The 72,089-nt window shown below is 42.4% G+C and overlaps 4 protein-coding genes across 10 annotated transcripts in view; 2 read left to right on the top strand and 2 right to left on the bottom strand.

Annotated features, from left to right (window-relative positions):
* Nucleotides 1-476: 476 nt before the first annotated feature.
* On the top strand, nucleotides 477-5,124 carry LOC115193620 (transmembrane protein 178A). Its single transcript, XM_029752440.1, has 4 exons — nucleotides 477-1,256; nucleotides 3,251-3,364; nucleotides 3,567-3,704; nucleotides 3,821-5,124. Exons 1-4 carry the CDS (start codon nucleotides 752-754, stop codon nucleotides 4,066-4,068), a joined length of 1,005 nt encoding a protein of 334 aa, XP_029608300.1. The 5' UTR covers nucleotides 477-751; the 3' UTR covers nucleotides 4,069-5,124.
* Nucleotides 5,125-5,129: 5 nt separating this feature from the next.
* On the bottom strand, nucleotides 5,130-17,714 carry thumpd2 (THUMP domain containing 2). Of its 3 annotated transcripts, none has more exons than XM_029752438.1 (11): nucleotides 17,608-17,714; nucleotides 11,591-11,665; nucleotides 11,144-11,270; nucleotides 10,594-11,021; nucleotides 10,350-10,427; nucleotides 8,401-8,453; nucleotides 8,186-8,273; nucleotides 7,913-7,984; nucleotides 7,578-7,692; nucleotides 5,768-5,888; nucleotides 5,130-5,625 (listed from the first exon to the last, which is right to left on the bottom strand). In XM_029752438.1, the coding sequence occupies exons 2-11, from the start codon at nucleotides 11,639-11,641 to the stop codon at nucleotides 5,307-5,309; spliced, it is 1,452 nt and encodes a 483-aa protein (XP_029608298.1). In that variant the 5' UTR covers nucleotides 11,642-11,665; nucleotides 17,608-17,714; the 3' UTR covers nucleotides 5,130-5,306. The 3 variants fall into 3 exon arrangements, with proteins under 3 accessions (XP_029608298.1, XP_029608299.1, XP_029608297.1); XM_029752439.1 differs by lacking the exon at nucleotides 17,608-17,714 and adding an exon at nucleotides 11,762-11,828; XM_029752437.1 differs by lacking the exon at nucleotides 17,608-17,714 and having other exon boundaries at nucleotides 11,591-11,823.
* A 10,728-nt stretch (nucleotides 17,715-28,442) lies between these two features.
* On the top strand, nucleotides 28,443-30,646 carry LOC115193618 (uncharacterized). 2 transcript variants are annotated; one of them, XM_029752436.1, is made up of 2 exons: nucleotides 28,443-28,539; nucleotides 29,080-30,646. In XM_029752436.1, the coding sequence occupies exon 2, from the start codon at nucleotides 29,151-29,153 to the stop codon at nucleotides 30,186-30,188; it is 1,038 nt and encodes a 345-aa protein (XP_029608296.1). In that variant the 5' UTR covers nucleotides 28,443-28,539; nucleotides 29,080-29,150; the 3' UTR covers nucleotides 30,189-30,646. The 2 variants fall into 2 exon arrangements, with proteins under 2 accessions (XP_029608296.1, XP_029608294.1); XM_029752434.1 differs by having other exon boundaries at nucleotides 28,455-28,553.
* Nucleotides 30,647-71,618: 40,972 nt separating this feature from the next.
* slc8a1b (solute carrier family 8 member 1b) overlaps nucleotides 71,619-72,089 on the bottom strand; it is a 178,172-nt gene continuing 177,701 nt past the window's right edge. For all 4 annotated transcript variants that reach the window (XM_029752413.1, XM_029752415.1, XM_029752414.1 and 1 more), the window contains one exon: nucleotides 71,619-72,089. This exon is cut by the window's right edge and continues 24 nt beyond it. In XM_029752413.1, coding sequence (XP_029608273.1) covers nucleotides 71,737-72,089 — 353 coding nt within the window. In that variant the 3' untranslated portion in view covers nucleotides 71,619-71,736.

Genomic DNA, 72,089 nt, shown 5'->3' with positions numbered 1-72,089 from the left:
CTCCCTATTGATGTACTTCCTCTTACTTTACAGAAGGCCCTTTGATACATTGGCTCTGCTGAGTGCATATGAACAAACAACAACAAATCAACAACACCCACTGAATGAGAAGCCAAATATACCTGTGTTAATGAATCTTCATAAGCACTTGTGCACCATGTCCTGAGATGTCCATGTCCTCATATCTGCTAATGAAGCGGAAGGGAGCCTTGTCTCTGCACAATGTCTCTGACCATGTTGCGGCATCATGTTAATCATTAGCCTAAATATACTTTTTTAATGCACTGTGTTGAAGTGTTTGTTCTGTGTTTCAACTATGACATCACTAAAGAAATGAAAAATACATCTAGGTTATGATAATGACAAAAGACATTGTTGCTATTAAAAATAATTAGAATATATTTATATTATGATAAGTAGTAGTGGTGTTATCATGACTCTCATGCCACAGGGACTTGTATTATTAGCGACGCGCCGTTGCGCTGACAGAATGATTGACATTTCATCGCGCGCTCTGTGCGCCGCACCTGTTTTAATCCGGTAAAACTGGAAATCCGAAGCACAGCACACAGAGAGTCACCCGCGCACAGGTTGCAGATATACACACTCCTCATCCCACATTTATAGGATATACCGAAGACAGGGAGTCGACAAAGTGGGAGAGCAGGAACACGAGGCAGGTTATTCTAGTGCCTGCACCCAGCCGGAGATGCCAGGACTTTACAGCCGTTTCGGCATCATGTAGGACAGGATGAAGCCCTGCACACCCGTGTTGATTAGGAGGAGTGAAGTGGACAGAGTGACAGATGCTTCCTTGACCAACTCTTCAAATGTTGATGACCGAAGGATGGAGAAACAGACCTTGGTGACAGCTATCAGTTTGTCCATGAGCCTGGCGTCACTGGTGCTTCTCATCACCGCTATCATGACTGACCACTGGTACGAGACGGACACCACACGACACAGGCAGAACTGCGACCAGTTCGGGCCGGACGCCAACGAACACAAGAACCGGTTGATGCCCATCTATCAGCTGCCCCTGATGGACAGCAGCAATCCTCGGAGGAACCAGGCGCTGCTCCGAGCGATCCACGTCGGGAGTAGAGAGGAGCTCCTGGAAAACTGGAGGTCCATTTTGGGAATGGGAATTTTAGAAACGGAATGCGGGCGCCCTATTTTCTCCACTTACTCTGGACTTTGGAGGAAATGTTATTATCTAGGAAAGGACAAGGACATCGACAACCTCATATCCAAGGGTAAGAGATGCTGTGGGTTATTTGACCCCGGGCCCAGTGCGGTGCAGTGAAACCGCATCCCTTGGAGATATTACTTAACATCGAACCAATATATAGGCCGATAACTTTCCTGAAAGAAAGAGTAGGCCTATTTGTAAATGCATGCAACGCTGTTCAATGGTCATTTCAATTAATGATAGAATACATCCATTGATCTTTGAAGAAAACTCATGAGTTTATAGGCTACAACTGACTTAAACCCGTTATAACCCAAAATGTAGTTGTTTTTGTTGTAATTTCAGTGTTTGTAAACAAACGATGTGTAGCTTCAAAACATGTTTTAAACTATCATGTTGCCCTCGGAGATTCTGTGTGGGCCTAGCCCATCTGTAAGCCATGGTTGTGTATATTTGTGTCCATAACAAATCTATTCATTCGGATAACCATCCAGACCTCAGATAAGCTCTGTGATCTGTCAGAAATCAAGGTCATTACATTTGACCTGACACAAAAGGCATTCTAGGAAGCATTGGATGTGTTCAATATACATTATATTTCTATGATCCATATAATTTGCATGAGGATAGAACGTGATATTCATTTGAATATATGTGAATAGATAAACGGGTGCCTTCTGTACATAACATGCTCTGAACTCAATCAGTTGGAAACTTGCTCAAAAGCTCGAAATCGTGGAGTTGAGTTTGGTTAGCTAGGGTTCTCAAATAAACATTTTGTATACCAATTAATATAGTAAATGACAATAGAAATATCATTAGGCCAACTTTTTGTAATATTGCTATATAGTTTGCGGAAGGGGAGCAGGTCAGATCCCTGCCATACTTAATGCAACAATTCTACTGAGTTACAATTAATATAAGGAAATCAGTCAATTGAAATAAATGAATTAGGCCCTAATGTATGGATTTCACATGACTGGGCAGGGGTGCAGCCATGGGTGGGCCTGGGAGGGCACAAACCCTCACCACTTGGGAGCCAGGCCCAGCCAATCAGAAATAGTTTTTCCCTCAAAGGGATATATTACAGACAGAAATACCCCTCATTTTCATCAGCAGTCTGGGGAGCTGGTCTCAGACGACCCCACAAGTGAAGAAGCCTGATGTGGAGGTCCTGGGCAGGCGTGGTTACACGTGATCTGCAGTTGTGAGTCTGGTTGGACGTCCTGCCAAATTCAATAAAATGACATCGGAGGCAGCGTATGATAAAGAAAATAGCATTCAATTCTCTGGCAACAGCTCTGGTGGACTATCTTGCAGTCAGCAAGTCAATAGCATGTTTCCTCAAAACTTGAGACATTGGCGGCATTGTGTTGTGTTACAAAACTGCACATTTTTTGTGACCTTTTATTGTCCCCAGCACATGGTGCACCTGTATAATGATCATGCTGTTTAATCAGCTTCTTGATATGCCACGCCTGTCAGGTGGATGGATTATCTTGGCAAAAACAAAATGCTCACTAACAGTCATGTAAAAAAATGTGTGCACAAAATTTGAGAGAAATAAGCTTTTTGTGCGTATGGAACATTTCTGGGATCTTTTATTTCAGTTCATGAAACATGGGACCAACATCTACATGTTGCGTTTATATTGTTAGTTATCAGAGATGTAGTAGACCTATTGGGGTTGGTATGGCATTTCCACGCTTGGCTTTTACTAGTCTAGAGGAAGTAAAATCTGCCATCTTGTGGGTAAAATTCTAACTTACAGCCTCTAAAACCCTATTATGAAGTCTATTCACATGACATGTGGGTCTGAATATCAAAGTAAACCTTAACGTGTACGTGACTATACTATAGCAACTAATTATATAGAGTTAAGATGCTCGAATAAATCATGGCATTAAAGTGAAAGTAGACCCCCTTGGGCTTTATAAAGTCTAGAAATGAGTACAGCTTTTCTCAAGACAACTGTCCTTGAGAAACACTTGCCCTTTTCTATATTTTGGCCTTAACCTGATACACAATATGTTCACACAAGTTATTGTCTCTGTGCAGGTATAGCCCAGCGATGCACCATCATCAAGTACCATTTCTCCCAGCCCATACGGCTGCGCAACATCCCTCTCAACCTGACCCGCACCATCCAGCAGGACGAGTGGCACCTCTTACGTAAGATCCTTTTGTCATTATGAAGGAGGTTCCCTGATGGGCCTGATTCATTCAGACATCCTATTACTCTCCTACTACCTTCCATTCAAAAGGAGGGCATATATTCATTTACATGAATTACATTTAGCTGACACTAGAAAAGAGTGGTTACAGAGAGGGAAACAACTGTGTGCTCATCCTCTCCTCCTCTCCCTGATGTCAGACCTGCGGCGGATCACAGCAGGGTTTCTAGGCATGGCGGCAGCCGTTCTGTTGTGTGGCTGCATCGTGGCATCTGTCAGCTTCGCCTGGGAGAGGAGTCTCACTCAGCACGTCTCTGGGCTGCTCTTTCTCATGGCAGGTATTGTTAACCCCCCCCCCCAAAAAAATCACCTGATAGTGATAGTCTGTTTTCTTAAACAACTGATTTGTCTCTCACATTCTCCTCCTCTCTTTGCGGTCCCTCTTCCTTCTTAGGGACCTTCAGCATCATCTCCCTGTGTACCTACGCGGCCAACGTGTCCTACGACCTGGCCAGGGTCCCTCCCTTCATCTACGGGCTGCCTGCTGACGTGGAGCATGGCTACAGCTGGTCCAGCTTCTGTGCCTGGCTCAGTCTGGGGCTGACGGTGGTGTCTGGATGCCTGTGCACCACCTTCCCCATCCTCAGCTGTAGCAGCAGCAAAGCCCAGCAGGGCAAGGCTGCCCCAAACGCCAGTGTCTGACACACACTTTCCTGCGTTTGATATACACTTTGCTGTGTGTCACACACACACACACACACTGAGCTGCAGCAAGGGCTTGTAGGAAGAAAGAGTCTAATATGTCTGTGTCGGACATCCCCCTTTACTGTGTCGGACACCCCCCTTAACTGTGTCGGACATCCCCCTTTACGCTGTCAGACACACCCCTTTACGCTGTCAGACACATCTCTTACTGCATCTTTCACATCAACTCTGAGCCGTAGCAACAGCCAGCTGACCAAGCCCATCCCCAGACATCTGTCTGACACTGCTGCAGCAGGCGCCTGGGACTAACATTGACTCCTACATTTTCAGGGTGAAAACACTTCGGAGTGCTTCTACTAGACCCTGCATATAAATCTAGGTTACCTCCATGGAGCAAAACATGCTGGAATCATGAAAGTATTGAACCATCAATGTTAGCTACACCCCTGCATCCAGGCTTTGTCTGGGGCCTTTATGCAATTATGTCTGTGATTCAGCCTACTGCTACATTTCCACATTATATTTCCTATGTGTGATCAGAATTCAGTGTCATGCAAGTAACTGTCAAATCACTGGTGTGAAAACAGAGGCCTTGAAAGGAAAATAACTATAGAAAAGAAGATAGAATTTATAGATAGAGGTGACTCAAACTGACATTGATATGTACCCTGACCATAATGGATCAAGCAGAATATACTAGCAGATCTCTAACCAAAATTGTAAGGACATCCATCTGTGGATATTCATTAATCCTCTTATCAATGGACACAGACCAAACCCCTGTGCATCACCCCCCATCAATGGATATCAACCCCTGATCCTCCCAGTGGAACCTGAGATGAGTGTATTTACCTTAGTCTCAGTGGATGTATTCTGTAATCTAATCCCAGACAGTGAATCATTGTTGGATGTGAGTCGTGGTCTGATCGGGTAAATAGAGCTGCAGAATTTCAGACTCCTGAGAAGTGAAACTGAGGAACTCAAGAAATATGCATTATTTCCTTCCACCATTAACAAAGTACGTGGAATTATAGAATAAAAGTAGTAACAAAATTGGGTTTGACATTCTATGACATTTATGTATTTTGCTTCATTTTGTGGTAGTACAGTATACGTTGGTAAAATTATAACCATGCCAAATTGATATCGTGATTTTCTGTGTTTCACAGGTGGCATTGTCTTTGAAGTCTGTGTGAATGTCTCTTGAATCCAGTGTATCCATCTCCTAAAAAGTGTCACTCAGGCTCCACTATGCAGGGGTTGAGTGTGTGTATACAGTCAGGTCCACTGAGTGTGGTAGTAGCAGTCAGGATCTTGACATACTTGTGAATAAGAGCGTCTATAGCTCCCAGGCTCACTCTGTGGTAGCTTAGGGGCTGCAGTGAGGGGAAAAGGCTTGGGGTATGGGAGGGGTCCACATCACCTCCTAATCCCACCCCAGTCCCCTCTCCCTGGGTGTGTGAGGGTACTGGTCTGGGGGTTATGCTTTTCTTCAGCAGGGAGGAGAGCTGGGGACTAAGCAGCAAAACCAGGGTCCCACCCACACGGAGAACTCTGGAAAAACATGCATGTTTGATTGATTTATTTTAATCAATCAATAAGCAATTCCATTCTCAACTTTTGCTGTATCCTGAATGTTTATTTGAGCAATTATGAAATTGGGATACATGATACTACAGCTAGCTAAATACAATACCTTTCCATCTCTCTCACAATCACCGGAAGAGAGGCAGCCATGCCAGTCTTGGTGCCAAACTTCTTCCCAAAAGGGACATCACAGACAACGACATCCACACTACAGGAAGGCAGTGGAATCTCTTCACAGAAAGGAGGAAAACGAGGAGGAATGAATTAAATTAGGAAATCATGCAGAATCATTTACTGCATTGTGGGTAAACACATACCATAATGCCTACAGTATATCAGGGACAACTGCTACATGTATTAACCTGTTGGGGCTAGGGGGCAGTATTTTCACGGCTGGATAAAAAAAATGTACCCGATTTAATCTGGTTACTAATCCTACCCAGTAACTAGAATATGCATATACTTATTATATGGATAGACCCTAAAGTTTCTAAAACTGTTTGAATGGTGTCTGTGAGTATAACAGAACTCATTTGGCAGGCAAAACCCTGAGACAGATTCTGACAGGAAGTGGATACCTGATGTGTTGAATTGACTTTAAGCCTATGCCATTGAAAAACAAAGGGGCTGAGGAATGTTTTGGCACTTCCTATTGCTTCCACTAGATGTCACCAGCCTTTACAAAGTGTTTTGAGTCTTATACTGTGAGATCTGACCGAACAAGAGCCTTGGAACGGTGATGGCCCGTTAGACACCTGGCGTGCGAGTTCATGTTGGGTACTCTCGTTCCAATACGTTTTAAAAGAGAACCCAATCGTCCGCCTTGAATTTTATTCATGTTCTGGTTAAAAAAGGCACTAATGATTTATGCGATACAACGTTTGACCGAACGTAAATATATTTTTTCCGTTTGTGAAGTGAAGTGAAGTCCGGCTGGCTTAGATCATGTGCTAACAACACGGAGCTTTTTGGACATAAATGATGAGCTTTTCTGAACAAAACTACATTCGTTATGGACCTGGGATTCCTGGAAGTGACATCTGATGAAGAGAATCAAAGGTAATGGATTATTTACATAGTATTTTCGATTTTAGATCTCTCCAACATGGCGGTTAGTCTGTATCGCAAAGCGTATTTTTATGGGCGCAGTGCTCAGATTATTGCAAAGTGTGATTTCCCAGTAAGGTTATTTTTAAATCTGGCAATCCGGTTGCGTTCAAGAGATGTAAATCTATAATTCTTTGAATGACAATATAATATTTTACCAATGTTTTCTAATATTAATTAATTATTTTGTTGTGATGACTTGACTGCCGGTTATTGGAGGGAAACGATTTCCTGAACATCAACGCCATAGTAAAACGCTGTTTTTGGATATAAATATGAACTTGATAGAACTAAAAATGCATGCATTGTCTAACATAATGTCCTAGGAGTGTCATCTGATGGAGATTGTAAAAGGTTAGTGCATAATTTTAGCTGGTTTTCTGCTTTTGGTGACGCCTGTCTTTGAATTGACAATACATTACACACAGCTATTGTCAATGTACTCTCCTAACATAACCTAACTTTATGCTTTCGCCGTAAAGCCTTTTTGAAATCGGACAACGTGGTTAGATTAAGGAGATGTTTATCTTTCAAAGGGTGTAAGATAGTTGTATGTTTGAGAAATTTGAATTTTGACATTTATTTGGTTTCAAATTTGCCGCTCTTGAAATGCACCTGCTGCTGATAGGGTGCGCCACGGGTGGCACGCTAGCGTCCCAAATAGCCCCAAGAAGTTAAAACACCTAATTTGATCTACAGTACATACGTCAGAATTAACCACATTTTTATGTAGTCATATCATACATGACAAATGGTCATACATAAACGGCATACTTCACAATGACTCATGTGTAGTGGATTGGCATTCCTACCCTTGGATGATGCCTGCAGCAGCTGCACCCTATCCCCAAACTTTGCAAACTCCACATTCTGATCAGCTTTCACCAACTGAGACTCATCAATGTCCAGACCCAGGAAAAAGGCATCCTGTTTGGAGAAAAAAAACACTATGCATTTCTGAACAAAACAACATATATTTAAGTGGAATTATACAAATGTAATGGAATTAAAAAAAGGATCAGCATGTTTACAACTTTTTTCGGTCAATTACATCCCCTAACTGCATCCACATCAAAAAGCTAACAAGCATCCCACATGACATAAAATTCAAATGGATCAATATAAAAGGTTCCCTCAGAAGACTCACTTGATATTCATGTGCAGCTTCCAGTAGAATAGTTCCCACTCCACACATCGGGTCTATCACACAAGAGCCAGGCTGGTTGAGAGAGGAGAGAGAGAGAATACATTCAGAACACACCAGGCCAAGCAACGGTGTGAGAAGAGAACAAAATATTTGGTCCTTTTGATGTTGGCACAGAACCTCAGAACACAACCACACATCAAAGAGAGGAAGATGAGACCAAACACGTGAGCTGGAGAGAGGAACTCCTTCGGTGCCATGCGGTAGCTACAGTACCTTGATGTCTGACAGAGAGGCCATGGCCCAGGCTATAGTGGATCTCAGCCCAGTAGTCTTCATATAACTCCGGTTGGCTAAAGGAAGCCTGGTGAGAAAGAGGGAAGCATACACTATTACACATAGTCAACTAGAAGAGATATCCAGAAGGAAATAGACATTGAATACAATTGTCGACACAGAGGGCAAGAACAGGTTCTGATTATGTCACCAACCTGAGGAGAGGTATCCCGAGGACACAGTGGTCATCACTCATATACACATTCACCTACAGAGGAAACACATGATATAACAGTGCATTCGGAAAGTATTCTGACCCCTTGACTTTTTCCACATTTTGACACGTTACAGTATTATTCTAAATTGATTAAATTAATTACCTTCACACAATACCCCACAATGACAAAGCGAAAACAGGATTTTAGACATTTTTGCAAATTTATATATATAAAAAAAACATATTTATATAAGTATTCAGACCTTTTGCTATGAGACTCGAAATTGAGCTCAGGTGCATCCTGTTACCATTGATCATCCTTGAGATGTTTCTACAACTTGGAGTCCACCTGTGGTAAATTCAATTGATCGGACACGATTTCAAAAAGGCACACACCTGTCTAAAATAAGGTCCCACAGTTGACAGTGCATGTCAGAGCAAAAACCAAGCCATGAGGTCGAAGGAATTGTCCATAGAGCTCCGAGACAGGATTCTGTCGAGGCACAGATCTGGGGAAGGGTACCAAAACAGTTCTGCAGTATTTAAGGTCCCCAAGAACACAGTGGCCTCCATCATTCTTAAATGGAAGAAGTTTGGAACCACCAAGACTCTTCCTAGAGCTGGCCACCTGGCCAAACTGAGAAATCGGGGGAGAAGGGCCTTTGGTCAGGGAGGTGACCAAGAACCCTGATGGTCACTTTGAAAGAGCTACAGAGTTTCTCTGTGGCGATGGGAGAAACATGCAGAAGGACAACAATCTCTGCAGCAGTTCACCAATCAGGCCTTTATGGTATCGGCAGACGGAAGCCACTCCTCAGTAAAATGCACGACAGCCCACTTGGCGTTTGCCAAAAGGCATCTAAAGACACTCAGACCATGAGAAACAAGATTCTCCGGTCTGATGAAAGCAAGATTGAACTCTTTGGCATGAATGCCAAGCGTCACACCTGGAGGAAACCTGGCACCATCCCTACGGTGAAGCATGGTGGTGGCAGCATCATGCTGTGGGGGATGTATTTCAGGGGCAGGGACTGGGAGACTAGTCAGGATCGAGGGAAGGATGAACGGAGCACACTACAGAGAGATCCTTGATGAAAACCTGATCCAGAGCGCTCAGGACCTCAGAACTGGGGTGAAGGTTCACCTCAAGCAGCATGACACATCTCCTTCGCATAGAGTTGATCAGGCTGTTGATTGTGGTCTGTGGAATTTTGTCCCACTCCTCTTCAATGGCTGTGCGAAGTTGCTGGATATTGGCGGGAACTGGAACACGCTGTTGTACTTGTTGACCCAGAGAATCCCAAACATACTCAATAGGTGACATGTCTGGTGAGTATGTAGGCCATGGAAGAAAATCTAATTTTATTTGTCACAGGCGCCAAATACAACACCTTACCGTGAAATACTTACTTATAAGCCCTTAACCAACAATGCAGTTAAGAAAACAGAGTTAAGAACATATTTACTGGGATATTTTCAGCTTGCAGGAATTGTGTACAGACCCTTGTGTACAGACATGGGGTTGTGCATTCTCATGCTGAAACATGAGTTGATGGTGGCAGATGAATGGCATGACAATGGGACTCAGGATCTCGTCACGGCATCTCTGTGCTTTCAAATTGCCATCGATAAAATGCAATTGTGTTCATTGTCCATACCATAACCCCACAGCTACCATTGGGCACTCTGTTCACAACGTTGGCATCAGCAAACAGCTCTCTCACACGACACCATACACGTGGTCTTTGTTCTGTGTATAAACAGTATATTCTACATGCCTGACTGCAGAAAAGTTAAATGGACGTTTACACTTGGCATGGTCAGACAAAGAAATATGAGAATCTCCTCACAGGTTGTGGTAATCATCCAATTATGGTTATGGCAAAATTAATATAACCTCCAGATTACCTTCATGTTAGGTTGATGACCATGTATGGTTCATATTACCTCCAGATCTGGTTTCCTCAGGTCCACTCTCCAGCCCAGCTGTCTGCTCGCCGCTGTTCCAATGATCCTACTCAGATCCTAGACAGACACCATCACAAACAGGACAAAGTCAAATCCTCCTCTATCACCTCATAAAAAAAACACAATAACCTGAAACCTTCCAGACTAAACACCTGTTCTTATACGCATTTTCCATTAAGAAGAAAAGATGAGACAAATACCTTCTCTCCTCTAAAGTGCATACCTGGGGAGAGAAACGTCTGGACAGGGCTCCACTGCACCGACAGCTCACTCTGAAAGACACTGTGGATGTCTTCCTGTCACGGCTGCCTTCTATACGGTCCTCTTCAACTTTGTCCCCTGCAACACAGTTTACACTTCCAGAGTCTTCTGTTGATGAAATGTGATCCTTGCTTGGTCCCAATTCTCGTCTCTCTCCCTCTAGTCCCAGCTTCTGTGCTCCATTTGGTCCGTCACAAGTTGACCCCTCAACGCCACTCTCTTTCGCCTCCTCTTCCTCCCTCTTCCTCTTCCTCCCTGGTAGGGCCACGCTCAAGGTACAGTCGCTTCTCATCATCAGGTCTCTCTGCAGGCATCTCCATGACAACACAGCTCTGGTCCAGTCACTTCCATCACCCATGAGCCTTGACTGGATACCAGATGGTGTTTTAGCTGAGTGTGACAGAAAAGTAAATACAGTGAAAATATAAAGTCCTGTGCAAACCATTTAATTGCAGCCTCATACTTTTAATCAGAGAGGATAAATATTCATACAGAATATTTGGTAGGCTTACCTGTATGGGCCGAGAGGGGGGAGTGTCGCTTTAGAAGTAGAAACAGCCTCTCTGCAGATTTCAGCTCCCTCACTTGCTTTATTTCAAAAGAGGTGGTGAAGAACACTTTTCCAGGGATGTGATCCACCTACACAATACACATTATTTAGTGCAAACTAAGAATTCCCTAACATAAAATCATATCAACAACATGAAATGACCACTTGTTAATAAGAAAGGATTAATACAGAGCCAAAATTTACGATTGGCTTTTTTCAAAGTAGCCAACCTTTGCAATATGCATGCGCAGTCAGCGGCCTGGCTTCCAGCTAGTTAAGAGGAATACCATTTTATATAAACGGTATTACTTTATTGTCTAGTGTTTTAGAGAAATTCATTGCACATTATTACTAACGTTAGCTACACTAATACTGTAGCCTGGAACTAACTTATGTCTTGACTACTCACATCTTTGGCTGCAAGTTTGGTCTTCACCTCCTGAATCAGGAAATGCTCCATGCCGTTCCCTGCGGTGCAATAGAACTGTAGAGCAGCACACTGACAATTTGAGTCGTTCATACTGTCGAGTTTAGAATTGCTAAACTATAAAAGTAAAACTCGAAATCTCCATGCCAGTACCTACGTGGGCTGCCATGTTGCTTTGTTTACACGGAAACGGAAATACAGGACAGAGGCAGCTGGTTATTTCCTGCGCTGACCAGCAGAGGTTGCTTTAGCACTACAAAAGAGCCTCAATAACACAACTGACAATTGCTAGTTACCACAACCACAAAGTCATAAACCCCGCCTATTTCTAAAATGTATCATCAAAGTTATTTTAAACCTAACCTTAACCACACTGTTAACCTTATGCCTAACACTAACCTTAGATTAAGATCAAAAAGCAATTTTGTGTTTTCATACATTTTTACGATATAGCCAACTTTGACTGTGGCAACTATTGATAACCCTGAGAGTTGGGTTATACAAGTGAATAATGCCAGGTAAGGACATTTACGAATGTTTCTGTGTATCATCCTTTGAATGTGCCAGAGTTGCTCATACCTTTTCATGTAGATTTGCATGATCCCATAGAAGGCATCCAAATAAAATGGCATCCAAATAAAATGGATGAACTGTTTGGGAGAGTGTTGTAAGTTGAGCCCTTTTTTACATTCAGTATGACTCCGTCAAGGGAAATATAATATTATTTCTAACAAAAATATCTACATAGATTTCAGGATGTTGTGTATTCCTGGAAATAAACATGACCGTTTTCAAAACATAGCTTGTGAAGAAAAGTTTTTAAAAGTATCTTGGTACATCTTACCTCGTGTTTGGGGTAAGTTGAAAATAAGGACGGTAAGTTGAGAGCCCTACACTTTTCTGTACTGTATTAAATATTACCTTTTGAAAACTATGTCTATCTTTATTTCCCAAACACAATTCAACACAATCACAATCAATTTTTTTGTCTTTAAATCATTTTCTTAATCATCATCTTTTAACACAGGCGTAACACCCAAAAACATTGTACTTTTTTAAACACTTAACAAAGGGCAGGCCCTGGGGTTACCTTATATCCCAGCGATAATGCCTTGCATTAGTAAACACTTACATTTGCTCATCTTACCCCATGGCCATTGGCCAAACTTACCCTGTGGCCATTGGCTCAACTTACCCCATGGCCATTGGCTCAACTTACCCCAAGGCAAACATTTGAACTATATTAGCCCCTACAGTTACAAGGATGCACTTCATGCTCGGGTTTAGGACTTCATGTTGAAGCTAATAGAGACCCCAACTGATGTATAGAACAATCTTAAAATGATCTACTTTGGTTTAGATACCAGCATCAGGAAAACTCTAACACAATAAATTAATTTGACCTGACAATTTTTTCCATGTGGTTTCTTCCTTTACAGATGACCTCTTCCTAAATATTTGGTCAAATTATACATTTTGTGTATGGTTTCCTAGAAACAAGGGGTGGCTCAACTAACCTTTTGGCTCAACTTACCCCACTCTTCCCTAAACAGGCTTCCATAATGTCTCTGGCATTGAAAGCAATGATTATTTGGGGGAACTTTTTCTTAATCTTTTCAACTCTCAATCACCATGAATCTCCCTCTGTGACAGTCTTTGCTAAAGCACAGAATGTTTCACTGACATTCTGAACAGCTGTTCTGACATGCTGAGAAGACATGTGCATACTTGCATATTCAAGTGTTGTCATCTCTCTGAAATGTGTTTGTTTTGTTTAAATATCTAGGCCTACTTCCATAGTTCTGACATGTGCATTAGATTGAATGAACACAAAAAAAAAAAAAAAATTGTGTCTTACAATAGAAGGACCCTTGTTGCAATAAATTCCTCAAACCTGATAGAAAGAGCTTGCCTGTAATTTATGGGCTAATAACAACGTAACATTGTATAACATTATTGTAAGATTAACATTTGACAGAATTAGTTACAATTCAGTCAAATGGGATAGACCTATTTTTTTCTTCAAAATGTCTGACGAAGGCCCCTCTTCCTGGTTGAGAGTAGTTGACTTGAAAGTGTATCTCTGGACACCGTATGTAATATATACTGATTGTACAAAACATTAATAACACCTGCTCTTTCCATGACATAGACTGACCAGGTGAATCCAGGTGAAAGCTATGATCCCTTCTTGATGTCACTTGTTAAATCCACTTCAATCAGTGTAGATGAAGGGAAGGAGACAGGTTAAATAAGTATTTTTAAGTCTTGAGACATGGATTGTGTATGTGTGCCATTCAGAGGGTGAATGTGCAAGACAAAATATTTAAGTGCCTTTGAATGGGGTATGGTAGTAGGTACCAGGCGCACTGGTTTGTGTCAAGAACTGCAACGCTGCTGGGTGTCACGTCCTGACCATAGAGAGCTCGTATTTTTCTATGGTAGAGTAGGTCAGGGCGTGACTGGGGGGTTTTGTCTAGTTTGTTTATTTCTATATTTGGTTCTAGTTTATTTTTTCTATGTTGGGTTTTTTGTCTAGTTAAAATTTTCTATGTTGTGTTCTAGGTTATTTTTTCTAGGTTGGGGTTTTCGTATGATTCCCAGTTAGAGGTAGCTGGTCATCGTTGTCTCTAATTGGGGATCATATTTAAGTTGTTGTTTTTCCCACTAGTGGGAGATTATTTTGAGTTTATGCATGTAGCACCTCTTCGTCACGGTTTGTTGTTTTTGTTTATAGTTTGTCTGTCTTGCGTAGTTTCACATAGAAATAAAGATGTGGAACGATACACACGCTGCGCCTTGGTCTCTTTCATACGACAGCCGTGACACAGGGGTTTTTCACGCTCAACAGTTTCCTGTGTGTATCAAGAATGGTCCACCACCCAAAGGACATCCAGCCTTGGACATCCAACTTGACACAACTGTGGGAAGCATTGGAGTCAACATGTGCCAGCATCCCTTTGTAACGACACCTTGTAGAGTCCATGCCCGACAAATTGAGACTGTTCTGACAGGGTGAAGATGCTCTTAATGTTTTGTACACTCCATGTATATTAATAACGCCATTTAGCAGACACTTTTATCCAATGCGACTTTCAGGGATGCATGCATTTTACCTTTTTTAAATCTTTATTTTAACAGGGAAAACAGACTGAGACCTGGATCTCTTTTACGGCTGTGCCCTGTGTAAACATGTTGACATGTACAGTTTTAGGCATACAGACAAGAACATTTCAAACATACAAAACAAAGACACAATTCAACAGAAACAATCACAGACAACATCATATTGATCCTCCATAACATTTTTGAAATGGGCAAGGGACACCAGAGTGTCTAACTTAAGTTGGATCTGCAGTTTGTTCCATAAATAAGGTGCAAAGGAACTAAAGGCAGTCCTACCCAACTCTGTGGAGACCGCAGGAGTCTCTAATGTAATCCACATCTGTGATCTGGTTTTAAAATTAGTATATCTAGTGGAAATTAATGACGATATATATGGAGGTAGTTTTAAAAGAAGTGCTTTATAAATAAACAAGAGAGCATGTTGCTCTCGCCTCACAGATAGAGAGGCCCAACCCACATGTTGATATAGGATACAGTGATGAGTTTTGTAACTATCACCCGTGATAAACCTGAGTGCACAATGGTAAATAGCATCCAGTGGTTTTAATGTGTTTGCCGATGCATGCATATAGATAATATCACCATAATCTAAAACGGACATAAAAGTAGCCTGCACAATTTGTTTTCTATTTACAGAGGACAGACAAGCCCTGTTTCTGTAAAGGAACCCTATTTTGAATTTGAGCTTTTTTCCCAATTCAGTAACATGTTTTTTAAAAGAAAGCCTATCATCTAACCATACCCCTAAGTATTTATATGCAGAGACCTGTTTGATTTAAGTACCATCCAAGCTAGTGATTACAAAAGTGTTTCTAACTGAGAGTTCAGACCTAGAAAAAAACATGACATTTGTTTTCTTAGCGTTTAAAACAAGTTTTAGCTGTAAAAGAGACCCCTGTAGTATCCTAAAACCCTTTAAGTAACTGTAAGGGGTCAGACTTGACCCCGTCGACCATGACGGCCTGAGTTCTATCTTTAAGATAGTCATAAAACCATCGGCAGGCATCAGTGCCCAGTCCTGTAGATGACAGCTTACTCAAAAGGATAGCATGGTCTACAGTGTCAAAAGCTTTTGACAAATCTACAAACAACGCAGCACAGTGCTTTCTATCATCTAAGGCATTTGCAATATAATTTACAACAAGCTTAGCGGTCGGGTGGGTCCAGCGGGAATCAAACCCACAAACCTTGGTGTTGCAAGTGCCATGCTTAATCTACTGAGCAACACAGGACCACCATCTAACAATGGGTTATCATCTTGTTGTCTTTGAATGGAAACAATTTTTTTTCAGAATCACTGGAGCAGATTGTTCTAATAACAAAGCTCTAATAATCGTGGCAGGAAGTCATGTTCTATTTGAACAACACCAATTTATATTTGAACATGTTCTATTTGACATCTAGGCCTACATCTCTGCATGTTTCTCCTGCTAGTTAATTCTTTATAAATTCTAATTTCAGACTCTCTTCATCAGTGCGTAATATTAGATGTATCCATGTAGAAACGAAACATTAATACTGTTTCACGAGCTGCCATTTGAAATAATTAGCTTCACTCTTCTGGTTAAATGCTACATTGTTTAAAATGGTGGACCAGCCTTAGAACTGGCATGATCTATCGCTCTGCATTAACTCGTCTTTATTTTCTATGCCCCATAAAACAAAGAAGGGAACAGAGAGTACAGAGGACTAACTGGGAGAGTAGCTATAAGGAAACAACAGGGCAATCATACAACTTCATCGCCACGGCTAATTACTGCATATTAGTTGTAAAATCTTTATGCACTGTTAGGGGTAAATAAACTCTGAGTGAGCTGTCTTCACTATAATGACATTGTTTTACTGATTAATTAATCCGCCATTTTGATAAGCTGAGTTAATCTCTTTGGGGCCTGTATTGTATGTCTGACTGGACACCAAGGGCCATACAAACCAATTAAATTTTATTTCGCTCTGAGCCTCATTCTCCAACATTACACTTCATCAAGCGATCTCAGTGTCTATCCCATCTCTACTAACCACGTCCTGTCCTGCCCTTTACAAGCTGTAACGTAGCCTCAGAGACTGGCTGAGACAAGACACACAACTCTCTCTCTCTCTCTCTCTCTCTCTCTCTCCCCATGTTTGCGTGTTTTAATACTGGGTTGCACTCCCCCCCCACCCCTTTTGCCCTCAGAACAGCCTCAATTTGTCAGGGCATACTCTACAAGGTGTCCCTATAGGGATGCTGGCCCATGTTGACTCCTATGCTTCCCACAGTTGTGGCAAGTTGGCTGGATGTCCTTTGGGTGGTGGACCATTCTTGATACATACGGGAAACTGTTGAGTGTGAAAAATCCAGCAGTGCTGCAGTTCTTGACACAAACCGGTACTCCTGGCACCTACCACTATACCCTGTTCAAATGCACTTAAATGTTTTGTCTTGCCCATTCACCCTCTGAATGGCACACATACACAATCCATGTCTCAATTGTCTCAAGGCATAAAAATCCTCCTTCAACCTGTCTCCCCTTTATCTACACTGATTGAAGTGGATTTAACAGGTGACATCAATAAGGGATCATATGTTGCACCTGGATTCACTTGGTCAGTCTATATCATGGAAAGAGCAGGTGTTCTTAATGTTTTGTATGATAGTGTACGTTCCAACTATGACCATAGAGGAGAAAACAATGTGATTTATATTGTGCTTACTGAATGAAGTTAAAAGTCAGCTAGCCATTCAGACCAGCCGTACTGATGTAACCTTAGTTATTAACTACATGAGTGGTCTGCAGCCAGCTTTGATCCACTACAGTGTAAAAACACAACCCAATTATCTTCCTTTCATTACACTGAACAGTAATGGGATACAAAATAAAATAATACTATACCTGACAAATTTGTGAAATGTATGGGCATTATTAATGCTGTAATTCCCTTATTCTTTAGTTTGACGGTACATTTTCTGAAACGTTAAAAATCTCTTGAACTGTCGAGCAGTACAGTATATCCACAAAACAACTTGCATATTGACTCAGTGGGTGATTTACATTGAAAGCGGGGGCCTTAAGAGGCGTAATCAGTTGAAATGGCAGTAAATGGCTAGGTGTGAGTGTACCCAGAGTCTGGGTAATGACTGAGCACATTCATTGTGAAGGTGAGTGACTCATGTTGATTACAGGGTCTGAGCCAATTTCCATGCTCGGCTTCCTGCTAAGCAGCTCTGTTCAGCGTTTGTATAGCACTGCCTCCCCACTTCATGTTCACATGGAAATGAGACCTTTCACTTTGGTAGAGAGAGAGAGAGAGAGAGAGAGAGAGAGAGAGGACAGCGAAGACGTGACAGTGATGCACAATATCAGAAGGATTTCGGAAGGGAGTGTTTGCAGAGAGACCAGATACAATGAACCATGTGCGGCTGTTCATGTTTGTAGAACAGATTGCTGTAATGTCACTATTGTCATCCAGAGTGATAGTATCATTGCTACTGCTCAGATCATACCCTCTGGTCTAGTGTCTACCGTCTTGATGTTCCTTACTCTAGTATTGCTCTGGCCTTTGCACATTCAGATTGCTGTCATTATCACCACTGCTAACATAGTGTAATATAGACAATTCCCATCAACTGGATGAGTCACCATTTATAGTTTGGTCTGGTGGAAATTATCCAACTGACTCGATTATGTAGATGTGTAAAAATGATCTTGTAGAATAATAAACTGCATGTATCAATTTGACTCCATTACTATGTGAATGCTATAGGCCCATACTCATATCCAATGGGTATAGCCAAGGTTGCGAGCCTTGTGTCACCACTCAAAATAATACTATAAAATGCACGTGTCTAGGTTTACCTTTATGCAATTATTAGAGGCTAAGGAACAAAGCGCTAATATGTTGCAATCAATGTCCTAGCATTAAATGATTGAGTTCACTTTAGCTCCAGTGGAGGCTCCTCAGAGAAGGAAGGGGAGGATTATGAGTGATTATGACATCTGCAGTGCATAAAGTGTGGTGAGTAGTTGAGTCAAAGAGAGAGAAAGACAATAGTTGAACAGTTTTGTACAAATTAATGTATTCCAAAATGAAGGAGAAGCAAGAGAGAGAGAGAGAGAGATAGAGAGAGATTTAGCCTTTTTTTCCCCGTTTCAGTTTCACTTACTTAGCTAGCAAATGCAGCTGGCTAGTTTAGCTTACTTAAACAGCCGGCTCAAACAAAGGAATGCTATGTTAGCTAGCTGGCTATAACTATCCAACTCAACACTGGAACTCTTTCAAGTCAAGGTAAGCTTTTGGTTTGACTAATTTATTGCCACCAAAGCCCGCCTGTGTAAGTGCTAAACTGCTTAATGACTGTACACTGTAACGTTTCTGCATGATTGTAGCGGGTTTACTAACGCATTAGTTATATTAGCTATGTTGACTATGACGTTACTTTAGCTAATATGGGGACAATGATGTAGGCTGTGTGTAGCGATTATGATATGGTTCGGCTTGGAAAGGTTTTTTCACCTGGTCACATACTGCTGATGTGTTGCGCATTGAAGTCCACAAGCGAAGGGAAAAGGTGAGAGGAAGAGAGCGCATAGATGCGAGAAGGAATACAATGTGGCTGCTATGAAAGTGAACTGTGTTTACATGTGATCAGGGGTGAATTCATTATTGCATATTCTGTTGAAAAACGTTTCTTAAACGCAAGTAAACGGAACAAAACGTGCATAAACATACCTGAATTTGTCCAATAGAAACTCTTGTTTGCAACTGTTGGAGTAATGATTACACCCGTCATCAGCTAGATGCAGGCAAGAGTGTGCAAGGCGGTATTGAATGTGTCACTTCCTATCCTGTGTCACTGTCTGTCACCCAGCAAAAAATATTTTTTTTCACAAAAGTAGTGCACTGAGCCTTTAACAGTCCTTTATTAGTGGAACGATATAGCCATCTGCAGCCCCCAAAAACAATGACAATTTCTCTCAACCAGTGGCATATGGGATTTTTAGAGGAGCACTGATGCCGCCCTTTGATAAGCAGTGCCTACTTTATCAAAGGCAGGGGCGCTGTCACGGTTGTCGTCGGTGAAGGAGGACCAAAACGCAGCAGGTACGTGTATGCTCATCTTGATTTATTATTTCTCTCAAAAATGAACATACAAAAATAACAAAAAGAAACGAACGAACGACTACAAACAGTCTGGCCAGGCTAAGCTTAACACAGAACAATCACCCACGAAACACAAACACACCCCAATATATGGGACTCTCAATCAAAGGCAGATAGACAACACCTGCCTTCAACTGAGAGTCCCAACCCCAATCAACACAACATAGAAACACACTCACCAGACTACACATAGAAATACATAAACATAGACTATAAACCAAAACCCCGGAAATACTACATCAAACACCCTTTAAACAAACACACCACCCTGAACCACATAAAACAAATACCCTCTGCCACGCCCTGACCAAACTACAAAACAATTAACCTTATATACTGGCCAGGACGTGACAGGCGCAAAATACTTTGCTTGTCCATTCCCAGCACGCCTCTCCAAGGTGCTGTTGGAGAGACTCATCTCTGCAGCACTCCACCAACGTTCTGTTAATAAAATAATCTAACATATCATGTAGTAGATATAGGATATGGTAGAAAGAGTATGTGGCCTTTTCTGTAGCCTACAGGCTGGAGATAAAATGTATGACAATGTAATGAGCCGGACACCTTTTACATCATGCAGGCTTCTTCGATCAAATAGCCTAACCTAAATGGCGCTCAATCAAATAAAAAAATTGCTGTCATGTTAACAAACATCATATTCTAACAACAGGACAGTTCAAAGTAAAATGGACAATATGGAATGGACAATCACCATTGTTGTCCAGGAGTTTCACCTCGTTGTCATGATCAGTGGTTTCAAGTTTGTAGCCTATCCGTCAATTTTTGACAAGCTGATCATAGCGAAAAATACAATACTTCTGCATTTCCCGCTGTGTAGCCTAAACATATTGCAAATAGGCTCACGATAACTCCTGATAATGATGGGTAGCTGATACTCAGAGCTTCAATAGCCAAATTGATTAGTCACAGGAATCAGGACTAATAAAGCCAATGGCCTGTTTTACAAATGGTGGGCCTACCACATGGTGGCAGAATGGCGAGGACCGGCTCTGAATCCAGCCACTATTTATTGTTGAACTCAGCAGGTTTTGTCTGACTAATAGCCTACACAAACAGGCTGCAATATTCAAGGTAAATTAAATCAAATTATATCCAACTTGAGAGACTCCCCTTGTCTCCTGAAATCCTCCTTTTTTGTGTGCAAATGTTTTCACCATGACCTGTATGTCCAGGTTACGGGCCCCGACTGTTTTCTATACTGAGTATTGCACACCCAGACAGTCTTTCCTGAGACATTGTGCATTATATGTCTATTGCGCTGCACTCAATTTAAACTTAGTCTTGAATGATGCATGCCAAGATATATCAGAGATAAGGGACTGTTGATGTTATTATATATTTTATCCACAAAAGTAGTGCATTGGGCCTTTAATATTATTGTATTAGCGGACCAATATAGCCGTCTGCAGAGCTGGCAAAACGTTTTTCCAGCACCCAATATTTAGTTTTGAACTGAGTACCAGCATAAAAGTGGTTAAATTCCTGCAGTGTAAACACTACAAAAACAAATGTCCTTCTCCATAAAGGTTGCAATGTATCCCTTGGTAAGGTCCGAGGCCATGAAGAGCAGGCCCCAACCTCACCAACAAACCTGGTGTGCTTCCAAACAAGCCTTACACAACAATTAGTCACTTATCAACAGGGATCCAGGAGGTAATTAAGGCACAATTATCATGCAATTAAAAGGTAATTTGATACTGCACGACATCAGAGATCTAGTGAATGGGATTTAATAACACTGAGGGAGGAACATTAGCCCCTGCTCAAGTCTGTTCTCTTGATTGTGATGGATCTGAGCCTGTGCTGTGGTCTGATGTCTGTCGCATACAAAACCCTTATTATGTGACAGTTTGGCAGCCTTCCTCAGTAATGGGCTTAGACCCGACAACCAGGGCCTCCCTTAAGTAATGATGGAAGGAAAATGTGCTCTAACTTCAAAGCAAGGCAAAATCAATAAAATACCGAAATATTCTTTCTTCAGCGAGAATGTTCTCTGTCTCTTTTTGCCTGTAAGAAAAATAGATTTACTGTCATGTTTTTATACTGTTTAAAGCCCACAAAGCCTTCTGCCTTTCGCACAAATGTTCAATGTCTTCAGATGGCTCCAAAATAATAACCTTCTAATGTCACTTTGTGTACTTACCCTTCAGCAAGAAAAACATTGAGCCAAAATGACCCAAACCATCAAAAGACAATAACATTTGAGTGAGAGAGAGCTGTTTGGTGCGTATTTAACCACCATTGTTTCTGAAATGTCATAGCATTTGTCATAGCATGTCATAGCATGTCATAGCATTTGCTGCTCTTCTCACTATGAGAGATTGCTTATAGTTTCCTAGAATATACCCTCGGCTAGACCTTTTACTGTAATGTGAACTTGTCACGTCTTGATTCTCGACCACTACCTCCGGAGGTCGAGCACGACACTCGCTCGACAGTTGCCCCCCTCCAAGCAGGGCAGTGTAAACAGAATTGTCACATTGAGCACAACACTCCCACAATAAAAACAAAAGGCAACAGTAAACATGTCGTCCCCCACGAAGGATGCAGAGTGCACCAATGATGACATATAGCCTATATTAAACCGTTTACAATGTAAAATTCCCTCCAGAAATGAACCCAATAACATATTGATAAAAAAAGCTATATCTTTAGGGCCTGTACATGGTCCATATGATCAGGCAGTTGTGCTATTTCAGTAGTAAACATGATCACCTGTCTGATGCAGCATGGTGGCTATATGGCTGAAGCATGATCACCTGTCTGATGCAGCATGGTGGCTACATGGCTGAAGAATGATCACCTGTCTGATGCAGCATGGTGGCTACATGGCTGAAGCATGATCACCTGTCTGATGCAGAATTGTGGCTACATGGGGTTGCTCCTCAGCATTGTTTACCACAATGGGCTAATCATTAGCTAGATCACATACTCTAAATATGATCATGTTGCTTGTTTAATGTCCTTAAAAAACTCCCACTGGCACTAATAAAATCATATTATTTTTTTTTGTGTTTATAATAGAGGCCTACTGTTTATGCATTCCAATGGCCGACAATATTCCCATAGTTACTTATTTGATATTCATGTCAGACACTCAAGATTGTAAAAAAAAAATTGGAGTTGAGGAATACATTATACATTACTGACAAGCTGGGATCCCACTCTTTTCAATAATTGCAATCAAAACTGTTGTATTTTCCCGAGATTATATTTAGGAATGTTGCGTAGTGACTGGGTTTATTAGAACCATAGACCGATTAGAACACATTTATTTCTGTGCAGCAATCAGCTGTGTGAGGAGTTGCGGCTCTCTTGCCAACAACAGTTGATATTCAGTTTATAAATAAAAGACATAGCTCATGAACAGCTTCGGAAATTCATCTGGTTTTCTACCTTTTAAGGATCCGCCCCTTTTTTTCAATTTTCACCTGAAATGACATACCCAAATCTAACTGCCTGTAGCTCAGAACCTGAAGCAAGGATATGCATATTCTTGATACCATTTGAAAGGAAACACTTTGAAGTTTGTGGAAATGTTAAATTATTGTAGGAGAATATAACACATTAGATCTGGTAAAAGATAATACAAAGAAAAAAACGTTTTTTTGTATGTTTTTGTACCATCATCTTTGAAATGCAAGAGAAAGGACATAGTGTATTATGCCAGCCCAGGCGCAAAATGTGCCTAATTGGTTTATTAATACATGTTCAAGTTTATAACTGTGCACTCTCCTCAAACAATAGCATGGTATTCTTTCACTGTAATAGCTACTGTAAATTGGACAGTGCAGTTAGATTAACCCCCCCCCCTCCATGATAAATCGGAATTTAACAAAAGAACACTCATTTTAAAAAAAAGAGAGGGGGAAAAGAAAGAAATCCACCAAATTAGTGAAATAGGCCTTTATTACTCCTGTATTAGCTGAGAATAATTATCCTCAGCACCAGGATGTCCCTTACTGAGGCGGGGCTCATTCGAGATTGAGAGCAAATCTGGTTGATAACAAGCGTGATGCGTCAGACAGCAGGAAGATTGTGAAGGATTAAATACAAATATCGGACTACATTTTTTTCTTCTTCTGTTATGGAGTTTGAAAATGTACAGCCAAGTGGGCCATATGAAAACTTGATTAAGTGGCCCACCAGGCCCGGTGAGCTCAGCAGATGTTGCCGGGCCAGCAGGCAGCTCTTAATGTTGAGTACTGCAGTCTCTAGCTAATCCATTCCCTGTATTATTCCATGTCATGTGCCAAAGACAAAACGCCACCTGCTAGAGAAGATAGATTTTGGGCCCAGTTAGCCCTCTCGCTTCGCCTCTTCCTCTCTTGTGTGACTCACAAATGTACCTTCATTACTATAGCTCCCGCCTTGGGCCAATCAGTGTAATTTTGTAAATGCCAGATCTCTATGGCAAGACGCATCATTCACTCAAATTATGTCAAAATCGGGCCAGTGGACCGACAGACGGAAAGCCATCCACAGTCCCCTCTCCGATTTCATTGTGGGGGACAATAATACATTGTAATAGCAGAGCAATGTTTTTGAAACTGCTGAAATATATGTGCATTTTTCTAATATTAGAGACTTGTTTTATTGATTTTTTACCTGAAAGTAAGAGCCGGTTACTCTGAGATTGACGCTGTAGCTTTAAGGGAATCTCAGCACACCATAATTTAATTTAAAAGGAAACAGGCAGGAGTGCAAGTAGCAACTCCCCAGTGAATTTACAACTTTTTAAGTCACAATTTTTCCATGTAATGATTTGCATGATATTGATGAAATTAAGCATGGTTTGTTCTAAGGTAAATTGTTCAGCTAACTAGCTAGCTAACTTAGCTAGTACGTTAGTATGTGAGGAGGATGGAGACATTTTGTTTAGCTTGCTACCAAGCTATGTATAATACGAATGACACTGTATGATCACTTTACTGTATTTTTACATTCGTATGAGAGGGATAAATTTTTACAATGCTGATGTTACTTGAGGAATCAAATGTTATTAGCTAGCTAACGTTAGCTATAGCTAGCTAGCTGCTGTACCATGTTGGCTGTGTTATTGTCTTCAAACTAAATTAGTGTATGGGCAATTAAATAAACCATTTAGATGTCTGCACATGCTTGTGAATTGTTGCATTTTTCAAGAGTGTAATATGGTTTTATTTCATTAATCAAGAGTGCAATATGGCAGATGGAAAAGTTGCTTGCATAGCTAGTTGTATAGTTTACACGCTTAATGGCTACTGTGATGTTTACGGTACATTTGAGCTGCGAAGCAAGAACGTCACAAACCCTTTGTCGGCACGGGACATTCAGTTGCAAATGTAAATTGAAAGTTTTATTTTCATACTTTAAAATACTTTAAAGTACTACTAAAGTAGTTATTTTGGTATCTGTACATTACTTTAGTATTTATTTTAGACAACTTTTACTTCACTACATTCCTAAAGAAAATAATGTACTTTTTACTCCATACATTTTCCCTGACACCCAAAATGCTCGTTACATTTTGAATGCTTAGCAGGACAGGAAAATGGTCCAATTCACACACTTATCAAGAGAACATCTCTGGTAATCTCTACTGCCTCTGATCTGGCTGACTCACTGAACACAAATGCTTTGTTTGTAAATTATGTCTGAGTGTTGGTGTGTGCCCCTTAAAATTATGTCTCTGGTTTGCTTAATATAAGGAATTTGAAATTATTTATACTCTTACTTTTGATACTTAAGTATATTTAAAACCAAATACTTTTAGACTTGTACTCAATTAGTATTTTACTGGGTGACTAACTTTTACTTGAGTCATTTTCTATTAAGGTATCTTTACTTTTACTCAAGTATGACATTGGGTGCTTTTTCCACCACTGATCAGAGGGCACAAATTAGAGGTCGACCGATTAATCGGAATGGCCGATTAATTAGAGCCGATTTCAAGTTTTCATAACAATCGGCAATCAGTATTTTTGGACACCGATTTGCCAATTTTAATATTTTTTATTTATTAATTGTAACGCCCTGGCCATAGAGAGGGGTTTTTGTTCTTTATTTTGGTTAGGCCAGGGTGTTACATTGGGTGGGCGTTCCATGTTCATTTTTCTATGTTTTTGTATTTCTTTGTTTTGGGCCGTGTGTGGCTCCCAATCAGCCACAGCTGTAGTTCGTTGTTGCTGATTGGGAGTCACACGTAAGTAGCCTGGTTTTCCTTTGGGGTTTTGTGGGTGATTGTTTCTGTTTAGAGTATTTCCTAACAGGACTGTTTTGCTGTCGTCTTTTGTTCATTTTTGTAGTGTTCTCTTTTTCAAATTAAATTTCAAGATGAACACACGTCCTCCGCTGCACCTTGGTCTTTCTCTAACGATGGCCGTTACATTAATTAATTTATTTTATTCTTTATTTAACTAGGCAAGTCAGTTAAGAACACATTCTTATTTTCAATGACGGCCTAGGATTTGTGCGTTAACTGCCTTGTTCAGGGGCATAACGACAGATTTTTACCTTGTCAGCTCGGAGATTCAATCTTGCAACCTTACGGTTAACTAGTCCAAGGCTCTAACCACCTGCTTTACATTGCACTCCATGAGGAGCCTGCCTGTTACGCGAATGCAGTAAGAAGCCAAGGTAAGTTGCTAGCTAGCATTAAACTTTTCTTATAAAAAACTATCAATCAATCATAATCACTAGTTAACTACACATGGTTAATGATATTACTAGTTTATCTAGCCTGTCCTGCGTTGCATATAATCAATGCGGTGCGCATTTGCAAAAAAGGACTGTCATTGCTCCAACGTGTACCTAACCATAAACATCAATGTCTTTCTTAACATCAATACACAAGTATATATTTTTAAACCTGAATATTTAGCTAAAAGAAATCCAGGTTAGCAGGCAATATTAACCAGGTGAAATTGTGTCACTTCTCTTGCGTTCATTGCACGCAGAGTCAGGGTATATGCAACAGTTTGGGCCGCCTGGCTCATTGCGAACTAATTTGCTAGAATTCTACGTAATTATGACATAACATTGAAGGTTGTGCAATGTAACAGGAATATTTAGACTTAGGGATGCCACCAGTTAGATAAAATACGGAATGGTTCCGTATTTCACTGAAAGAAAAAACGTTTTGTTTTGGAGATGATCATTTCTGGATTCGACCATATTAATGACTTAAGGCTCGTATTTCTGTGTGTTTATTATATTATAATTAAGTCTATGATTTGATAGAGCAGTCTGACTGAGCGGTGGTAGGCACCAGCAGGCTCGTAAGCATTCATTCAAACAGCACTTTTGTGCGTTTTGCCAGCAGCTCTTCACAATGCTTCAAGCATTGCGCTGTTTATGACTTCAAGCCTATCAACTCCCAAGATTAGCCTGGTGTAACCGATGTGAAATGGCTAGCTTGAAATGCGCGCTAATAGCGTTTCAAACATCACTCGCTCTGAGACTTGGAGTAGTTGTTCCCCTTGCTCTGCATTGGTAACGCTGCTTCGAGGGTGGCTGTTGTCGATGTGTTCCTGGTTCTAGCCCAGGTAGGAGCGAGGAGAGGGACGGAAGCTATACTGTTACACTGGCAATACTAAAGTGCTTATAAGAACATCCAATAGTCAAAGGTATATGAAATACAAATTGTATAGAGAGAAATAGTTCTATAATTCCTATAATAACTACAACCTAAAACTTCTTACCTGGGAATATTGAAGACTCATGTTAAAAGGAACCACCAGCTTTCATATGTTCGCATGTTCTGAGCAAGGCACTTAAACATTAGCTTTCTTACATGGCACATATTGCACTTTTACTTTCTTCTCCAACACTTTGTTTTTGCATTATTTAAACCAAATTGAATATGTTTCATTATTTATTTGAGGCTAAATTGATTTTATTTATGTATTATATTAAGTTAAAATAAGTGTTCATTCAGTATTGTTGTAATTGTCATTATTAGAAATAAATAAATAAATAAAACATTGGCCGATTAATCGGTATTGGTATCGGCGTTGAAAAATCATAATCGGTCGACCTCTAGCACAAATCAACTCAAAGAAGGCAGCATAGAAGGGAGGGAGAGAGAGGAGGGAGGGAGAGAGAGAGGTTGATGCGCTGAGTCAGAGGCAAACAGGCCTCTCAGTCGTGCAGTTGAGTGTGTCAATGTTTCTATTGGCTCACTGCTCTGACTGCACATGTGCACGAGTGTGTGATAAGATGTCATGAACATTGCACATAAAACTGCTGAACAATGGTTGAGTATTGGTTTAGCATACACTAACACTCTAATGGATAGTTTGACTGCATTCACTATGAAAACTGAAGTCATGGTAAAATAAAACACATTACACAAGTACATGACTCAAAGTCCTCGTCCCATTTTATAAAGTTAAAGACGGTCAATGTGTTGGAAGCCCTTGGCCCATTTTATAAAGTTAAAGAAGGGAAATATGTTGGCAGCCCTTGGCCCATTTATAGAATAAAAGGTTCAATGGTTGCTCGACCTTGCAGTATTCAGTAGGGGGAGCTCTAGTTTTTCCCCTGCCCTAGTTTCTCTCTCTCCCTGTTGTCTTGGATTTAGTGTTGCAGTGTAGAAAATCGGGCCACTGTCTGCCATGTTAGCTGGTTGCTGGATACAACGTTAAGGAACACACTCCCCGGTAAATGCCTTACAGTAAGGGAAGAGCCCAAAGATAAACGAACCCAGTTGATATGTGAAGTGTTGTTTGATTGTTTGGAAAGTTTTTTTATGGCATGGTTATTCATACTGAGAGAATGGCGATATGATGAAATCAACAACTTCCTTTCTGTGCGCTGTACATGATCCTGTTCATAATTGTTTTTATTGAATGCTTTTTAAAAACGTTTTTAAAGCTTTTACAATGTTTTAGCACGTAACCAATTGCTTTATAAAGAGACGCATTCAAATCATCTCACCACTTGCGCTAGGCTAAGGATTAGAATGAACTGTTTGATATTGAATTCAGATAATGAATTTAGGCTACTCTATAAGGAGGACAGTTGTTTACATGGCATGTACAGAGGCATAACTAACCAAAGGTTAACCTGAGGTTAATGAATAATTCCAGACGAGACTGAAACTGAAAGTGTCTCAAATGTATACTTTATATACAGTAATAAACACTGTATGATAAACACTCAACTGTGTTTAAGCTTTCTTCTCTCTATGTCTTCCACAGGCTTTTTTCTCACCTGCACTCACAGCAACAACACACTCGCCTGCCCACCCCCAGATATCCTGACGTTCATCATGGGGCAGCTGTTGGCCTCAGAACAGGAGCAGTCGGAGGCTCAGGTTGCTGTTGGCTCTCTGCTCTACTCCGCCATGTTGGAGGCCGGTGCTCTGCCTGATGTTGCCGTCGACCACTATCTGCTAGCTAATCCAGAGAGCCTGGACTCCAGGGCCCACCTACAGGACCACCTCCGCCAGCTGCAAGGGCACGTGGGTAACCGGGCGCCCACCTACCTGAAGGATCTGATCAGCCGCCTGGTCGCTTTCTCTGACGAGCCCAAGGTGGCAGGCCTGGTGGGCTTGGTGGTCTCCATGGTGATGGAGACGGCATACGCCTCGTCCAGGGGGTCAGTGAGGTCGAAGGGTTGCCAAGTGGAAGAACGGCGAGCGGAGCTCCAGGACGTTATGGAGGAGTACCTCAAGCGCTGCCGGATGCACTTGAAGGATGAGCAGAAGCTGAGAGAAGACACCCAGCGTCTGGAGGGCCAGCTGAGCTACTTGCTGACCCAGCTGAAGAACACCATGCTCAGGGAAGGCCCCAGCTCCAAGGCCCTGAAGCACTGGGCCAGCGGCGCCGCCTTTCACACGCAGATGCTGCTGCACCTGACCAGGCTAGAGCAGAGAGGAGACCCGCTGGTCGTCCAGGCTGCAATGGAGCAGTACCAAGAGGACTTCAGAGAGATTCTACCTGCGTACAGATGCTACAAAGCCAGTACGGTGACTGTGATAAAGTGTAGGGGAGGGCTGCAGACCGGGGAGGATCCTCTGACTGAGGGGAGTGTGACTGGGTTCACTGTGGTGGATAAAGAGTTAGGGAAGAGTGTGAGTGTACCCCTACCTGAGGACGCTCCCCCTGGCATTGTCCTGATCACTTCAGATATGTGTGCTAAGGCCTATTTAGAGCGACTGTTCTCTTCACAAGGCCCCATAGCAGAGCTGGAGAGGTACTTTCTCAACAGCAGAGAGAGTTTACGCATGAAGTTGATGGTACAAGAACCAACGGAACCCAACGAGAGGCTGAGCATAGTGGAAACAGATCCCCTAGACAGAAGATAGCACATGTTGACTTTCATACAGGCATAGGCAAGATGCACAATCCACGGAACTGAACGAACACTCTTGAATAAAATGTGCATTTATTGTATTGTATGTATGATCAAATGTTGAATAATAATCTGGTTTATTCAATGCTAGTGTTCTCCTATGAAGTTCTGAGAAAATATATTATTAAAGCACATGAATAATTCCTTCCCACACAAATCAATTGTTATAATGTGAGAAACTAATTGTACAGACACAAATGGCAAAAGTAGCACAGTTCACAGTACTTAATTGTCTATGGTATTGAAAAGGATGCTTGAGTTCAGTTTGCAGGTTTGAATTGATTTCTTCGTCCTTTGTGGAAGTGATTCTTTCTTACTTTGTCCTCACTTTCAGTTCAATAACCTTTTCTACAGCTTTGTAGAGTGCTCAGAAGCAAAAGCTGATTCTTTGAAAATAAACTCTTAATGGTTTGGCTGCTGCCATGGCTGAATGTAATGTAGGAATGTGTCAAACTTTATCAAGGCCTGTCAAATTGAATGCCATTTGAGTCACACTTCATTGCTACAATTACAAGTCAAAGTGAGCGACGGAGCTGCTCTCCTAATGCTACGTGATTAGAGTGATTAGTACTCTGCACTTCTACACTTTCCAAAGCTCTCTCTTTTATTCTCAATCTCCATCCCTTTCTCCATCTCTTTCTCCTTTCTCTCCTCCCTGCCTCTCTGTCACGTAGCATTAGCTATCCTCGCCATGTGAGGTGGGCCTGTGAGCCAACACTGCCAGAGGAACAGAGTTGGGCTCTGTGATGTCACTCTGCGCTGACCTGCCACCTCCCTGCTTTAACACCCGACTCTGACATCTCAGCCACTCTTACTGTAACTCAAGCCTCCGTTTCAGAGTTAGTTACTTAGAGGGGGGAGGGAAGCTACAGGACTTTTAAACTTAGCACCCAGCAGAGATGCCCTGTGGTGTCACATGTAATGTATAATGTATAATGTTTCTGAATGGCCAAAGGGTGTGTTTTTGTCATTATAGATATAGTCACGCTCCACTGCAGTAGCTCTGTCTTCTCTTAGTGTTAGCAGAGAGGGGTGTGTGTAGTGTTATCCATCTATCCTCGGGGTATTCACGCACACACACACACACACACACACACACCTGCTGGATGCTTATCCTTTAGCTTAGCATTCCGACCCCCCCATGGTAATGATGGTGGACTTGAAGATGGCAGTGGGCCTTCTGCCGCACCCTGCTGGTCTCCCTAGGCAGACTGGTTGCCTCCTACATTAAAAATGTTCCGACATACACATGTGCACAGATACAAGAATCCTGAATTCAAAATGGATTAAATATTCTCACCCATCTACACACAATACCCCAAAGTGAAAACATGTTTTTAGAAATTTTTGCAAATCTATTGAAAATGAAGTACAGAAATATCTCATTTACATAAGTATCCACACCTGAGTCAATACTTTGTAGAATCACCTTTGGCAGCGATTACATTTGTAACTATTTCAGTGTAACTCTCTAAGAGCTTTCCACACCTGGATTGCACAATATTTGCCCATTATTCTTTTTAAAATTCTTCAAGTGATGTAAAATTGGTTGTTGATCAGGTCTTGCCATAGATTTTCAAGTAGATTTAAGTCAAAACTGTACCTCGGTCACTCAGGAGGATTCACTGTCTTCTTGGTAAGCAACTCCAGTGTAGATTTGGCCTTGTGTTTTAGGTTATTGTCCTGCTGAAAGATGAATTCATCTCCCAGTTTCTGGTGGAAAGCAGTCTGAACTAGGTTTTCCTCTAGGATTTTGCCTGTGCTTAGCTTCATTCCTTTTATTTTTTTGTCCAGAAAAACTCCCCAGTCCTTAACGATTACAAGCATGCCCATAACATGATACAGCCACCACTATTCTTGAAAACATGGAAAGTGATACCCACTAATGTATTGTATTCGATTTGCCCCAGACATTACACTTTGTAGTCAGAATAAAAATGTGAATTGCTTTGCCACATTTTTTTGAGTATTACTTTAGTGCCTGGTTGCAAGCAGGATGCATGTTTTGGAATATTTGTATTCTGTACAGGCTTCCTTCTTTTCACTCTGTCAATTAGGTTAATATTGTGGAGTAACTACAATGTTGTTGATCCATCCTTAGGTTTCTCCTATCACAGCCATTAAACTTAATAACTGTACGAAAGTCCCCATTGGGCTCATGGTGAAATCCCTGAGCGGTTTCCTTCCTCTCCGGCAATTGAGTTAGGAAGGACACCTGTATCTTTGTACACTGCTCCAAAAAATAAAGGGAACACTAAAATAACACATCCTAGATCTGAATGAATGAAATAATCTTATTAAATACTTTTTTCTTTGCATAGTTGAATGTGCTGACAACAAAATCACACAAAATAATCAATGGAAATCCAATTTATCAACCCATGGAGGTCTGGATTTGGAGTCACACTCAAAATTAAAGTGAAAAACCACACTACAGGCTGATCCAACTTTGATGTAATGTCCTTAAAAGAAGTCAAAATGAGGCTCAGTAGTGTGTGTGGCCTCCACGTGCCTGTATGACCATGCCTGGGCATGCTCCTGATGAGGTTGCGTATGGTCTCCTGAGGGATCTCCTCCCAGACCTGGACTAAAGCATCCACCAACTCCTGGACAGTCTGTGGTGCAAATCAAATCAAAAGCTTTGATTTGGGAATTCTAAATTCCAACAGAACAAAGTGTATAAATCAATATCAAATATTTCAATGCCCTTGGACACGGGAAAAATGGGTCACCTTTTTTTAACACAAATGCTACCTGATTCAAAGTATGGAATGACCCTGTGTAGTGGTTGTTTAAGAGACGATAATAATACATTTAGCTAAAATTGGTGTTGGTGGATGGAGAGAGACATAATGTCCCAGATGTGCTCAATTGGATTCAGGTCTGGGGAACGGGCGGGCCAGTCCATAGCATCAATGCCTTCCTCTTGCAGGAACTGCTGACACACTCCAGCCACATGAGGTCTAGCATTGTCTTGCATTAGGAGGAACCCAGGGCCAACCGCACCAGCATATGGTCTCACAAGGGGTCTGAGGATCTCATCTCGGTACCTAATGGCAGTCAGGCTACCTCTGGCGAGCACATGGAGGGCTGTGCGGCCCCCCAAAGAAATGCCACCCCACACCATGACTGACCCACCGCCAAACCGGTCATGCTGGAGGATGTTGCAGGCAGCAGAACGTTCTCCACGGCGTCTCCAGACTCTGTCACGTCTGTCACATGTGCTCAGTGTGAACCTGCTTTCATCTGTGAAGAGCACAGGGCGCCAGTGGCGAATTTGCCAATCTTGGTGTTCTCTGGCAAATGCCAAACGTCCTGCACGGTATTGGGCTGTAAGCACAACCCCCACCTGTGGACGTCGGGCCCTCATACCACCCTCATGGAGTCTGTTTCTGACCGTTTGAGCAGACTCATGCACATTTGTGGCCTGCTGGAGGTCATTTTGCAGGGCTCTGGCAGTGCTCCTCCTGCTCCTCCTTGCACAAAGGCGGAGGTAGCGGTCCTGCTGCTGGGTTGTTCCCCTCCTACGGCCTCCTCCACCTCTCATGATGTACTGGCCTGTCTCCTGGTAGCGCCTCCATGCTCTGGACACTACGCTGACAGACACAGCAAACCTTCTTGCCACAGCTCGCATTGATGTGCCATCCTGGATGAGCTGCACTACCTGAGCCACTTGTGTGGGTTGTAGACTCCGTCTCATGCTACCACTAGAGTGAAAGCACCACCAGCATTCAAAAGTGACCAAAACATCAGCCAGGAAGCATAGGATCTGAGAAGTGGTCTGTGGTCACCACCTGCAGAACCACTCCTTTATTGGGGGTGTCTTGCTAATTGCCTATAATTTCCACCTATTGTCTATTCCATTTGCACAACAGCATGTGAAATTTATTGTCAATCAGTGTTGCTTCCTAAGTGGACAGTTTGATTTCACAGAAGTGTGATTGACTTGGAGTTACATTGTGTTGTTTAAGTGTTCCCTTTATTTTTTTGAGCAGTGTATTTATTGGGTGTATTGATACAGCATCCAAAGTGTAATAAATAACATCACCATGCTCAAAGGGATATTTTTTTACCCATCTACCAATAGGTGCCCTTCTTTGCGAGGCATTGGAAAACCTCCCTGGTCTTGTGGTTGAATATATGTTTGAAATGCACTGCTTGAATGAGGGACCTTACAGATCATTGCATGTGTGGGATACAGAGATGAGGTATTCATTCAAAAATCATGTTAAACACTATTATTCCACACAGAGTAAGTCCTTGCAACTTATTATGTGACATTTTAAGCAAATGTTTAATCCTGAACTTATTTAGGCTTGTCATAACAAAGGGGTTGAATACTTATTGACTCAAGCTTTTCCATTTTTAAATCATTTGTAAAAAAAAAAAAAAAGAAGAAAGAATCTAAAGCATAATTCCACTTTGACATTATGAGATATTGTGCGTAGGCCAGTGGCAAAAACAATCAGGCTGTGACACAACAAAATGTGGAAAAATTCAAGGGGTGAGAATACTTTCTGAAGGCTCTGTAGATGTTTTAGAAAGGTTGTAAGTGGCTTTCCCATAGGTTCACAAGATCACATCCCTCACTCTAGCACCCCAGACAGATAGCTTCTCAAACAGATGCATTTAAAAACAGTTTCTAAACATGCGTTGTTGAGTACACCTTCCTTCCTGACTTGGGCACATATATCTGTCCTCGATGTGCTGTCTTAATCATTTTAGTGCAGGCTATGGCTGGTATTTTCAGGGCTGACAATGCAGCCTGTCGGAGGACTGTTTGATGTTTGATCTTTTGTCTCTGGAATGAAAGTGATATTATAGTATTATTTTTCCCTGCTGGGGGGATAGTTCATGTTGCAGATTAAACAATAAAAGGATGAGATATCTTCAGAGATCAGTGTGATGCATGATATTTATTCATCTAGACTGAGAATGGAGTGCAGTGCATTCGGAAATTATTCAGACCCTGTGACTTTTTCCACATTTTGTTATGTTACAGCCTTATTCTAAAATGGATAAAATAATTTTTTCCACTCATCAATCTACACACAATATCCCATAATAGCAAAGCAAAAACAGACATTTTGGAAATATCACATTTACAATATCACATTTACATAAGTCCTTCCCTGTAGCTCAGTTGGTAGAGCATGGTGTTTGCAACACCAGGGTTGTGGGTTTGATTCCCACGGGGGCCAGCACAGAAAAAGAAATGTATGATATGTATGAAATTGTATGAAATGTATGAATTCACTACTGTAAGTCACTCTGGATAAGAGCGTCTGCTAAATGACTAAAATGTAAATAAGTGTTCAGACTCTTTACTCAGTACTTTGTTGAAGCAACTTTGGCAGTGATTACAGCCTCGAGTCTTGAGTTTGACGCTACAAGCTTGGCACACCTGTATTTGGGGAGTTTCTCTCATTCTTCTCTGCAGATCCTCTCAAGCTCTGTCATGTTGAATGGTGAGCATCACTGCACAGCTATTTTCAGGTCTCTAGAGAGGTTCGATTGGGTCCAGGCTTTAGCTGCGCCACTCATGGACATTCAGACACTTGTCCTGAAGACACTCCTACGTTGTCTTGGCTGTGTGCTTAGGGTTGTTGTCCTGTTGGAAGGGGAACCTTCGCCCCAGTCTGAGGTCCTGAGTGCTCTGGAGCAGGTTTTCATCAAGGATCTCTCTGTACTTTACTCCATCTTTCCCTCGATCTTGACTTGTCTCCCAGTTCCTGCCGCTGAAAAACATCCACTGCACTGTCAACTGTGGGACCTTATATAGACAGCTGTTTGCCTTTCCAAATCATGTCCAATAAATGGAATTTACCACAGGTGGACTCCAATCAAGTTGTAGAAACATCTCAAGGATGATCAATGGAAACAGGATGCTGAGCTCAATTTCGAGTCTCATAGCAAAGGATCTGAATACTTATGTAAGTAAGTTATTGTATTCCTGGGGAAGGGAGAGAGAATCCCATTGGGACCAGGAGAAGGAGGGAGGAGAAGGAGGGGCGCGTAGTGGAGACCCGGTTGTGCTGGTGGAGGCGCTGGGAGAACTCCCTATCTCTCCCAGTGGTCCATTGTCTGGACAACGCGGTCCATGGCGGTGCCAAGATGGTGGAGCATTGATGCATGCTCCCGGACGTGCTCCTCCACCCCTATACCCGGGGTACCTGCTCCTGCTGACTCCATAAGTTTGGTCCGGATTTCTGTAGTGGGTGCGTACTGGCGGCAGAGAAGTCAGACGCAGGAGAGCAAAAACTGATTTACAACGGCGCAGTTTAATAAATAAAACCACCGTTACACAACAATAAATCAATAGGTAAACAAAACCCGTTACACACCAGCATAACGTGCACAAGTACTACAATAAACAATTCCGGACAAGGACATGGGGGGAACAGAGGGTTAAATACACAACATGTAATGATGGAATTAAAACCAGGTGTGTGGGAAGACAAGACAAAACAAATGGAAAATGAAAGGTGGATCGGCGATGGCTAGAAGGCCGGTGACGTCGACCGCCGAACGCCGCCCGAATAAGGAGAGGGATCGACTTCGGCGGAAGTCGTGACACAGTAGTGCTCTTCATTCCATACATTTTCATTAACAAGGTCATTATTCATCAAGAAGGGAGCTTGTAAGCATGAAATCAGGCAGGTCAGAGCACCACATCTGTATCACACTATCTTAATCAGGATAAATGGGATGAATTTATATCTAATCTCCCATAACAGATTTGCCAATCTGTGAAGATGTGTCATGTGCTGCAAATCTAATGAGATCAGTGCGGATAATCAATTAACAGATCATATAATCCATGAAGATGGCATATGATCCATTAAGATAAGAGATTTGCAAGTATTACAATCATTTTTTTAAATAGTGGAGCAGAGGATCAGGTAGTGACAGATAACGACTAGAAATAAATGGAAAGGCAAGCAGAAATAACCTCCTCCCAAAATGATACATGTTTATGAAGATGTTATTAAAAAGTGATTTGAAATCATTAAAAAAGTTCTACAGATGTTCAGTCTTTTTATCTCTTTCGCCCTCTAAGTACTCATGGCCAGTCAGCTCTGTAGAGGCTAAAGTAATGACTGTGTGATGTTTACTAATGCAGTGTCTGGGTTAGTCCTTGGTCTTGAAGCTTCTCCGGAGCAGTGCTCTTCTTTTATTAACACCATCCATCTCTTTGTCTCTTCGTTAACCTCATGCCTTCCTCTTTTCTCTGTGGTGTTGTTGTGGTTAATGACCAAGGCCTCTCCCACACACACACACACACACACACACACACACACACACACACACACACACACACACACACACACACACACACACACACACACACACACACACACACACACACACACACGCACACACACACAGCGGGTCACACTAACTTTGCAAGTCTTACCAGCGCCCTAACATGAAGGCCATGATGCTCTGTTGCTGTGGTAACATGTCTGTGATCCAGAGAGGATGAAAATAACAAAGGTTAAGACAACGTAATAATTCCATGCGAAACGATAGAAAATTAGCAAATTCATTGGACCAGCGCCGTTGCGGTTTTGTATTGAAAACGTGACCAGCGGTGGGGAAATCAAGTAATAAAGTGGCTGTATTATTCCAACCTCAGTGTGGAAATATATATATATATATATATATATATATATATATATATATATATATATATATGTAAAACACAGGAATATCACATTTTTGACTGCACTGGGCCTTTAATGAGATCGACAGCACGCTATTATTTTTCCACAATGCAAACCACAAATACTTGAATGTTGAGAGCACTCATCAAACATATACTCAAACATTGAGAGCCTTTATCATACAAAAACAACCTTCACTCTGCATTTCTAATCATGTCTACCCAGAATTGGCGGTCGGTGTCGTTTAAGATGAGGGAGGACGATTATTTATTTTGGAGCATGGCCTTATTTTTATTACATCATATTGAATGACTGTCATTATATTCTATTCACCCAGGTCAACGTAACATTTCTAGGTTTAGGCTACTACGTGATACTCAAATTTTCCCTATACCCAACATGAGGTTGCTACATCCCAGTCTATGAATGAAAGTTTAAGAAGAAGTTTGAGTAATCGAGGTGACAGACATTGACACATTCAATAACGCCTTGCACATTCTTGCCTGCATCTAGCTGATCTAGGGTGTAATCGTTAATCCAACAGTTGGTATGCTTATCCACGTTTCGTTCCATTAGCTTCTGTATAAGAAAAGTTTTTCAACAGAATTTGCAGAATGAATACACCCCTGATCACACGCAAACACAGTTCACTTTCATAGCATCCACATACAAACAGCATGATCCTTTTGATTGTAGCATAATTTCTTCTCGCATCTACACGCTCTCTTCCTTTTACCTTTTCCCTTTGTTTGTGTACTTCAGTGCACAACACATCAGCTGTCTGTGACCAGGCGAAAAAACATTTCCAAGCCAAACCTTCATATCATAACCGCTACACACAGCCTACATCGTTGCCACCATATTATAACGTCATAGTCAACATAGCTACTAGAACAGACGTGTAAGTAAACCCGCTACAGTCAGTGTACAGTGTGCAGTCAGCAATTAGTTTAGCAGTTACACCGGCGGTCCCCGGGGGCACAACCAAAAGCTTGCCTTGACTTGGAAGTGTTCCAGTCTTGGATAGCCACAGCCAGCTAGCTAACATTGCATCCCTCTCTGTTTGAGCCTGATGTTTGAGTAGGCTAAACTAGTTATCTGCATTCACTAGCTAAGTAGGAAGCTCTTTGCCACCTTCTCCTCCCACCTGAATCCTCCTCCCCCTCCCCACCTCCTCCCTCTCTGCGGACGACTTTGTCAATGATTTCTTTTCTTTCAAAAACAAGGACACTTCAAAGTGACCCCAAACTTTTGAACTGCAGTGTATATATATATATATATTTCCTTTTTCCCACTTTATGGAGTTAAGGTTAGGGTTAGGGGAAGGGTTAGCTAAGAGGGTTAAGGGAAGGGTTATCTAACATGCTAAGTAGTTGCAAGGTAGCTCAAAAGTAGTTGAAAAGTTGCTAATTATCTAAAATGCTAAAGTTGTCCGTGATGAGATTTGAACTTGCAACATTGGGTTGCGTTATACACCCACCTACCCTGACCAACCATACTACTTTGGTTTTTGCCTTAAGGAACCTTCTGTCTTTTGTAACCATAACAAACATAACATATCACACTAATTTAGCGTCCCAGATTTCTGTTTACTATGTTACGTCTAATTTATGAGACCAGGCTGGGCTGTAACACAACAAAATGTGGAAAAAGTCAAGGGGTGTGAATACTTTCTGAAGGCACTGTAGACTATGTCAATCTCGACCAACAGAAAATACACTGTTCCCTATCTTGTAGGCTTATCCAGCATCAAAGGCATTTCTGGTGTTTTGTAACAGATGGTTCTTTCCATTCATCAAATGGCCGCTGCACAATTTGGATGGATTTATTGATTGATACATTTTATTTGTCAGTTAACAAAAATGCATATACCATTTTTTTTAAAGGGATTTCACAATAACAGCTGGGATTTATTTCCATTGTGCTTCCTATTTTCTTTTACATAAATACATGTACAATTCCATAGATACAGACACATTACAGAAAAACAGACAAAACAATGGTCAACCTCCAGGTGAGTATGAGGGGGGAGTTTAAGGACATTTCTTACAAGCTTGTTTTGGCTGGTAAGTAGCTTATTCTTTAGATGTTTGGGGCTGCTGAACCATGATGTGCAGGCATAATCAAAGTGACACTGGACTAGCGTATTTGTCAGAGCATGGGTGCAACTTTGGTTTTAGAAGTGGGGGGGACATAACTTGGCGAGGGGTCCTCCCATTTTTGGGGTCATCTAAAGCTCCTTTCCTGCATTTCTACACAATCTAATATGACCCATGGCCCTTCTAGCCGTCTCTATTTAGAACAACAAAAAGTAAGGAAAAATGTCCACAGTCATCAAGCTAGGTAAGAGATCATTATTAAATGTATTTAAGTTATTGATACGACTGAACTTCATCAATGATAATTCAATAATCATTGTTGTGTTGCGCCTTTAACCAATAGCCTATCAAATTAACAACTCTTTAAAATAAAGTGTAAAGACATAACTTTTGATTGTCTTTATTAAGACATGCTCTAAATCAAATTTTAGCCAGCCCGCCCGCCCAGCCAACCCCAGCCGCCTGCACACCCGACCACCACCAGTCTAGTCAATAACTCATATTTTTTCTTTTTTTACGTCTCAAGGGAAAGGTTTGGAAAACAAGAGTTTAATAAAAACACACTTAAACCTACACATTAACACACAGAAACAGTACTTCCTCCATATAATTCATATCATAGGCGTAATATTACTTTAGAGCTCTTTTGACTTGCACATAATATAGCTGGTTCACCCCGTCCTGCCCCTAGGGGTACACGGCCCTGCAGCGCCCCAACCCAAAACACCCCACTCAGATTTAGGATATTAGTGAAACATTCATTATTTGTTTCAGGTGTGTTAGGCCAAGGCCAGAGTGACAACCAACAGTACGGCAGACCCCCAGGGCCAGGACTGAGCAGGCCAGCACCTATGTATTGCCTAAATAGGTATCACCCCTGACGTGGGCATGTTTTCATCCAGACCTTATGAAACTTGCACAGTACACCCTTAATCCTCTAATAAATAAAATCTAGTGATACATAAATTGACATTTCTTCCATCCATTGTGGAAGGTTAACCAACCTTGTAATTAATGGCAATGCATTTACTAGCTGCTTTAAATGCTAGGTTACTCAGTTTCTTCTGATAAGTCTCCAGTGTCAACATTGCCAAGCAAACAAAAACAGGGAGAAGGGAGAATCTGTAGACATGCTGAGATAAAAGAAAATATTCTTTGCTAGAATTCAGCCAGCCTTCACAAGACCATAACATATGCAAATATGTCCCCTTTGTGCTTTAAACCTCCAGCAGAATAATACAATTTCTAAGTGCATGATATTCAGTTACACTGGCATATAGAACGTTCTATGGATGGCCTTAAACTGCAGTAATTTAAGTCTGAGATAATATGAACATAACTGGGCATTCTAACACATCTGTATCCATTCATCATCATCAATAGTGTCTCCCAGGTCTTCCTCACACTTTTGTTTTACATGTTTTGCTTGCTTGTCCAGTGTTTGCTGCACAGAGAGAATAAAGTGTTGTGTATGCAAAAGTTCACCTCTGCGCTGTCACAGACTGGTCTTCCATGGCTGACTGACCCTGATGAGACCCCTGTCACCATTTGATCCTGTTCAGATGAGGCATGACAAAGAATTACCTTTGTGTACATTTATGCATTATATTATCCAAAATATAATCAATGGTTCAATGATTGAAATGACCATTATTCCCAGATACTGAAAATGGCACCGACAGAGATGGTAGCCTCGCTTTGAGTTCTTAGGAAACTATGCAGTATTCTGTTTTTTATGTATTATTTCTTACATTGTTACCACCGGAAATCTTAAGTCTTATTATATACTTATTACAAGAAGGCAAAGTTAACTGAACTAAATGACTACAGCCCTGTAGCACTCACTTCTGTCATCATGAAGTGCTTTGAGAGGCTAGTCAAGGATCATATCACCGCCACCTTACCGGCCACCCTAGACCCACTTCAGTTTGCATACCGCCCCAACAGGTCCACAGATGACGCAATCGCCATCACACTGCCCCCCCATCTGGACAAAAATATGACCTTTGTAAGAATGTTGTTCATTGACTACAGCTCAACACCATAGTACCCTCCAAGCTCATCATCAAGCTGGAAGACCTGGGTCTCAACTCTGCTGTTACGTTCCCCAGATTCTGTGTTGTGGTTTGTGTATTTTCATGTATGTATTTCAGGAAATGGATTCCTGAAATTCCCCAAGCAGCTGATTGGTCGGCCCCACTGCTGATTGGAGAGCTGACCCCGCCCCCTCATCAGGACGCAGCTGTCTCCAATTAACAACTCCTTCTGAAGCTTTATAAGCCAGTGTTCTGTTGCTCAGAGAGGGAGATATTTGCTGAGAGAGGAGGCTGATGGCTATAGCATGTTGGCTGTTACTAAGAATTTTGGCATGTACTGTGTTTGTTGTTGCTGAGGGAGCTGATTGGTTGTCTGTGTCAATAGGATGCAGTGTTTTGATTATTGAACTTATATTTCTGTTATTCTGTTTCATTTGTTCCCAGGGGGGAAGGGGAAGGCACCTAGGGAGTGTTTAGTCAAGAGGCCTGCGGGCATACATAACCCGTAGTAGTTTACTGTCTATGCACACTAGGAAAGACCTGGGCGGACCATACCCTGTATTTTGGTTAGTGCGCCAGGTGGTGCTAGTTAGTTAAGTAGTGGGTAGGCAGGTAAGGTAAGAGGGGGGCTTTAATATTTACTTTCTTTGCTTTGGTTCCGTCCAGCCCCTTTTCACCAAACTTACCGTGCGAAGGAATAAATTCCCTGTAAATGGTATTCTCTGCCTTTTTGTCATCCTTACTCACACCTACAGTCCATACCTCTTTCACACCATGGAGAGTTGAGTTGTAGCAGGGTGTTGCGTTCCCTCTTACTAGAGGGCAACTGGGTCCTGGTCTTTGACGGGTTGCCCCCATGTGGTGAAGGTAGGAAACATCTCCACTTCGCTGACCCTCAACACTGGAGCCCCACAAGGGTGTGTGCCCAGCCCTCTCCTGTACTCCCTGTTCACCCACGACAGTGTGGCCATGCACGCCTCCAACTCAATCATCAAGTTTACAGACGACACAACAGTAGTGGGCTTGATCACCAACAATGACGAGACAGCCTACAGGGAGGAGGTGAGGGCACTCGAAGTGTGGTGTCAGGAAAACAACCTCTCACTCAACATCAACAAAACAAAGGAGATTATTGTGGACTTCAGGAAACAGCAGAGGGAGCACCCCCTATCCACATTGAAGGGACAGCAGTGGAGAAAGTGGAAAGTTTTAAGTTCCTGGGTGTTACCATCACAGACAAACTGAAATGGTCCACCCACACAGTGTGGTGAAGAAGGCGCAACAGCACCTGACAAACTTTTACAGATGCACAATCGAGAGCATCCTGTCGGGCTGTATCTGTTACGCTCGTCGTAAAGATTGGACCAAGGTGCAGCGTGGTAGGCGAACATTTTACTTTTATTAAAATGAACACCAACAAAAGACAAACGTAAAGTTCTGCAGCCTATACAGCAGCTATTCAAAATCAAGATCCCACAATCTAAGGTGGGAAAAAGGCTGCCTAAGTATGATCCCCTATCAGAGACAACGATAGACAGCTGCCTCTGATTGGGAACCATACCCGGCAAACAAAGAAATAGAAAAACTAGAATGCCCACCCAAATCACGCCCTGACCTAACCAAATAGAGAAATAAAAAGGCTCTCTAAGGTCAGGGCGTGACAGTATCACAGCCTGGTACGACAACTGCACCGCTCTCAACCACAAGGCTCTCCAGAGGGTGGTGCGGTTCGCACAACGCATCACCAGGGGCAAACTACCTGCCCTCCGTGACACTTACAGCACCCAATGTCACAGGAAAGCCACAAAAATATCATCAAGGACAACAACCACTCGGGCCACTGCCTGTTCACACCGCTATCATCTAGAAGGCGAGGTCAGTACAAGTGCATCAAACCTGGGACCGAGAGATTGAAAAACAGCTTCTATCTCAAGGCCATCAGACTGCTAAACAGCAACCAGTAACTCAGAGAGGCTGCTGCCTACATTGAGACCCAATCACTTTAATAAATGGATCACTAGTCACTTTAAACAATGCTACTTTAAATAATGCCACTTTAATAATGTTTACATATCTTACATTACTCATATCACGTGTATATACTGTATTTTATACCATCTACTGCACCTTGCCTATGCCACTTGGCCATTGCTCATCCATATACTTAAATGTACATATTTTCATTCACCCCTTTAGATTTCTGTGTATTAGGTAGTTGTTGGGGAGTTGTTTGATTACTTGTTAGATATTACTGCACTGTCGGGACTAGAAGCATTTCGCTACACTCGCATTAACATCTGCTAACTATGTGTATGTGACCAATAAAATTTGATTTGATTTGAGATACCAGACTGTACCCATCAACTCAAGATGGAACTTTGTATCTATTCACTGATTCTTACAGTAAACTACAAAATCCCCCTGAGCTCCATAGACTGGTCTTCCGTGGCTGTCTGACCTTGCAGGGACACCTGTCACCATCTGATCCTGCTGAGACATGATGAGCATAGTGTTGTGTACTGACTGTGCACCATGGCAGTGAAGCCTGTAGAACTGTTTATACTGAGTCAGTGTGAAAAGTATGGAATTAGCTAGTGAAACTGACAGATCAATCACATTACAGTGCTATACTGATAAGTAAAATCTCACATTGCGCTGAAAAAAACGTCTGAATGTCGGTCTTCAATTGTTCGGCCACTGGTTTCATCAATTGATTCAGGTCTAGTGTGATTGAGGCAAAATGAATAGCTAAAGTTAGTTAACCTGCTAACTAGCTACCATTAGCTAACTTTTGGCTACCTCTAGCTAATGGTACATCAAATTGACTTTTGTTGAAACAGGCCAAAACAAAGGCTACAAAACATTTCCATACACAACAGATGTTTGATACTGCTACCTGATAGATAGCTTAGAGGCTAGCTAGTGCTGAACCGTCTGTGGTAGCTACTAGCTAGCTAACTAGCTGCTAGTAGTCTATGCACTTCAGTCGAGAGGGGATGAAACATTATATTAGGTAACGTAACATGTCAGTTACACTACTAGATCAGCACTGGGAATAAATACTCCCCCATCCTGTCAAACAGCATTTACCTTGCCAGCTACACAGTTGAAGTCTACAGTTAACATACACCATAGCCAAATACATTTAAACTCAGTTTTTCACAATTCCTGACATTTAATCCTAGTAAAAATTCCCTGTCTTAGGTCAGTTAGGATCACCACTTTATTTTAAGAATGTGAAATGTCAGAATAATAGTAGAGAGAATGTTTTTTTCAGCTTTTATTTCTTACACATTCCCAGTGGGTCAGAAGTTTACATACACTCAATTAGTACTTGGTAGCATTGCCTTTCAATTGTTTAACTTGGGTCAAACGTTTCGGGTAGCCTTCCACAAGCTTCCCACAACAAGTTGGGTGAATTTTGGCCCATTCCTCCTGATAGAGATGGTGTAACCAGAGTTGTGTTTCCATCAAGTTGAGCAGAGAAAAGCCTATGCGTAAATATGTAGTGCACATAAAAATAACTTTTGCGGTTCAATTCCCATGTATGGACTAAAACAAACAATTTAAATGGGTTTCCATGCATTTTCAACTCTAGGCCTACTGATGGTTTTGTCACAAAAATTATTTTCATAGGTGTCCACACTGGTACTGGCACCTGTGCTGTAGCTAACAGCTCACAGGTACAGTGCAGGTATAGCCAACTACATGATGAGATCCCTTTGGTCAAAGTGAGATTATTTGTATTTGTCAAATGGCGGCCAAGCATCGATCATCATGTCACCAGAATATTTATTGAAAGGAGCATCAAGCTCATCACCTTGCACTTTCACCACCCTGTGAATAATAATCTGTAGCCTAATAAACTGCATGCTTTCCCATTATTTTTTATCTGGCATGTACTTTACTCGCATTAAAAGGTTGGATGGAACTTGGTTAGTAGCTCAGTTTCCATACAATTGGCACAGATTTTGATGTGAATACACAAAGATCCGAATTAAGAAAATATGTGCATTTCCCCACCAGTGTTGTGCTTCCACCAAGTTGCGGATATAAATCAGTGTGTGATGATGTAGTGCACACAAAATATACTTTTTCGCTTAAGTTTTCGTGTACCGAATACAAATCTGAAGTTCAATTTGTTTCCATTGCATTTTCAACTCTTCCAATAGTTTTGTCACAAAAACTGTTGCGTTAAATAGCAAATGTACCTATACTGTATATCTTGGCATGTGCGCTCTAGCCAACAGCTCGCAGTGCGGGTAGGTTAGTCTACATGACAAGATTATTATGGATAAGAATATTTCTATTTGTCAAATGGCAGTCAAGCATCGACCATCATGTTACCAGAATAAGACCCTCAATATTTATTGAAAAGTATTATCAAGCTCATTAACGTGCACTTTCACCACTCTGTGAAGTTCTTCATAACTTATTTCATCTGTAGCCTAATAAACTGCATGGTTTCCCAAGTTGTAGTTGGAGGACCACACACCATATCATCGCGTGACTCCAAGTTTATTTCTATATGATGGTTATTTCATAATTTTTTGGGGCATAAACCCATTTCCAACTTCATTTCTCGCATAATACATTTTACAGACACATTTTATATGTAATGACTTTATTTTCCGTGAATGAAAACCAGAGGAGGCTCCTCAGAGGAGGAAGGGGAGGACCATCCTCCTCAGTGAATTTCATAAAAATGGTAAAACATTGAAAAAGTTATCCTTTTTAGATAAAACTATTCTAAATATATTCACATCACCAAATAATTGATTAAAACACTGTTTTCCAATGAAGGTCTACAGTAGCCTCAACAGCACTCTGTTGGGTAGCACATTGGTGTAGCCGGAGGACAGCTAGCTTCCATCCTCCTCTTGGTACATTGACTTCAATACAAAATTCCATAGACTTACACAGTAATTATGACAACTCCAACCTATCAGAGCTCTTGCAGCATGAACTGAGATGTTGTCCACCCAATCAAAGGATCAGATAATTAATCTAGTACTGAAAGCATAAGCTACAGCTAGCTAGCACTGCAGTGCATACAATGTGGTGAGTAGTTAACTCAAAGAGAAAGACAATAGTTGAACAGTTTTCAACAAATACATTTCTTCAGAAATGAAGGAGAAGCAAGAGAGAGAGAGAGAGAGATTTCACCGTTTGTTTTCTCAATTTCAGTTTCACTTACTTAGCTAGCAAATGCAGCTGGCTAGTTTAGTTACTCAAACACCTTGCTCAGACAGAGGGATTCTATGTTAGCTAGCTGGCTATGACTATCCAACACAACACTGGAACTCTTCCAAGTCAAGGTAAGCTTTATGTTTTATTAATTTATTGCCACCTGGGCCTGCCAGTGTAACTGCTTACTAATGCATTAGTTCTATTAGTTATGTTGACTAGGATGTTACTTTAGCTAATACGGGGACAACGTTGTAGGCTGTGTGTAGCGGTTATGATATGGTTTGGCTTGGAAAGGTTTTTTCACCTGGTCACAGACAGCTGATGTGTTGTTCATTGAAGTCCACAAGCGAAGGGAAAAGGTGAGAGGAAGAGAGCGCATAGATACGAGAAGGAATACAATGTGGCTGCTATGATCAAAGGTGTATTCATTCTGTTGATTCTGTTGAAAAACGTTTCTTAAACGGAAGCAAACGACGCAGGGATAAAAATACCTGAATTGTCCAATAGATACTCTTGTTTGCAACTGTTGGACTAATGATTACACCCTAGATAAGCTAGATGCAGGCAAGAGTGTGAAAGGCGTATTGAATGTGTCACTGTCTGTCCATGTGTCACTGTCTGCCATCTACAATTTTTCTCTCGACCTGTGTGCACCTACGTTGTAAACTTTCATTCATAGTCTAGGTTGTAGCGACCGCATGATGGGTACAGGGAAAATGTGAGTATCATGTAGTAGCCTAAACCTATCAATGTTACATTGAACTGGGTGAATGGAATATGAATGACAATCATCCAACATGCTGTAGTAGAAATAAGCCAATGCTCATGCAAAAAATAATCCTAAACGGCACTGACCGGCACTGACCACTGTTGCTGATAGGTGAGCTTTTTGTATAAAAAACAGATATTGACGTTATTCCTTAATTATTTTGGCTGGCTGCACAATCCCATTGACATTCTATGCCACACATATTCATTTATTCATAACTGTCAAGCCATTTTGAGGATGCTGGAATTATATTTTGGATGTAGGCCTACAGTACGTGTGTGCGCATGCCTACAGGAGACTTTTGAAGTAGCATAATTAGATTAAAACATTGTGACTGGTTGTCTTTATGCCACATATAAAAGGTAATATATTTTAAAAGTGAAATTATAAATATTTAGGCTATGTTGAAGTGTTAGGTTCTATGTGCACGAGGAATAGCTGCTTGGATTTGAGAGGAGGCGCCCGTTTAGCTTTCCTGAATAACTGGGCCTGCTGGGAGTGTATGTGGACACATTATTGTAGGATGATTTGGGAGAATGATGATCAGCACATCTCAGTATCAGAAGTAAAAATACAGCCAGACCGGCCTGCTACTGTGCCATTTTAGACCTTATAAACTGTCGAGAGAAGACCCACAACTGATCCAAATGGAATGAAACATTCAAATCCCACTTTTATGGCATTATTCAAATGTAATTTTCACTGCAGCCTAGAGTAGAATTTTGTACTCACTTTAAAACAATAATACAATTTTTCATTGCATTGTGGTGTTTTTGGCTAGTCTAGGTATTATAATTGTACTGTTCCTAAACAAGATCAATAGGGGAGCTTTTTAAGCTGTGTCTCATGTCTTCACTGTTCTTTCATGCTGTAACGCCCTGGCCATAGAGAGGGATTTTTTGTTCTTTATTTTGGTTAGGCCAGTGTGTTACATTGGGTGGGTGTTCTATGTTCCTTTTTCTATGTTTTTGTATTTCTTTGTTTTGGGCCGAGTAGGGTTCCTAATCAGAGGCAGCTGTCTATCGTTGTCTCTGATTAGGAATCATACTTAGGCAGCCTGTTTTCCTTTGGGGTTTTGTGGGTCGTTGTTTTCTGTCTTGTGTGTGTTCACCTGGCAGAACTGTTGGCTTTCGTTTTCGAAGTGTCTCATTAAAAATCATTATGACCACTTACCACGCTGCATTTTGGTCCCCTCTTCCAGACGATCGTTACAGAACTACCCCCCACAACTGGATCAAGATGCGTGCTCGGGAGGAGATGGACACCTGGTCTCGTCAGGAGTGGCTGGGGAGGAAAGACTGGACATGGGGCCAGGTGATCGAAAGATATCAAATGTTTTAAAGACTGTAATGACTTCCGCCGAAGTTGGTTCCTCTCCTTGTTCGGGTGGTGTTCGGCGGTCAGCGTCACCGGTCTTCTAGCCATCATCGATCCACTTTTCATTTTCATTTGTTTTGTCTTGTCTTCCCACACACCTAGTTTCAATTCCATCATTACATGTTGTGTATTTAACCCTCTGTTCCCCCCCATGTCCTTGTCTGGAATTGTTTGTTGTAAGTGCTGGTGCACGTTATTCTGGTGTGCGACGGGCTTTGTACCCATTGATTTATTGTTCTGTTTCCGGTGGTTTTTATTATTAAACTGCGAAGTTGTAAACAGTTTTTGCTCTCCTGCGCCTGACTTCTCTGCCGCCACTACGCACCCCTTACAAAGATTCTGCTGGCTGGCCTGTTTACCTCCTGGCTGGCCATGTTACAGCTGATGTTGTAAACACTTTGATCTGGGGACTCCCTGGGATCCTCTCTCTCTCCGGGATACAACTCCATATTAGGAGAGAAAGAGACAGAGTGGAATCATTCTGGTTCTGGTCACCTTAAACACAAATTCTAGTTAATTTTAGAATAATCCATTGTTATGCTACCATCTGGGGTTTTAATGCTGTGGATGGTACGTTCCTTCTCCTCTTCCTTATTGGCCAAGCAAGCATTTTCCCCGCACTTTCACCTTGCTAAACATATTATTATTTGGATTTCAGGGCAGCAATCTCTGTAGAACAGGGCTCCGGCCAGCCGAGTGGAAATGGAGGCAAACTCGCCTCCCTGCGGACCTGGCATCCTTTCACTCCCTCCTCTCTACATTCTCCTCTTCTGTCTCTGCTGCTAAAGCCACTATCTACCACTCTAAATTCCAAGCATCTGCCTCTAACCCTAGGAAGCTCTTTGCTACCTTCTCCTCCCTCCTGAATCCTCCTCCCCCCCCCCCCCCCCCCCCCCTCCCTCTCTGCGGATGACTTCGTCACCCATTTTGAAAAGAAGGTTGACGATATCCGATCCTCGTTTGCTAAGTCAAACGACACCGCTGGTCCTGCTCACACTGCCCTACCCTGTGCTTTGACCTCTTTCTCCCCTCTCTCTCCAGATGAAATCTCGCGTCTTGTGACGGCCGGCCGCCCAACAACCTGCCCACTTGACCCTATCCCCTCCTCTCTTCTCCAGACCATTTCCGGAGACCTTCTCCCCTACCTCACCTCGCTCATAAACTCATCCTTGACCGCTGGCTATGTCCCTTCCGTCTTCAAGAGAGCGAGAGTTGCACCCCTTCTGAAAAAACCTACACTCGATCCCTCCGATGTCAACAACTACAGACCAGTATCCCTTCTTTCTTTTCTCTCCAAAACTCTTGAACGTGCCGTCCTTGGCCAGCTCTCCTGCTATCTCTCTCAGAATGACCTTCTTGATCCTAACCAGTCAGGTTTCAAGACTGGGCATTCAACTGAGACTGCTCTTCTCTGTGTCACGGAGGCTCTCCGCACTGCTAAAGCTAACTCTCTCTCCTCTGCTCTCATCCTTCTAGACCTATCTGCTGCCTTTGATACTGTGAACCATCAGATCCTCCTCTCCACCCTCTCCGAGTTGGGCATCTCCGGCGCGGCCCACGCTTGGATTGCGTCCTACCTGACAGGTCGCTCCTACCAGGTGGCGTGGCGAGAATCTGTCTCCGCACCACGCGCTCTCACCACTGGTGTCCCCCAGGGCTCTGTTCTAGGCCCTCTCCTATTCTCGCTATACACCAAGTCACTTGGCTCTGTCATATCCTCACATGGTCTCTCCTATCATTGCTATGCAGACGACACACAATTAATCTTCTCCTTTCCCCCTTCTGATAACCAGGCGGCGAATCGCATCTCTGCATGTCTGGCAGACATATCAGTGTGGATGACGGATCACCACCTCAAGCTGAACCTCGGCAAGACGGAGCTGCTCTTCCTCCCGGGGAAGGACTGCCCGTTCCATGATCTCGCCATCACGGTTGACAACTCCCTTGTGTCCTCCTCCCAGAGTGCTAAGAACCTTGGCGTGATCCTGGACAACACCCTGTCGTTCTCCACTAACATCAAGGCGGTGACCCGATCCTGTAGGTTCATGCTCTACAACATTCGCAGAGTACGACCCTGCCTCACACAGGAAGCGGCGCAGGTCCGAATCCAGGCATTTGTCATCTCCCGTCTGGATTACTGCAACTCGCTGTTGGCTGGGCTCCCTGCCTGTGCCATTAAACCCCTACAACTCATCCAGAACGCCGCAGCCCGTCTGGTGTTCAACCTTCCCAAGTTCTCTCACGTCACCCCGCTCCTCCGCTCTCTCCACTGGCTTCCAGTTGAAGCTCGCATCCGCTACAAGACCATGGTGCTTGCCTACGGAGCTGTGAGGGGAACGGCACCTCCGTACCTTCAGGCTCTGATCAGGCCCTACACCCAAACAAGGGCACTGCGTTCATCCACCTCTGGCCTGCTCGCCTCCCTACCTCTGAGGAAGCACAGTTCCCGCTCAGCCCAGTCAAAACTGTTCGCTGCTCTGGCACCCCAATGGTGGAACAAGCTCCCTCACGACGCCAGGACAGCGGAGTCAATCACCACCTTCCGGAGACACCTGAAACCCCACCTCTTTAAGGAATACCTGGGATAGGATAAAGTAATCCTTCTAACCCCCCCCCCCCCCCCCCCCTTAAAAGATTTAGATGCACTATTGTAAAGTGGTTGTTCCACTGGATATCATAAGGTGAATGCACCAATTTGTAAGTCGCTCTGGATAAGAGCGTCTGCTAAATGACTTAAATGTAAATGTAGTGCTGGTGTTTTATGTTATATTCAAGCTTCAAAGTGTTCAACTGTCTGTGTTTTGAGATATAAGGTAAACTCCTTATCTCCAAGTAACATTGTCTTAAATCGCCATATCTTTGTTTTTGGCATAGGCGGTTTAAGCTTAAATGGACAATGGGGTATGGTCCATAATTATTCTAGGAAGGGATTTGCATTCAGAAACACAGTCAATTAATTTAAAGTTTACAATAAAAAGTTCATTATTGAATATGAGTTGTGAACATGAGAGTAATAGGAGTATTTTCTTTCAGTTGGATTTTTATAGTGTATATCCACAGTTCACAGACCAGCGTTTCCCGTCCTCGGTCCCCCCTCCATATAATATTCATGTAACATTGAGATCATTTTAGTACAAGGTCGTTATTGAACCTTGGGTTGTCTTCATTTGGGCAATTAGCAATTCAGTAAAGTTACTTTTTCTTGTTCCAGGTTTTCTTTAAAACGTCCATTTGTGTATGTAGTAATTTCTGTAGACTTAAATGGGACTTTTTGATAGTCCTCTGGATCTTGAGGAGTAGGTGGAGGAGAATGCCAACACATCCCAAGCTCTCCCAAACCTTTCACTTTCTATTGCTGATAGGTGAGCTTTTTGTATAAAAAACAGATATTGACGTTATTCCTTAATTATTTTGGCTGGCTGCACAATCCCATTGACATTCTATGCCACACATATTCATTTATTCATATCTTAAGTATTATCCACAAAACGTGATATTGAGATGGGTCTTTACATATTTTTTGTCTCGTATTTATACAATGGCTGGGTCTAATCCTGGATGCTGATTGGTTAAAACTGCTTTCCAGCCAGCTAAAGCTATGATGTTGAAATGCCTATTTACTCTGTTCCATCTGACTGCGCAATCGACTGTCTCATAAACCCAGCCAGGCAATTTATAAACTTGATCTCCACGATAAAGGGCATCTAGACATCTCCCATTTCTTTTTGACTAACATTTAGTTTTCAACAGCGGAGATTTGTATAAACCTTGCTGTCTGTCTCTCCAACATTTGCAACATTGTTGGACCTCAGACTGGGGCGACGGTTCAACAGGACCTTCCAACAGGACAACGAACCTTAGCACACAGCCAAGACAATGCAAGAGTGGCTTTGGAACAAGTCTCTGAATGTTCTTGAGTGTTCCAGCCAGAGCCTGGACTTGAACCTGATCAAACATCGCTGGAGAGACCTGAAAATAACTGTACAGTGACTCTCCACATTCATCCTGACAGATCTTGAGAGGATCTGCAGAAAAGAATGGAAGAGACTCCCCAAATACACGTGTGCCAAGCTTGCAGCGTCATACTCAAGAAGACTTGAGGATGCAATCGCTGCCAAAGGTGCTTCAAAAAAGTACTGAGTAAAAGTTCTGAATACTTATGTACATGTAAATGCGATATTTCAATTTATTATTTTTTAAAATAAATTTGCAAAGATTTCTAAAAACCTGTTTTTGCTTTGTCATTATGGGGTATTGTGTGTAGATTGATGAGGAAAAAAAACAATTTAATACATTTTAGAATAAGGTTGTAATGTAACAAAATATGGGAGAAAGTCCAGGGTCTGAATACTTTCCGAATGCACTGTACAAGATTTTTCCAAAAGAAAACAGGTAAAACACATTTTAATTTTTTATTTATTTCACCTTTATTTAACCAGGTAGGCTAGTTGAGAACAAGTTCTCATTTGCAACTGCGACCTGGCCAAGATAAAGCATAGCAATTCGACGCATACAACAACAGAGTTACACATGGAATAAACAAAACATACAGTCAATAATACAGTAGAAAAAAGAAAACAAAAAGTCTATATACAGTGAGTGCAAATGAGGTAAGATAAGGGAGTTAAGGCAATAAATAGGCCATGGTGGCGAAGTAATTACAATATAGCAATTAAACACTGGAATGGTAGATGTGCAGAAGATGAATGTGCAAGTAGAGATACTGTGGTGCAAAGGAGCAAGATAAATAAATAAATACAGTATGGGGATGAGGTAGATAGATGGGCTGTTTACAGATGGGCTATGTACAGATGCAGTGATCTGTGAGCTGCTCTGACAGCTGGTGCTTAAAGCTAGTGAGGGAGATGTGAGTCTCCAGCTTCAGTGATTTTTGCAGTTCGTTCCAGTCATTGGCAGCAGAGAACTGGAAGGAAAGGCGACCAAAGGAGGAATTGGCTTTGGGGGTGACCAGTGAGATATACCTGCTGGAGCGCGTGCTACGAGTGGGTTCTGCTATGGTGACCAGTGAGCTGAGATAAGGCGGGGCTTTACCTAGCAGAGACTTGTAGGTAACCTGTAGCCAGTGGGTTTGGTGACGAGTATGAAGCGAGGTCCAACCAACGAGAGCGTACAGGTCGCAGTGGTGGGTAGTGTATGGGGCTTTGGTGACAAAACGGATAGAACTGTGATAGACTGCATCCAATTTGTTGATTAGAGTGTTGGAGGCTATTTTATAGATGACATCGCCAAAGTCGAGGATCGGTAGGATGGTCAGTTTTATGAGGGTATGTTTGGCAGCATGAGTGAAGGATGCTTTGTTGCGATATAGGAAGCCGATTATAGATTTAATTTTGGATTGGAGATGCTTAATGTGAGTCTGGAAGGAGAGTTTACAGTCTAACCAGACACCTAGGTATTTGTAGTTGTCCACGTATTCTAAGTCAGAACCGTCCAGAGTATTGATGCTGGACGGGCGGGCAGGTGCGGGCAGTGATCGATTGAATAGCATGCATTTAGTTTTACTTGCATTTAAGAGCAGTTGGAAGCCACGGAAGGAGAGTTGTATGGCATTGAAGCTCGTCTGGAGATTAGTTAACACAGTGTCCAAAGAGGGGCCAGAAGTATACAGAATGGTGTCGTCTGCATAGAGGTGGATCAAAGAATCACCAGCAGCAAGAGTGACATCATTGATGTATACAGAGAAGAGAGTCGGCCCAAGAATTGAACCCTGTGGCACCCCCATAGAGACTACCAGAGGTCCGGACAACAGGCCCTCCGATTTGACACACTGAACTCTATCAGAGAAGTAGTTGGTAAACCAGGCGAGGCAATCATTTGAGAAACCAAGGCTGCCGAGTCTGCCAATAACAATGTGGTGATTGGCAGAGTCGAAAGCCTTGGCCAGGTCGATGAATATGGCTGCACAGTAATGTCTCTTATCGATGGCGGTTATGATTTCGTTTAGGACCTTGAGCATGGCTGAGGTGCACCCATGACCAGCTCTGAAACCAGATTGCATAGCGGAGAAGGTACGGTGGGATTCGAAATGGTTGGTAATCTGTTTGTTAACTTGGCTTTCGAAGACCTTAGAAAGACAGGGTAGGATAGATATAGGTCTGTAGCAGTTTGGGTCTAGAGTGTCACCCCCTTTGAAGAGGGGGATGACCGCGGCAGCTTTCCAATCTTTGGGGAATCTCAGACGATACAAAAGAGAGGTTGAACAGGCTGGTAATAGGGGTTGCAACAATTTCGGCAGATCATTTTAGAAAGAGAGGGTCCAGATTGTCTATCCCGGCTGATTTGTAGGGGTCCAGATTTTGCAGCTCTTTCAGAACATCAGCTATCTGGATTTGGGTGAAGGAGAAATGGTGGGGGCTTGGGCGGTTTGCTGTGGAGGGTGCCGGGCAGTTGACCGGGGTAGGGGTAGCTACGTGGAAAGCATTTCCAGCCATAGAGAAATGCTTATTGAAATTCTCAATTATAGTGGATTTATCGGTGGTAACAGTGTTTCCTAGCCTCAGAGCAGTGGGCAGCTGGGAGGAGGTGCTCTTATTCTCCATGGACTTTACAGTGTCCCAGAACATTTTTGAGTTTGTACTACAGGATGCAAATTTCTGTTTTAAAAAGCTAGCCTTAGCTTTCCTAACTGCCTGTGTATATTTGTTCCTAACTTCCCTGAAAAGTTGCATATCACGGGGGCTATTCGATGCTAATGCAGAACGCCACAGGGTGTTTTTGTGCTGGTCAAGGGCAGACAGTTCTGGAGTGAACCAAGGACTATATCTTTTCCTAGTTCTATGTTTTTTGAATGGGGCATGCTTATTTAAGATGGTGAGGAAGGCACTTTTAAAGAATAACCAGGCATCATCTACTGACGGGATGAGGTCATTGTCATTCCAGGATACCCTGGCCAGGTCGATTAGAAAGGCCTGCTCGCTGAAGTTTTTTAGGGAGCGTTTGACAGTGATGAGGGGTGGTCGTTTGGTCGCAGACCCATTACGGATGCAGGCAATAAGGCAGTGATCACTGAGATCTTGATTGAAAACAGCAGAGGTGTATTTGGAGGGCGAGTTAGTTAGGATGATATCTATGAGGGTGTCCGTGTTTATGGATTTGTGTGAGATTGAGGGCATCAAGCTTAGATTGTAGGATGGCCGGGGTGTTAAGCATGTCCCAGTTTAGGTCACCTAGTAGCACGAGCTCAGAAGATAGATGGGGCAATCAATTCACATATGGTGTCGAGGGCACAGCTGGGGGCAGAGGGTGGTCTATAGCAAGCGGCAACAGTGAGAGACTTGTTTCTGGAAAGGTGAATTTTTAGAAATAGAAGCTCGAATTGTTTGGGTACAAACTTGGAGAGTAATACAGAACTCTGCAGGCTATCTTTACAGTAGATTGCAACACCGCCCTCTTTGGCAGTTCTATCTTGGCGGAAAATGTTATAGTTAGGGATGGAGATTTCAGGGTTTTTGGTGGTTTTCCTAAGCCAGGATTCAGACATGGCTAAGACATCTGGGTTGGCGGAGTGTGCTAAAGCAGTGAGTAAAACAAACTTAGGGAGTAGGCTTCTAATGTTAACGTGCATGAAACCAAGGCGTTTACGGTTACAGAAGTCAACAAATGAGAGCACCTGGGGAGTGGGAGTGGAGCTAGGCACTGCAGGACATGGATTAACCTCTACATCACCAGAGGAACAGAGGAGAAGTAGGATAAGGGTACGGCTAAAGGCTATACGAACTGGCCGTCTAGCACTATCGGAACAGAGAGTAAAAGAAGCAGGTTTCTGGGCACGATAGCATAGATTCAAGGCATAGTGTACAGGCAAAGGTAAGGTAGGATGTGAGTACATTGGAGGTAAACCTAGGCATTGAGTAATGATGAGAGAGATATAGTCTCTAGAGATGTTTAAACCAGGTGATGTCATCCCATATGTAGGAGGTGGAACAACATGGTTGGTTAAGGCATATTGAGCAGGGCTAGAGGCTCTACAGTGAAATAAGACAGTAATCACTAACCAGGACAGTAATGGACGAGGCATATTGATATTAGAGAGAGGCATGCGTAGCCAAGTGATCATATGGGTCCAGTGAGTGGTTGGGCTGACTGGGGACACGGCGATTCAGACAGTTAGCAGGCCGATGCTAACAAGCTAACAGTTAGTAGGTCGGGGCTAAACAAACTAGCAGTTAGCAGACCGGGGCAAGCAAGCTAGCAGTTAGCAGACCGGGGCTTGCAGGTTATCAGAAAGGCCTTTGGGGGACGTCGCGACGGAGGTAAGTTTGTTTTTGCCTCTTTGTGCGGTGACGTCGATAGACCAGTCGTGGATTGGTAGGGTTCCAAGTAGTTCTAGGTAACTAGCAGGCCGTGGTTAGCAGGATGGGCCTTCAGCGGACGTCGCGCATCAGGGGCCTGTGTGAATCCTCGGGCAGATTATGTCGGTATTCCAGTCATAGAGGATCGGCGGGGTTCCGTGCCCCGTACCGGCAGTAGAAGGGGTCTGGATATTGTAGCCCAGGAGTGGGCTCCGGTGGTAGCACAGGAGCCCTAGCTAGGATAGCTTCAGGCTAATTGGTGCTTGCTCCGGGATGGAAACGCTAGCCAGGAGTAGTCACCCGGGATTGTGGTTAGCTAGTTGCGAAGATCTAGATGAAAATCCGGGGATATGGGGGAAAAAATAAAAAATAAAAATAGGTCCGTTATGCTCTGGTTTGAGTCACGTTGTTCGAACTGGCGAGAGCTTTTCGAGTTAAAGGTTAGCTGATGACCGCTAGCAATGGTTTGCTGACTGATAGCTGGTAGGTAGTTAGCTGGCTAAGTTGAGGTTTAGGAAAATATTTTAAAAAGATATGCGAAGAAAAAGATGTAAAAAGACAAGACAAAGATGTCTGACTGCTACGCCATCTTGGATCTTCGAATCTTCGAATTAAATGCAGCTTGTTTTCCGTTTTTATTATGTTAGCTGTGTTGTTGGCTAGCTCCCCTGAACAACAGTGTCCTGACGAGAGAGCACATTTTCTATGCTAGGGGAAATCAAGCCTCATTAGCTCATTGTTATGGATGTATCCAAATAAATATCACTAGAAAACAGCTTAAACAAATGCAAATGCAGCTACTTTGCTGTTATTCTGGTTGCACTGTTTGACGTGACTTTAAGTTAGCCGTAGTTTGCAAGCTAGCAAGCGATAAGAACATCGCCAGCCAGTATGGCAATAGAACATTTAGAACGAACGACTGGGTCGCATCCATAGATACAGAAACAAAACGACTTAACGACTGGGTCGCGTCTCTGGCAACCGAACTGATCGAACAAACAACCAGTCTTGGGTAGCAACCATAGATTTGTGTTGGGTCTATATCTCGTGGAAGGATGAAATAGTATGAGTAAATTCATTAAAAAAAAGTTTTTAATGAAAGCATGTCAATCAATATTTGAATATGTTGGTAACCCGTTGTATAAAAGTGATAATTGCATTGAAGCCGGTATTTGGAGGATACAACACCCATGCTAATATATCCATCAAACACTGGCTTCTAGGGCATTATCACTTATTTATACAACAGGTGGGTCTAATCCTGCACACTGATTGGTTAAAACTGCATTCCAGCCGTAATAGTAATGGCCAGTGTGTAGAATAATACCCAAAGGAGGATATTGCATATTTATACCTTTGTGTACCTATTCAGAATACATCCCCATGTATGCACACTTGACTGTAAGTCGCTTTGGATAAAAGAGTCTGCTAAATGGCATATATTATTATTATATTATGAAGATAATGACATTCATATCCATAATTATGCATTTCTGTGTAGTACAGATCAGGGACCCATGATGAAATTACATTACCGGATTTCCGTTACCGGGTGTAAATCCACTTCACTTACCATAGTTCAACAACCAAAAGAGTTTTGTCAAAGCTGACACCCCATTCTTTCTGCAGATATCGTGAATCTTAATTCGGAGCAGATATTTAAGAGTTTTTGGAAAACGTGAACATATAAAATACTGAGGGAGATTTGACAGAAATTCTGTTACTAAACTTTGTATCTGCACAGTTCTTCCAGTAAATGTATTTTTTTTTAAATGTTCAGTGTAAATTGTTATAAGCAGTCCTTGCGCTGTATGGTTTGTTAAACTTTGAAATCATTGTTATTGAAAAATCTGAGGCTCAGTGCATTGCCCTTACCTGCTCTCCAGGTTGCCTATAGCTTTGATGAATTCTGGGTTCTAACTCCTAAACTTGGAATAGGGTTAATTATCAGGTATCCTTATGAAATATTGAGTGCTATAGTCTAGAGGGTCTACACCAGAAGTTAATGCTTATCTGTAGGAGGAAGATATATGGTGGGTGCAATTAAGCTTGGAATGTACTGAGTGTAGGGAAAAACGATCACATGTGGCAGGCATTGATAAGGGGAGAGAGCAATGGATTAGTGATGAAGGGGGTCGAGGTCAGGTCAGGTCACGTTAAGGGAGAAGGAACAGTTTATTGCCCGTATCACTTAGTTTCCTGCCTATCAATAAACATGCAATAATTATCGAGAAGGAGGAGACTCCACCCAAATTGGGGTATGTATACCACCACTGGTGGAATCGTGTTTTTGTCAGTTCAGCTGTTCGACCCTCTGGGATGAATAAACTTGGTTTGAGCTTTCATAGAGTTCGTTGAGTTCTTACTCTGATAATTACAACCTAACAGCCTCAAGGCAGATGAGCTCTACTTTTGTGTGCTGCAGTGAACTCAGAGACAGGGTTCAAATGTACAGTACAAAACCCAGTCTAAGTGCATATCCTGCAGTTGACCATCGCATCAGGAGGGCAGAAACATCTGAAAAACCAACACAAAGAACAACTCTGCTGTAGGTCTCAAACTGTGAATATAAGGTAGCTCTGTCACATAGCTTGTTATTGTAACTCTATGCTGTAGCCCTGTATATATGCTTAAAACTTTATTGTACTTTCACGCTGCAGTTTTTTGTAACTGTATTACAGCGGTATGTTTTATAGCATCATAGCTGCTCTTTACTGAACTGTAGAAGCTGTATGATGTATAGCTCTCTGTCCTGATGTTCTGCCTGATAACCTAGCTCTGTAGCATGGTTCGGCCTATATCCAGTCAACTGTAGCTTATACGCTGCTTTATGATTGAATCCCACTGATACAGCTATGGGGCGAGGACGCTAAATCATCCTACGTCATCATCATCCCACATCCAGAGAGCAATCTGCCATGCCAAAAAGTCAAGGCCAGTGACCTGGAAAAGATTGGAGCATCCTGGCACTGAATAGGAGATTGTGCATTGGTAGTAAGAGAGACAGTCAGTCAGTCACACACTGGCCATACAGAGGGGAAAGATCATGTACTCTACAGCGCTCTTTTCCCAGCAACATATTGCTCTCTCTGGCTGCACTACAATAGACTATGTTCGTCCCCAATGTTCAACATTATTCCAGCATTTACAGAAGATAATGGAGCCGATAACAGCATTACAAAAAAGTAGTAACACACCATATATAAAAACGAAGCTCTTAACAAACTTTGACTGCAACATTGTAGACCTGACATGATCTGTTATCATTACTGTTTAGATGCCTATTGTGACACGCCGTGTCTGATTCTACTACTACCTGATATTCACGGGCTGGGGCTTTGTGGCTTTGTGGCTCAGAGAGTTCAGCACTAGCCTCTTCACCGCAGGATGAAAGGATCCAACCTCTCCTGATAAACCATCAGTATTCTCTGTTTTAATGTGTGTCCACCTGCTGAGGCATTGAGCCGTCCTTGGCCTTTCCCAGAAGCAGTCTTTCAGGGTGTCTCAGTCTTAAGAGTTGTGGTCAGCAAACTGGCAGTGGGGGAGAAAGACCCCCACAGAAGATTTAAAGAGTCTAACAGCACCAGCAGAGAGACGTGCCCCGCTTACTCAAACCCGGCTAGCTTTCTTAGCAATGTTTGGGATTTCCATCACACAAATGCCATTTGGTCCGAGGGTCCTGAGATATGAGGGTAGTAAACAGTCTCCACTCGGCTATAGGGGCTGGCCAGTGACACGACAATCTGTCTTAGGGGGGCCTGTCATCCTTTTCTGGGATTGAACTATTTACTTACTACATTTTCCACTCATAAGAACAAACTGATACAATACTAGAAGTGAAGGAAACTGTCACTCATGGAAGTTGAAACACAACTTGAAACAGAAGTTGGAGCAGAACTTAATTTGTCACATTTCCTGTATAACCCCTGGATCGATTATTTTTCCACTGACTAACTGGTTCTTTTGAATTTCTGATTTCTGACGGGGCATGTTTTTATTTTCCAGAGATTACATTTATTTCGACATGTCAAACAGACGTCTCTGCTTCCTGTAGATAAAAGCCTGGGCGTCCTTTGAAGCGCCTGTCTGGAAATGAAAAGTGACAGCCGAGCGAGATCAGACAGCCGAGCACCCCTTACACAAATGAACAGGGGAAGGAACACCTAATGAATACAACAGTAAATACTTCAGAAACACGTTTGAAATGGGGACAATGAAAAATGACAGCATTCATCAAGTTGACAGCATCAAGTTCTCTTGTGTGACAAACTGAATAGAACACTTTTCGTTGTGCTGAGATTTTTGAGCTCATTCTGTGCAATGTGCATTCCACACCTGTCTTCTGAAAGGGCTTCTTTCCTCGAACATGTCTCAGAAAGGTGAGTTAAAGGCTGCAGTACCAATAAGGCGTAACTCTTAACACTCAAATAAGATTATATGACAGAATATCTTCTTTCTCATGGCCACCTAGCTATACAAATAAAGGATTTATTAAAAAAGACAAACAATCAATGTGTCAATCACCTTTAGTCGTTCAGACACTCACAAGAAGCATGCAGTTTGAAGTGTGATAGAAAAGATCCGCAGAAAGGGAAAATATAGCTTCTACACAAATGAAATATTACTGTAACCTGCAAATGGTGTATTACTGTATCCTGCAAGACTACTGTATATAGATAATGTAGACATTGTTGAAAGGATCACATTAGTTAAATTAGCGGAGACAGTTTAAGCGGAGACAGTTTTCCTTTTCCAACATAACAACATTAAAATGGAACTGTCCGTTAATGAGATATGTAAATCATTCCAAATAATGAATGCTCTTCCCATCTGAGACATAAAAACAAAATGGTATATTAAAGAAAACAACATAGAGAGGGAGAGAGAGGGAGAGAGAGAAGATGGAGGGAGGGGAAATAGAAAGAGGGAGGGAGGGCGATAAGGTCCTCTCTCTAATGCAGTAATTAACAGTATTCTGGGAGAGGCAGAGTGTGACGCCCAATTTCACACTCCGGTTGCTTAACAGTTCTGCCGTTGAGTGACTCTGTCCCAGACTTCCCTGTAGTAAACCCCCTCCACCTTTTAAAAAACCCTTCATTCAGCTGAGGAAAAGGTTTCCTAAACACACACACACACTGTCAGAGTCTAGATGATGTGGGTAAGGCGGAGTCAGGCGCAGGACACAGAGATGAGTACTAATAGTAACTTTACTCAAAATCAATCTTCCAACAAGGAGAACAAAAATCCAGAATAACATAAACGAGACAACTGACAACAATAAACACGCACAAAACCATGATGGCTCCAGAGGGTTAAATAGGGATATAATTAAAACGTAATGGGAACCAGGTGTGAACAATACAGACAAAACAAATGGAAGAAGAAATGTAGATCGGTGGAGGCTAGAAAGCCGGTGACATCGACCGCCGAACGAACAAGGAGAGGCACCAACTTCGGCGGAAGTCGTGACACACACACACACACACACACACACACACACACACACACACACACACACACACACACACACACACACACACACACACACACACACACACACACACACACACACACACACACACAAATTCAACTCCATCTTTCATCGAATCAGATGGCTTATTCATTACAAAACCATTTGATGTTGCCAATTATTTTAATTATTATTTATTTGGCAAAGTGGGCAAGCTTAGTTAGGAAATGCCAACAACAAACAGTGAGCAATTGTATTCATGCATAAAAAAAACTGAAAGAAAAGCACTGCAAGTTAGAATTTTATAAAGTTAATGTGGGAGAGGTGGAAAAATTATTGTTATTGATCAAAAATGACAAACCTCCTGGCATTGGCAACTTAGATGGAAAGCTACTGAAGATGGTAGCTGACTCTATAGCCACTCCTATCAGTCATATCTTTAATCTGAGCCTAAAGGAAAGTCTTTGTCCTCAGGCCTGGAGGGAAGCCAAAGTAATTCCGCAACCCAAGAGTGGTAAAGAGGCTTTTACTGCTTCTAACAGCATATGCTTGTTGCCAGCTCTGAGCAAACCTTTGGAAAAAATTGTGTTTGACCAAATACAATGCTATTTCTCTGTAAACAAATTAACAAGAGACTTTCAGCATGCTTATAAAGAAGGGCACTCAACATGTACTGACTGACACAAATTACGATGATGATGATTGGTTGAAGGAGATAATAAGAAGATTGTGGGAGCTGTACTGTTAGATTTCAGTGCAGCCTTTGATATTATTGATCATAACCTGTTGTTGAAAAACGGTATGTGCTATGGCTTTTCAACCTCTGCCATAATGTGTATTCAGAGCTATCTATCTAATAGAACTCAAAGGGTTTTCTTTAATGGAAACTTCTCTAATGTCAAACATGTAAAGTGTGGTGTACCGCAGGGCAGCTCTCTAGGCCCTCTACTCTTTTCTATTTTTCCCAATGACCGGCCACTGGCATTAAAAAAAGCATGTGTCTCCATGTATGCTGATGATTCAACCGTATACGCATCAGCAACCACAGCTAATGAAGTCACTGAAACCATTAAAAAAGAGCTGTTTTCGAATGGATGGCCAGTAATAAACTGTTCCTGAACATCTTTAAAACTAAGAGCATTGTATTTGGTAAAAAATCATTCCTTAAGTGCTAGATCTCAGCTGAATCTGGTAATGAATGGTGTGGCTGTTGAACAAGATGAGGAGACTAAATTACTTGGCGTTACCTTAGATTGTAAACCGTCATGGTCAAAACATATAGATTCAATGGTTGTAAAGATGGGGGAGGTCTAGCCATAATAAAGAGATGCAATGTTTTTTTGACACCACACTCCAAAAAGCAAGTTCTGCAGGCTCTAGTTTTGTCTAATCTTGATTATTGTCCAGTCGTGTGGTCCAGTGCTGCAGAAAAGACCTAGTTAAGTTGCAGCTGCCCCAGAACAGAGCAGCACGTTTTGCTCTTAATTGTAATCAGAGGGCTAATATAAATACTATGCATGCCAGTCTCTCTTGGCTAAGGGTTGAGGAGAGACTGACTGCATCACTTCTTCTTTTTAAAAGAAACATTAATGTGTTGAAAATCCCAAATTGTTTGCATAGTCAACTTATACACAGCTCTGACACACACACTTATCCCACCAGACATGCCACCAGGGGTCTTTTCACAGCAAACCTGGTTTAAAAAAACTGATAAAGCAACACCTCGCGGCACAACGCCTCTCCCCTATTTGACCTAGATAGTTTGTGTGTATGTATTGATATGTAGGCTACGTGTGCCTTTTTAAAAATGTATGTAGTTCTGTCCTTGAGCTGTTCTTGTCTAATGATGTTCTGTATTATGTCATTCTGTATTACGTTTCATGTTTTATGTGGACCCCAGGAAGAGTAGCTGCTGCTTTTGCAACAGCTAATGGGGATCCTAATAAAATACCAAATACCAAATACACACACACACACACACACACACACACACACACACACACACACACACACTTTTGAACATTGCACAACCTGCAACGTGACACTTCATTCCAGGTGCTTTTGTGTTTTAATGCAAGAGTGAAGAATGTCATGGATGAGTCATACATGTTGTGATTCCATTAGCTACAATTAGGCAGCATTAATGCGAATCCTTTTTCTGATGCATTTCAACAGAAATTGGTAAAGTAGAGAAATAAAAAAATGGTAAAGTAGGGAACCAAGCTCGGGCGAGGGCAACAAGTCCAAATATATACAACATTCAAACCTCCGTCAACATCAACGAATAGGATACTGCTTATTATATACAGACATGTTATCATTCATGCACAGTTAGAGGCAGAGTGTGACGCCCAATTTCACACTCCGGTTGCTTAACAGTTGAGTGGCTCTCTGCCGTTGAGTGACTCTTTCCCAGACTTCCCAGTAGTAAACTCTCTCAACCTTTAAAAAAACACTCCGCTCCACATGCAGGCCCACAAAACAAGTCCAGTCGGTGGTCTTTGAAACAGGGTATCCCAAACTTTATTTTCTGTGTCAGAAGTGTACCATGTAGAGTAATCACAGTTAGTGTACTTCTTCCTATTAGTTGGTGTGCAACATAAAGAAAAAAAACACAGACATGAACAAAAATAAGACAAAATCATGATATTCTATCAATTATAATTAATAAGAAAAAACAAACAGCAAACTTAACCCTGTAAGAGAGACAGCAAGAACATGACAGATCGACAGGGTGAGCTTGAGAGAAAGTTAAAGAGGGAGAGGCAGGGAATGCAAGGAGGGAAAATTAGAGAGAACGTGAGAGATATTAGAACCATGAAAACTACAGGTCCATCTGGGCGGCGGGTGGGTGGTGCTAATCAGATGACACACATCAAGTACAGACAGACAGACAGACAGACAGACAGACAGACAGACAGACAGACAGACAGACAGACAGACAGACAGACAGACAGACAGACAGACAGACAGACACTCAACAGGGACAGAGACAGATAGGCATGTACAGTACCAGCCAGCCAGCGAGACAGCGAGGCAGGCACATACCAGGTAGATCAGACAGACAGACAGACAGACAGACAGACAGACAGACAGACAGACAGACAGACAGACAGACAGACAGACAGACAGACAGACATCTTGAGACAAAGAATGAAACCATCCCGAAGAAATTACACTTCTCAGGTATCAAAGACGAAACACTGCTCAGCATAGCAGGAACAGAGAGAGAGAGCAAAACAAGCACTTAAACAAACTACTTCTCCAAAAAGGCAATATTTGTCATTCTTGAGTTAAGTGAGGGTTTTAAAATAAATATGTAGAATTCTCTAAGATATGTGGAGGTATCAGACCTCTCTCTGTTAACACTATACAGTATATACATATGATCTCTTCATGACAAAATAGCTTTTGGTGTACATAGTTCTCTTACACTGTCAAATAACACAACCAGCCATGTCATTATAAGCAAGCAGTGTCTTTTGTACAAATTTCCATGCAACTCCCTTAAGATACATAACTCTTTAAGTTCTCACCCTCCTTCAACAATAGCAGATATTGCCTTTTTTAACTGAATGTGCAATATTTAACTTCAAATAAAACATTCTAGTACATGGGTGAGTGGGGGGGGGGGGGGGGGCGGTCAGCTCGCAACCCATGTGACATGGAGATGCAGGGAACCAAGCTCGGGTGAGAGACCCGAAGCCCTATCACGTCCAAGTCCCCACTGGGATATAGTGGATGGGAGACCCGTTTAACCAACTGTCCCCCAATCCCCTTCCACACGGTGGTGAATCCACGCGTACTGGAGACAGATGGGGCAGCCAATCGGGAACAGCCCAGGCAATTGGTAAAGTTGGGAACCAAGCTCGGGTGAGGTTGGGGACACAACAAGTCCAAATCTATACAACATTCAAACCTCCATCAACATCAACAAATGGGATACTGCTTATTATATACAGACATGTTATCATTCATGCACAGTGTGAACAAGTAGCACATTAACATTCCAAAATATGGACATGAGGGGGGGGGGGGGGTAAGAGGATACAGAGAGATGCTGCGCTGCACAGTCACGGTGTAGACACCATAGCGACACATGCTGGGCAGGAGAAGTCCTTGTGCTTCACTGCACCAGTACACAATGTATGGTATGGCTGTACTTCACATGTTATTTCTTCTTCTTCTTCTTTCTCCTCTTTTCATTGTAGTTGGTTAACTTGATATTAGGGTTTGAGGTCTTTTTAAGTATTCAATTGTCATAGTAATGTTTTCAGGTCAGTGAAAGATCATATAATCCCGTAACAGCAGGGTCACCATCAGCATATAAGCACTGTCATCCTTTTCATTACAAACTCGGGAACCAGTGCAATGTTTTTCCTTCACATCGAAACATCCCACCCCACTCCATACAAAAAACAAATAGAGCTACTCTAGAGCTTGATGCCACCACCTTCATAATTAACCAACAGCTGCTGTAATAGAAACCCCGCACCCCCACCATGAACCTTAAAAACTCTTACCACAGTTGGTAATTCGTGAACAAGTTCACTTTAGACCAGGTAAGCAAGGGGACAAGCAAGCATTAACCCATCCCCATGAAATGTGAACGTTTTTATACAAAGTTGTCATTAGAAATGTTCCGTTTTGGTTAAACAACAGCAAGACTTTTAGTACCGCAGAGGGATCTTTATGGAGTTGTTAAGAAATGTCAGTGTTAGAAAACCCACTACTATTCTGGCTGTTACTGGAGTTTCCATTAGAAATAGTTCCCTTTGGCAAAAGAGGAGTAAACTGCACTTGACTTCCATATTCAGTGCCTTCGGAAAGTATTCAGACCCCTTGACCTTTTCCACATTTAGTTACGTTACAGCCTTATTCTAAAATGGATTAAAGAAAAACAATCCTCATCAATCTACACACAATACCCTATAAGGACAAAGTGAAAACAGGTTTTGGGATTTCTTTGCAACTTTATTGAAAATAAAAAACAGAAATACCTTATTTACATAAGTATTCAGACTCTTTGCTATGAGACTTGAAATTTAACTCCTGTGCATCCTGTCTCCATTGATCATCCTTGATGTTTCTACAACTTGATTGGAGTCCACCTGTGGTAAATTCAATTGATTGGACATGATTTGGAAAGGTCTATATTCTCCCAGAGTTGACAGGGTATGTCAGAGCAAAAACCAAGCCAAGAGGTCGAGGGAATTGTCTGTAGACCTTCGAGATAGGATTGTGTTGAGCCACAGATCTGGGGAAGGGTACCAAAACATGTCTGCAGGCCTCCATTATTCTTAAATAGAAGAAGTTTGGAACCACCAAGGCTCTTCCTAGAGCTGGTCGCCCGGCCAAACTGAGCAGTCGGGGGAGAGGGGCCTGGGTCAGGGAGGTGACCAAAACCCCAATGGTCACTCTGACAGAGCTCCAGAGATCCTCTGTGGAGATGGGAGAACCTTCCAGAAGGACAACCATCTCTGCAGCACTCCACCAATCAGGACTTTATGGTAGATTGGCCAGACTGAAGCCACTCCTCAGTAAAAGGCACATGACAGCCCACTTGGAGTTTGCCAAAAGGCACCTAAAGGACTCTCAAACCATGAGAAACAAGATTCTCTGGTCTGATGAAACCAAGATTGAACTCTTTGGCCTGAATGCCAAGCGAAACGTCTGGGGAAAACCTGGCACCATCCCTACGGTGAAGCATGGTGGGACTGGGAGACTAGTAAGGATCGAGGGAAAGATGAATGGAGCAAATTACAGAGATATCCTTGATGAAAATCTGCTCAAGAGTGCTCAGGACCTCAGACTGGGTCTGCATACTTATGTAAATGTGATATTTCATATATTTTCTTTATTGCATTTGCAAAAATTTTAAAAAAATAAGTTATTTTCTTTGTCAATATGGGGTATTGTGTGTAGATTGATGAGCAAAAAACATATTTAATCCATTTTAGAATAAGGCTGTAACGTACCAAAATGTGGAAAAAGTCAAGGGGTCTGAAAACGTTCTGAATGCACTGTAAGTACTTTAATCTAGAACCTTCTCAGGGCTGCAAATTCTGTGGTGAGAAATGACAAGAAAATACAAAATCTTGCTATGTTTATAATTTTCTAAACCAAACTACAACTCTATGATTACTTCTACTTCATTATCACGTTACACATCAAGTATAAAACAAACTCAGTAGGAAACTCAGGGTATTCATCATACCTTTAACATAAAAAATTGATTGAAGGTGTAAATAATGTGGACAGCCTTCATCTTCCACATATGGATTGATCTAAACTGGACTTGTAGTCTTGAATGTAAACCCTTGTATCTCGATACTGCCAGTAAGGTGGATTCAAATGATTGCATCATTACGACAAAAGCTTTTTACCTCTGAAAAGAGAAAATACCCAGCCAATGTATTTCTCACCAGATTCACTTTGAACTTCTGTAAAATGTCTCTATAGGGCTACTGCACTATAGAAACAGTTTCATCTACACTTCTGTCCACCATTACAATTGATGTATTTATGTTTAAGATATTGTTTGATGGAATATAAATGAAGATGTGCAGCTCAGTGGAGAGAGAAGAGTGTGTGGGTTAAGTGTTGAGGGCAGGTTTAGGATAGCGTTGGGTTTAGGATAAGGGTGAGGGGTAAAGGGTTAAGTTTCTGGTTAGGGTTAGTGGTTAAGAATTGGCTGTAGAGCCCACAGAGGATTGGGACTGACAGAAAGACCAGTCAGGGAGGAACTTAGACACACATATGGAGAAGAAGAGCCAATGGGAGAAGCTGCTGAAAGGCGTGTAGCCAATGGATAGAGCTTATACAGTATGGCTTCTCTGCAATCTATTGCAATTTGAATCAAGTATGTTGGTGATGACAATCCCATTGACTAAACTGGAAAAGCCATCTTGGGCTAGTTTTGAAAATGATCATTTAAGTTGACAACGAGTTATCTGAAAGTTAAAATGGTAACGCTGGCCAATCAAAAACGATACGGCCTTGAAGGTAAAATGATACTAAACTCCATGATTTTCATCTTTTACATAACTACATCTGCGGCAAGATAAAATAACAGAGGAACCCTAATCAGATGTTCTACTGGGGATCAAACCGAGGATCAGAAGGTGGTGGGCAGCTCTTGCAGCCAGGCCCTAACTGAGATTTATTAAGACTCACACACAGAGGAGAGACCTTTAAAAGTAGCTGTTACTCCCAACCACTACGTTTGTTAACAGCTGAATCATTTTTTGGGGGGGATGTTCATGCATATACATATCAATAATGATGGTCAGGGGAATTTAAGGATTTCACTCAGATGTCTAGTGTTTAGTTTGAAACGAGCGCCAGGCGTGGACGATGCTGTTTCTGGAAGGTTGCTGAGTTGTAAGAGATATACTAAACAGCTCCCCCTTCAGGATGCACACACCCACAAACACACACGCACGCACACGCACCCACAAACACACACGCACACCCACGCACCCAAAAACACACACGCACCCACAAACACGCACACACACGCACCCACAAACACACACCCACAAACACACACACACACACGCACACGCACCCACAAACACACACGCACACCCACAAACACGCATGCACACCCACGCACCCACAAACACACACGCACACGCACCCACAAACACGCACACACACGCACCCACAAACACACACGCACACCCACGCACCCACAAACACACACGCACACCCACGCACCCACAAACACGCACACACACGCACCCACAAACACACACGCACACCCACGCACCCACAAACACACACGCACACACACACACCCACAAACACACACGCACACCCACAAACACACACGCACACCCACGCACCCACAAACACACACACTCACCCACAAACACACACGTACACGCACCCACAAACACACACGCAGATGCACCCACAAACACACACGCACACGTACCCACAAACACACACGCACACAAACCCACAAACACACACGCACACGTACGCACTCACAAACACACACACCCACGCACCCACAAACACACACGCACACCCACGCACTCACAAACACACACGCACCCACAAACACACACGCACACGTACACGCACCCACGCACACACACACACACTCACAAACACACATGCACACGCACTCACAAATACACATGCGCACACGCTCCCACAAACACACACGCACATGCACACGCACTCACAAACACACACGCGCACACGCTCCCACAAACACACACGCACATGCACTCACAAACACACACGCGCACACGCTCCCACAAACACAAACGCACCCGCGCGCACACGCTAGCACGAACACACACACACACACAACTGCCATTCTACAGACTTCAGAGGGATGTCTATCCTAGCCTTGACAGGCCTCTCCTCGCCTGAACAACCAGTTTCATCCACTAAGTACTAGACCATGGGGACAGAGGAGGGGGGCAGATCTTTCACTTCTTAAAAGGGGGATGGGGGAAAGGGGGGGTTATTAATGACAAGAGGAAAATGTTTTTCACTACTGCTGTTACCTCCTTCTTGTCTCTGGTTAGCTCTTCTTGGGCCTTCTTAAGTCTGATGCTGTTTAGAAGGCCTTGAAGTGGCAGTAGGCCTCCAGCGAGGAGAACAGAATGTACAGCAGCCACAGGCTGACAAACAGCATGGTGGTCAGTATCTTGGGAGTCCGCGGACCTCCCAGCTCGCCGCCGATCGAAGGTCGCCTCCGGTACATCAGCACCCCCACGCAGATGAAGGCGAAGATGGTGAAGAGAGTGACGGAGAAGGCCAGGCTCCCCGGGTCTACCTTGAAGTCGTTGCCCTTGGAGTTGTGGTAGATGGCAGCCATGGACCAGGCCACGCCGATGCCCAGGAACACATTGACCGCGTTGCTGCCCGTCACGTTGCCGATGGATGCGTCAGCATACTGGTCCTGGATGG

Source organism: Salmo trutta, chromosome 5, assembly GCF_901001165.1.
Source record: "Salmo trutta chromosome 5, fSalTru1.1, whole genome shotgun sequence".
Classification (NCBI taxonomy): domain Eukaryota; kingdom Metazoa; phylum Chordata; class Actinopteri; order Salmoniformes; family Salmonidae; genus Salmo; species Salmo trutta.
This window is presented reverse-complemented; position numbering and strand designations above follow the sequence as displayed.

Bases quoted from the DNA above. Each gene is read 5' to 3' on its own strand.
- LOC115193620 (XM_029752440.1), top strand. From the start codon at position 752: ATGAAGCCCTGCACACCCGTGTTGATTAGGAGGAGTGAAGTGGACAGA. The intron at 1,257-3,250 runs GTAAGAGATGCT...GTCTCTGTGCAG, and splicing joins CGACAACCTCATATCCAAGG to GTATAGCCCAGCGATGCACC. The intron at 3,365-3,566 runs GTAAGATCCTTT...CCCTGATGTCAG, and splicing joins GGACGAGTGGCACCTCTTAC to ACCTGCGGCGGATCACAGCA.
- thumpd2 (XM_029752437.1), bottom strand. From the start codon at position 11,701: ATGAACGACTCAAATTGTCAGTGTGCTGCTCTACAGTTCTATTGCACC. The intron at 8,454-10,349 runs GTAATATGAACC...TTTCCTCTGTAG, and splicing joins TGAGGAAACCAGATCTGGAG to GTGAATGTGTATATGAGTGA. The intron at 8,274-8,400 runs GTTGGTGACATA...CTTTCTCACCAG, and splicing joins CTCGGGATACCTCTCCTCAG to GCTTCCTTTAGCCAACCGGA.